The sequence below is a fragment of the Bombina bombina genome, chromosome 9 (genome assembly GCF_027579735.1).
Source record: "Bombina bombina isolate aBomBom1 chromosome 9, aBomBom1.pri, whole genome shotgun sequence".
In the NCBI taxonomy this organism is placed as follows: domain Eukaryota; kingdom Metazoa; phylum Chordata; class Amphibia; order Anura; family Bombinatoridae; genus Bombina; species Bombina bombina.
Genome location: NC_069507.1, coordinates 69,089,100 through 69,150,047, shown reverse-complemented (window position 1 = coordinate 69,150,047; position 60,948 = coordinate 69,089,100). Strand labels below are relative to the sequence as shown.

The window sequence follows — 60,948 nt, the reverse complement described above, 5'->3', positions numbered from 1 at the left end:
ACAAAAAGGGGGAGGGAGAGAGCGCAAGGGGTGGGCCGCTGTACTGCAAAAAAAGGCCCGTGTGAACGCGCTTTAGGACTAGTAACCCATAAAAGGTAGAGGAAACCATTAAGAGTAAGGGACTTTCACATGCAGTGTGAGGTGAACTAACGGGCAACAAGTGTTTTTTATAAAGGGGAGAGTTTACCATCACTTTAATAAATAAAATTATAATAATAATTAGAAAGATGCTGGAAATTAAAAGATTAAGGTGACATTCTAGACTGCTGTTTTTTGTTTGTTTTTAAGACTTTGCTTCTTTATCATCTTGCCCACACTTCTAGTGCTGATGTCAGTGCACAGGTAGCCTAAGAATACACAGCTGCTGAGCAAGCTTAGAGGTCAGTACCAGTGGTATAGGGAATTAAAAAAAGAAAATACTAACAATATTTGTTAATCAGCAGTTACATGAAAACATTGAGCTATATATACCCAGTACAGTGATATTATGCACTAATTACAGTTTCCTACTTCAATACTAAAACTGTGATTATTATTAGTGTTTACAATAGATAAAACTGTTCTTTGATTCTATATCCAGTTTCATTGTAGGTTTCAGTTTCTAAGTTTCATTTCTTTACTTTCCCCTCCCACTAATCTGACGTAAATCAGTAGCTTGTTCTATTGCTTCCAATAAAAACTGTGCTGCAGCCTCAGTAATCAGACGATCATCTTTACACTGAGACATAGAATAAACAGCATTGTCATCATGAGGTAACTATAAGATTTTACTGATTGTACCTACAATAATTTAATATGTTTTTTTCATAGAATAGTATCTTGCAATTGTTATTTCAATAACTGTAAAGGTTAGATATTATTTTATTTAAAATGATTTTTGTATTATAAAATTATTTTAATTCTTAATTACAGTTTAATAAGTATAAAAGATATAAAATTATATGCACAGAGAAAATAAATAAACATAGTGAAGACAAATATATTTTTGAAGACATGGTTGATACAGTTAAAAACTTTTTGTGATACATACACATGCAAATACATTATGTGAAACAAAGTATATATGTGTGTGTAGATATATATATATATATATATATATATATATATATATATATATATATATATATATATATACTGTATAAATACTGTATATATATATTATAAAAGATTTGCCAGTACAAACACAGATGTCTGGAAGGCAAAACTCCAACATCAGAACAAGCCAAACAGATAACGAGACAGGCTATTCTACAAAAGGTACCTAGCAAGCAAGAATGTACAATTAGAACTTCAGGAATTGTCATTAGTCAAATCAATATACAAGGTTATCAATAAGAATAACTATTAGGCAAACTGTCACACCTGAGTCCATTTTCTTATAGATAGAATTTTTGTGTTTTTTAATGTCCCTTTAAATGATTGTCTAAGCTAAAGACGTACGTCAGCTAACAGAGCATCATAAACCTGTAGTGAATGGAAGTAGGCAGAGCTATGCAGAATAAGTAAAAAGGATTTGTTAGGCTTGCTCCTCTCCATCAATGGAGTTCTGAAAGTTGTCCATATCTAGGGTTACCAGGTGTCCAGTATTAAACCAGAGAGTCCAGTATTTTACATGTAAAATCTTTACAAAAATAGTGGCCACTTAAATGTCCATTTTTGTTTTATTCCAAGTCCCTGAGTGTTAGCTAAATGTAAGACTTCCTATGCCTCAGATCATCACAAATATGGAGCAGAAAGTGAGGGCCAGTCAAGTGGGTCAAATTACTTCCATTTACATGTGTTACTGTTAGCCAAAGAAGTAAAATGATTTAATTGTATGTTACTGGCAAACGTGGGGTAAAATTACTTCTCATATGTAAAAAATACACATGATGGGATCAACAGCATTTTTGCAATGTGAACATTTTGCAACTACAGGGTAAGATTACATATGCGGTGTCGCCCACAAAAGCCAGTGTCGGCTGTTTTTAGTCGGATATTGCTATTACATATACAGCGCCGCATATAAATGTGGCATGTATATTTCTGAAATTTTACTTCCATAAACTAACATAGAACCGGGCGTCGCAAATAGATATCACATATTCAGCGCAAGAACTTACGCAGCGAAAATGGAGACATTTTACTCTATTTTCAACTCACCACACATAGGCCTAGATTTGGAGTTCGGCGGTAAAAGGGCTGTTAACGCTCCGCGGGCTTTTTTCTGGCCGCACCATAAAATTAACTCTGGTATCGAGAGTTCAAACAAATGCTGCGTTAGGCTCCAAAAAAGGAGCGTAGAGCATTTTTACCGCAAATGCAACTCTCGATACCAGAGTTGCTTACGGACGCGGCCGGCCTCAAAAACGTGCTCGTGCACGATTCCCCCATAGGAAACAATGGGACTGTTTGAGCTGAAAAAAAACCTAACACCTGCAAAAAAGCAGCGTTCAGCTCCTAACGCAGCCCCATTGTTTCCTATGGGGAAACACTTCCTACGTCTGCACCTAACACCCTAACATGTACCCCAAGTCTAAACACCCCTATCCTTACACTTATTAACCCCTATTCTGCCGCCCCCGCTATCGCTGACCCCTGCATATTATTATTAACCCCTAATCTTCCGCTCCGTAAACCGCCGCTACTTACATTATCCCTATGTACCCCTAATCTGCTGCCCTAACATCGCCGACCCCTATATTATATTTATTAACCCCTAATCTGCCCCCCACAACGTCGCCGACACCTACCTACACTTATTAACCCCTAATCTGCCGAGCGGACCTGAGCGCTACTATAATAAAGTTATTAACCCCTAATCCGCCTCACTAACCCTATCATAAATAGTATTAACCCCTAATCTGCCCTCCCTAACATCGCCGACACCTACCTTCAATTATTAACCCCTAAACTTCCGATCGGAGCTCACCGCTATTCTAATAAATGTATTAACCCCTAAAGCTAAGTCTAACCCTAACACTAACACCCCCCTAACTTAAATATAATTTACATCTAACGAAATAAATTAACTCTTATTAAATAAATTATTCCTATTTAAAGCTAAATACTTACCTGTAAAATAAACCCTAATATAGCTACAATATAAATTATAATTATATTATAGCTATTTTAGGATTAATATTTATTTTACAGGCAACTTTGTATTTATTTTAACCAGGTACAATAGCTATTAAATAGTTAAGAACTATTTAATAGTTACCTAGTTAAAATAATAACAAATTTACCTGTAAAATAAATCCTAACCTAAGATATAATTAAACCTAACACTACCCTATCAATAAAAAAATTAACTAAACTACCTACAATTACCTACAATTAACCTAACACTACACTATCAAAAAATTAATTAAACACAATTGCTACAAATAAATACAATTAAATAAACTAGCTAAAGTACAAAAAATAAAAAAGAACTAAGTTACAGAAAATAAAAAAATATTTACAAACATAAGAAAAATATTACAACAATTTTAAACTAATTACACCTACTCTAAGCCCCCTAATAAAATAACAAAGCCCCCCAAAATAAAAAATTCCCTACCCTATTCTAAATTAAAAAAGTTACAAGCTCTTTTACCTTACCAGCCCTGAACAGGGCCCTTTGCGGGGCATGCCCCAAGAAGTTCAGCTCTTTTGCCTGTAAAAAAAAACATACAATACCCCCCCCCCAACATTACAACCCACCACCCACATACCCCTAATCTAACCCAAACCCCCCTTAAATAAACCTAACACTAAGCCCCTGAAGATCTTCCTACCTTGTCTTCACCATCCAGGTTCACCGATCCGTCCTGAAGAGCTCCTCCGATGTCCTGATCCAAGCCCAAGCGGGGGGCTGAAGAGGTCCATGATCCGGTCAAAGTCTTCATCCAAGCGGGGCAGAAGAGGATCTTCCATCCGATTGAAGTCATCATCCAGGCGGCATCTTCTATGGTCTTCCATCCGGAGCGAAGCGGCAGGATCCTGAAGACCTCCAGCGCGGAACATCCATCCGGACCGACGACTGAACGATGAATGACTGTTCCTTTAAGGGACGTCATCCAAGATGGCGTCCCTCGAATTCCGATTGGCTGATAGGATTCTATCAGCCAATCGGAATTAAGGTAGGAATTTTCTGATTGGCTGATGGAATCAGCCAATCAGAATCAAGTTCAATCCGATTGGCTGATCCAATCAGCCAATCAGATTAAGCTCGCATTCTATTGGCTGTTCCGATCAGCCAATAGAATGCGAGCTCAATCTGATTGGCTGATTGGATCAGCCAATCGGATTGAACTAGATTCTGATTGGCTGATTCCATCAGCCAATCAGAAAATTCCTACCTTAATTCCGATTGGCTGATAGAATCCTATCAGCCAATCGGAATTCGAGGGACGCCATCTTGGATGACGTCCCTTAAAGGAACAGTCATTCGTCGTTCAGTCGTCGGGCCGGATGGATGTTCCGCGCTGGAGGTCTTCAGGATGCTGCCGCTTCGCTCCGGATGGATGCCGCTTGGATGAAGACTTCAATCGGATGGAAGACCTCTTCTGCCCCGCTTGGATGAAGACTTCAGCCGGATCATGGACCTCTTCAGCCCCCCGCTTGGGCTTGGATCAGGACATCGGAGGAGCTCTTCTGGACCGATCGGTGAACCTGGTATGGTGAAGACAAGGTAGGATGATCTTCAGGGGCTTAGTGTTAGGTTTATTTAAGGGGGGTTTGGGTTAGATTAGGGGTATGTGGGTGGTGGGTTGTAATGTTGGGGGGCTTGGGTATTGTATGTTTTTTTTACAGGCAAAAGAGCTGAACTTCTTGGGGCATGCCCCGCAAAGGGCCCTGTTCAGGGCTGGTAAGGTAAAAGAGCTTGTAACTTTTTTAATTTAGAATAGGGTAGGGAATTTTTTATTTTGGGGGGCTTTGTTTTTTTATTAGGGGGCTTAGAGTAGGTGTAATTAGTTTAAAATTGTTGTAATATTTTTCTTATGTTTGTAAATATTTTTTTATTTTTTGTAACTTAGTTCTTTTTTATTTTTTGTACTTTAGATAGTTTATTTAATTGTATTTATTTGTAGCAATTGTGTTTAATTAATTTATTGATAGTGTAGTGTTCTCTCACCGCTACTATAATAAAGTTATTAACCCCTAATCCGCCTCACTCCCGCCTCACTAACCCTATAATAAATTGTATTAACCCCTAATCTGCCCTCCCTAACATCGCTGACACCTAACTTCAATTATTAACTCCTAATCTGCCGACCGGAGCTCGCCGCTACTATAATAAATGGATTAACCCCTAAAGCTAAGTCTAACCCTAACACTAACACCCCCCTAAGTTAAATATAATTTAAATCTAACGAAATAAATTAACTCTTATTAAATAAATTATTCCTATTTAAAGCTAAATACTTACCTGTAAAATAAACCCTAATATAGCTACAATATAAATTATAATTATATTATAGCTATTTTAGGATTTATATTTATTTTACAGGCAACTTTGTATTTATTTTAACCAGGTACAATAGCTATTAAATAGTTCATAACTATTTAATAGCTAAAATAGTTAAAATAATAACAAAATGACCTTTAAAATAAATCCTAACCTAAGTTACAATTAAACCTAACACTACACTATCTTTAAATAAATTAAATACAATAACTACAATTATCTACAATTAAACCTAACACTACACTATCAATAAATTAATTAAATAAAATACCTAAAATTAAACCTAACACTACACTATCAATAAATTAATTAAATACAATACCTACAAATAACTACAATGAAATAAACTAACTAAAGTACAAAAAATAAAAAAATATTTACAAACATTAGAAAAATATTACAACAATTTTAAACTAATTACACCTACTCTAAGCCCCCTAATAAAATAACAAAGACCCCCAAAATAAAAAAATGCCCTACCCTATTCTAAAATTAAAAAAGTTCAAAGCTCTTTTACCTTACCAGCCCTGAAAAGGGCCCTTTGCGGGGCGTGCCCCAAAGAATTCAGCTCTTTTGCCTGTAAAAAAAACCATACAATACCCCCCCCCAACATTACAACCCACCACCCACATACCCCTAATCTAACCCAAACCCCCCTTAAATAAACCTAACACTAAGCCCCTGAAGATCTTCCTACCTTATCTTCACCACGCTGGGTTCACCGATCGATCCAGAAGAGCTCCTCCGATGTCTTGATCCAAGCCCAAGCGGGGGGCTGAAGATGTCCATGATCCGACTGAAGTCTTCATCCAAGCGGGAGCTGAAGAGGTCCATGATCCGGCTGAAGTCTTCATTCAAGCGGGAGCTGAAGAGGTCCATGATCCGGCTGAAGTCTTCTATCAAGCGGCATCTTCAATCTTCTTTCTTCCGGATCCATGTTCATCCCGCCGACGCGGAACATCCATCTTCACCGACGACTTCCCGACGAATGACGGTTCCTTTAAGGGACATCATCCAAGATGGCGTCCCTCGAATTCCGATTGGCTGATAGGATTCTATCAGCCAATCGGAATTAAGGTAGGAAAATTCTGATTGGCTGATGGAATCAGCCAATCAGAATCAAGTTCAATCCGATTGGCTGATCCGATCAGCCAATCAGATTGAGCTCGCATTCTATTGGCTGATCGGAACAGCCAATAGAATGCGAGCTCAATCTGATTGGCTGATCGGATCAGCCAATCGGATTGAACTTGATTCTGATTGGCTGATTCCATCAGCCAATCAGAATTTTCCTACCTTAATTCCGATTGGCTGATAGAATCCTATCAGCCAATCGGAATTCTAGGGACGCCATCTTGGATGACATCCCTTAAAGGAACCGTCATTCGTCGGGAAGTCGTCGGTGAAGATGGATGGATCCGCGCTGGAGGTCTTGAAGATAAGCCGGTCGTCATCGGATTGAAGAACATAGAAGATGCGGCTTGGATGAAGATGTTTGCCGGTCCGGATGTCCTCTTCTGCCCGCTTGGATCAAGATGGTTGCCGGTCCGGATCTACTCTTCTTCCCGGATAGGATGAAGACTTTGGAGCCTCTTCTGGACCTCTTCAGCCGCCGCTTGATAGAAGACTTCATCCTGATTATGGATCGCCAGCCCCCTCTTGGGCTTGGATGAAGACTTCAGAGGACGGATCGGTGAACCTGGTATGGTGAAGATAAGGTAGGAAGATCTTCAGGGGCTTAGTGTTAGGTTTATTTAAGGGGGGTTTGGGTTAGATTAGGGGTATGTGGGTGGTGGGTTGTAATGTTGGGGGGGGGGTATTGTATGTTTTTTTTACAGGCAAAAGAGCTGAATTATTTGGGGCATGCCCCGCAAATGGCCCTTTTCAGGGCTGGTAAGGTAAAAGAGCTTTGAATTTTTTTAATTTAGAATAGGGTAGGGCATTTTTTTATTTTGGGGGTCTTTGTTATTTTATTAGGGGGCTTAGAGTAGGTGTAATTAGTTTAAAATGGTTGTAATATTTTTCTAATGTTTGTAAATATTTTTTTATTTTTTGTAACTTAGTTCTTTTTTATTTTTTGTACTTTAGTTAGTTTATTTAATTGTAGTTATTTGTAGGTATTGTATTTAATTTATTTATTGATAGTGTAGTGTTAGGTTTAATTGTAGATAATTGTAGGTAGTTTATTTAATTTATTTATTGATAGTGTAGTGTTAGGTTTCATTGTAACTTAGGTTAGGATTTATTTTACAGGTAATTTGTAATTATTTTAACTAGGTAACTATTAAATAGTTCTTAACTATTTAATATCTATTGTACCTGGTTAAAATAAATACAAAGTTGCCTGTAAAATAAATATTAATCCTAAAATAGCTACAATATAATTATAATTTATATTGTAGCTATATTAGGGTTTATTTTACAGGTAAGTATTTAGATTTAAATAGGATTAATTTATTTAATAAGAGTTAATTTATTTCGTTAGATTTAAATTATATTTAAGTTAGGAGGGTGTTAGTGTTAGGGTTAGACTTAGCTTTAGGGGTTAATACATTTATTATAGTAGCGGCGAGCTCCGGTCAGCAGATTAGGGGTTAATAATTGAAGTTAGGTGTCAGCGATGTTAGGGAGGGCAGATTATGGGTTAATACTATTTCTTATAGGGTTAGTGAGGCGGGAGTGAGGCGGATTAGGGGATAATAACTTTATTATAGTAGCGGTGAGATGCGGTCGGCAGATTAGGGGTTAATTATTGTAGGTAGGTGGAGGTGACGTTGTGGGGGGCAGATTAGGGGTTAATAAATATAATATAGGGGTCGGCGGTGTTAGGGGCAGCAGATTAGGGGTACATAGGGATAACGTAGCTGGCGGCGATGTGCGGTCGGCAGATTAGGGGTTAATAATAATATGCAGGGGTCAGCGATAGCGGGGGCGGCAGATTAGGGGTTAATAAATATAATATAGGGGTCGGCGGTGTTAGGGGCAGCAGATTAGGGGTTCATAGGGATAACGTAGATGGCGGCGGTATACAGAGCGGCAGATTAGGGGTTAAAAAATTTAATCGAGTGGCGGCGATGTGGGGGGGCCTCGGTTTAGGGGTACATAGGTAGTTTATGGGTGTTAGTGTACTTTAGAGCACAGTAGTTAAGAGCTTTATACACCGGCGTTAGCCCAGAAAGCTCTTATCTACTGACTTTTTTTTGCGGCTGGAGTCTTGTCGTTAGATTTCTAACGCTCACTTCAGCCACGACTCTAAATACCGGTGTTAGAAAGATCCCATTGAAAAGATAGGATACGCAAATGGCGTAGGGGGATCTGCGGTATGGAAAAGTCGCGGCTGAAAAGTGAGCGTTAGACCCTTTCCTGACTGACTCCAAATACCTGAGGGCGGTAAAAACCAGCGTTAGGAGCCTCTAACGCTGGTTTTCACGGCTACCGCCCAACTCTAAATCTAGGCCTAAGATAGCTACAATGTAACTATTAGTTACATTGTAGCTATCTTAGGGTTTATTTTACAGGTAAGTATTTAGTTTTAAATAGGACTTATTTAGGTAATGATAGAAATTTTTAGTTAGATTTATTTTAATTATATTTAAGTTAGGGGGTGTTAGGGTTAGACTTAGATTTAGGGGTTAATAACTTTAATATAGTGGCGGCGACATTGGGGGCGGCAGATTAGGGGTAAATAAATGTAGGTAGGTGGCGGCGATGTTAGGGAGGCAGATTAGGGGTTAATAATATTTAACTAGTGTTTGCGATGCGGGAGTGCGGCGGTTTAGGGGTTAATATGTTTATTATAGTGGTGGCGAAGTTGGGGGTGGCAGATTAGGGGTTAATAAGTGTAGGTCGGTGGCGGCGACATTGGGGACGGCAGATTAGGGGTAAATAAAAAATAATGTAGGTGTCGGCGATGTTGGGGGCAGCAGATTAGGGGTTCATAAGTATAATGTAGGTTGTGGCGGTGTCCGGAGCGACAGATTAGGGGTTAATAATTTAACTTTAGTGTTTGTGATGCGGGAGGGCCTTGGTTTAGAGGTTAATAGGTAGTTTATGGGTTTTAGTGTACTTTTTAGCACTTTAGTTATGAGTTTTATGTTACGGCGTTGTACCATAAAACTCTTAACTACTGACTTTTAAATGCGGTAGGACTCTTGACAGGAGATGGTGTACCGCTCACTTTTTGGCCTCCCAGGACAGACTCGTAATACCGGCGCTATTGAAGTCACAACGCAATCTATCTAATTAATCCCTTAACCACCATCCCCCAAAATGCAAATAATTTATCTAATTACTAAACCCCCAAACCTAACACCCCCTAAATTAACCCCAATTACATAAAATAAAAAAAGACTACCTTACTAATAAATTAATTAAAAGGTACCAAAATAAAAACTTAAAATTAAAATAAAAAAACATAACATTACATAAAAAAACAACCTAAGATTAAATTAAAATGAAAAAATCTAATTTTACAAAAAAATAAAATAAACGAAATTATCAAAAATAATTTTTTTAAACCTAATCTAATACCCCTATAATATAAAAAAGACACCCCCAAAATAAACTCCCCCCTAATCTAAGAATAAACTACCAATAGCCCATAAAATGGCCTTTTGTAGGGCATTGCCCTAAAGTGATCAGCTCTTTTGCTGTTAACCCCCTAAAAGTAAAACCAAACTACCCACCCAACCCCCCAAAATAAAAAATCTAACTCTAAAAAAACTAAATTACCCATTGCCCCAAAAGGGGCATTTGTATGGGCATTGCCTTTAAAAGGGCAAACAGCTCTTTTGCTGCCCATTAAAAAAAGCCCTAATTTAAAAAAACCTAATTCTAACCCCGAAATAGGTACTCACCATTCCTGAAGTCCAGCGGTAAAGGTCTTCTTCCAGACGGCTCCATCTTAATCCAGCGCGGGGACATCTTCTTTCTTCATCCGGAGCAAAGGCGGCACGGAGCAAAGGCGGCACAGAGCAGGACCGGCGGCCACGTAGAAGGACCAGCGGCCGCAGAGACAATCAGAGTGGAGGATCCACTTCATGCTATCATCGCCTTACACTGAAGAGGATCCTCCACGCTGGATGTCTTCATGGCCGCTGGTCCTGCTCTGTGGCCACCATTAATTCTCTGCGCCGCCTTCGCTCTGAATGAAGAAAAAAGATGTCTCCACGCTGGATGAAGATGGAGCCGCCAGGAATAGTGAGTACCTATTTCAGGGTTAGAGTTAGGTTTTTGTTTTCTTTTTGGGTGGTTTTTTTTTTAGATTAGGGCTTTTTTATTTTAATGGGCAGCAAAAGAGATGATTGCCCTATTAAGGGCAATGCCCATACAAATGACCCTTTAGGGGCAATAGGTAGCTTAGGTTTTTTTAGATTTAGGTTTATTTTATTTTGGGGGGTTGGGTGTGTACTTTTAGGGTGTAATTTGTCATTTTTAACAGTAAAAGAGCTGATCACTTTAGGGTAATGCCCTACAAAAGGCCTTTTTAAGGGCTATTGGTAGTTTATTCTTAGATTGGGGGTGTTTTTATTTTTGGATGGCTTTTTATTTTTATAAGGGTATTAGATTAGGTTTAAAAAAAATTATTATGGATAATTAAAATTTTTTCTCTAACTATAGATTTTTTTATTTTTTATAATATTAGATTTTTTTTAATTTTAATTTAATCTTAGGGTTTTTTTATGTAATAGGTTTATTTATTTTAAGTTAGGATTTTTTTTATTGTGGTACTTTTTAATTAATTTATTAGTAAGGTAGTCTTTTTTATTTTATGTAATTGGGGTACATAAGCATACATAAATACATAAAGCTGCCTCTCTGCCATGAGAGATGTGCTCTGAAGTTGATTACAATTCCTGCACTGACAGGGTTACCTTGGCAACAAACTAATCTGTGCAAAGAGGGCAGCTGAAAAGAAAGTCAGAAAACTGCTGCTCTCTATGGTGCACACAATTTACTGAGCACAGCTAATACTGCCACAGCTAGTGGTGCCCGGTAGCTGAGTAGTTGGCTCCTTACATGTACAGACATCCCAACCTGCAAAAACTTATTTCAGGGAGGTGGCTTCACCCGCTACTGCGCCGCCACCCCCCCTTCCCTCCCAGTTATATATTGGACACCTTGGAACCCTAAATAAGATAGAGACTTATCATTAAAGTAGCTTTCCACTAAAGTCACATTAAAAAAGTAGCTTTATTGCACAACCACATACAACAAACCTATTTTCCAGTGATCGTACGCTTGTTGAATGCTTAAATATTTTAGAATACGAAGTTTAATTACGTGCAGTAAATAAAGTAGTATTTGTGTTTTATTTTATTAAAATCAGTGGAGGCTTTTTGGTTACTGATGCATGCTTTCAGGGTTCTATAACGTCCCAGCAACTAAAGGCATTCCTTAAAGAAGCACTTTTCCGGATTTGGGCCACATTGGATCATGGTACTTGGAGTTTCAGGAAAATTGCATTCCATTTGCTGGCATCAGGGAGTCACTATTACAATCAGGGAGACTCCCTGAACTTCAGGGAGAGTTGGGATGTCTGAATGTACTACAGCTGCTTAGGGAGTGTAGGAAAATAGTGAGCTGTATTGAGAAGAAATTATACTATAGTATCATACAGTTCATATCAGTAAATGACAACGTAGGCAAGTTCACTCTCAATTTTAACAACTTTAACTGCAAAAAAATGAATACATATATATATATATATATATATATATATATATATATATTACAAAAATACTATTTAAATCATTCTTTTTTCAAATATTAACTACAGTGTCCCTTTAAAGTAATAATTCATAATCATATAAATGCAGACATCCCAACTCTCCATGAAGTTCAGGGAGTCTCCCTGATTGTAATAGCGGCTCCCTGATGCCAGTAAATGGAATGCAATTTTCCTGAAACTCCGAGTACCATGATCCAATGTGGCCCAACTCCGGAAAAGTGTTTCTTTAAGGAATGCCTTTAGTTGCTGGGACGTTATAGAACCCTTAAAGCATGCATCAGTAACCAAAAAGCCCCCACTGATTCTAATAAAATAAAAACACAAATACTACCTTATTTACTGGACGTAATTACATTTCGTATTCTAAAATATTTAGGCATTCAACAAGCGTACAATCACTGGAAAATAGGTTTGTTGTATGGGGTTGTGCAATAAGGCTACTTTTTTATTTTTTTATTTATTATTTCTTTATTGAATTTTCCATACAGTACAAATTATAATACAATACAAAAACCAAGTGCTTACATAATGTCTGGAAAGTGAAAGCTAAATCCACATGATATGTCAAACTCAATGTCGACATCATGACTATTTCGTATAACTTCATTCTGGAGTCCTGGACTTTGTTATTTGTTAAAGTTTCTGATTTTTCCAGACAAAACAATCCAGCTAATACTTCAATGTACACAAATGGTTTAAGCTTGCTACCCAACAGGAATAGCCAGAAAATCTAAAACAAATTAACTTTATTAAAACAACTACAACTTACTACTTACTGCGGAATATAGTTACTAATGTCCATTCTCAATGTAATAATTAGATAAAGGAGTGGTTCATTTGCGTATAACATCTTGGTTAATGTGATGCTTGTGTTTCATATTATTAAATCAATATTTACCTGCACCATTGTAAGATTCCCAGTAAAACAGCATATCATTATACATTGTCATCTTATTAGTTTTGAAATAATAATACCTCTCCATTATCAGAGCTCTATTCACCTTCTCTTTCCACTCAACTATTGTGGGGACCCTATCAGCTCTCCAGGCTGATGCTATAAGTTGTTTCGCGGAATTGAGCATAATATGCCCAATATTCCGTCTTATAGTGCATTTAATTTCATTTAGCATGTTAAATAAGCAGACTTGTGGGGAGAGCGTTATGTTACATGATAAGGCTATCTTAACCTCCTCCAGTATCTCCCTCCAGTATGCATTTATTCTTGTACAGGACCACCACATATGACCCATACTACCTACTTCTCTCTTGCATCTCCAACATTTTTCATTAGCCGAAGGGAATAAATATTTCATTCTGTTCGGGGTTAGGTACCATCGAAACAGTATTTTGTAATTGGTTTCTAAGGCAGCAGTTGTATGTGCTGATTTGGCTAAGTTACTGAAAATAGCTTTCCACATGAGTGAATCTTGCTTCCCCATCAATTCTCTCTCCCAACTTTTCTCAAAATTATGTGGTGAAGGCACTGTAGCCTTGAGTAATAGTGTATAAACGATGGATATGATCCCTTTTTGTGGCAAACTAGATAGACACATTTGTTCAAAAGGTGTCATGGGTCTCAAAAGGCTCGTCCTGTTTCTGTGTGTCATGATGTAGTGATTGGCTTGATGATACTTTAACCACTGGTTAAAAAACCCGCTACCCACTCCTTCCAATTCCGTACTAGGTAATATCTTCCCCAATCTGGTTATTAATGCTACAGGCACAAATCCCCGTAAGTCATTGTCTCCACCTACGTCGTACCTTTGTCCTTCTCTAAATTCCGGATTGGCTAGAATTGGGGTCAGTGGAGAGTAGGCACTGGAGATACCCTTATACTTATTTTGAATAAACTTCCAGTCCGAGATAGTGGACACTACTGTGGAAGTGAAACCAACCTGAGATTTTGATAGAGTTTTAGGTGTCCAGCACATTCCTCCTAACTGTGGTATGCCTGAAATGTCGTGTTCTAGCTGTATCCAGTGTTTTGGATCATTTTTGTTATGTCTACTCCACTCTATGATTCTTTGTAGGGAGATGGCCCTTCTGTACAACAATAGATTGGGAACACCTAACCCTCCCATGTCTTTGTGGGCATACGTAGTCATTTTATTAACCCGGGGGGGTTTTTTCTTCCAAATGAAGTGATGAAATACTTTCTGTAGTTTTTGTATGTACGTATTGGTGTTTGGTAATGGTAATGTTTGTAATATGTACAGGACTTTTGGCAGCAGCATCATCTTGACAGTGTTCACTCTCCCTATCCAGGATACATTTTTTGACAACCAGGATGAGGCCTGGTTGGAAATGCCTTTCAGTAGCCTGGAGTAATTGATTGTGCGGATTGAGTCTAAGTTATTGGACAGGTATACACCTAAGTATTTAATGTATTTTTGTTGGATTGCAAAAGAGCAGTTGTTTTTTAAGAGTGTGAGATCAGTAGGGTGTAAATGTAATGGTAGGAGTTCCGATTTGCTGGTGTTAACTAGGAAATTTGACACTGCACCGTAGTATTTTAGTTCTTTTTGCACCGCGGAGAGAGACCCCAGGGGGCTAGACAGGGACAACAAAACATCGTCCGCGAACATTGATAATTTATATTCCCTGTGGTTAATATTGATACCCTCTATGTCATCATTCAATCTCACTCTACACGCTAGTATTTCTAATGACAGGATAAACAAGAGTGGGGACAAAGGACAACCCTGATGTGTACCGTTACGTATTTCAAATTGTTCTGAGAGTGTACCATTTATTCTAATTTGGGCTGTGGGGAAGGAGTATAAGGCCATACTTTTATTTATAAATGAGGTTGGAATACTAAATTTGATAAGTGTACTTTCTAGAAAGGTCCAATCTAGTCTATCGAATGCTTTCTCAGCATCCGTAGACAATAACACAGAGGGTACTTTAGTCTTATTAATATACTCCAATATGTTTAGAAGTTTCACGGTGTTATCCCTTGCCTCTCTCCGCGGCACAAAACCCACCTGGTCAGGAGAAATCAATGATGGTAGGAGACTGTTAAGTCTAGAAGCCAAGACCTTGGCAAAAATTTTTAAGTCCAAATTTAATAAAGAAATTGGTCTGAAATTTGCTGGTGAATTAGGTTTCCTGCCCGGCTTAGGCAAAACTGTTATCACCGCCTGTAGCATGGATTCCGGTAGTATACCCCCATTATCAATATGTTGGAAGGTGTTTAATAAGTGTGGTATTAATAGCTGAGAATACAATTTATAATAGGACCCAGAAAAACCATCTGGGCCCGGGGCCTTTTCGGGTCTCAATGACTTAATTGCTTCGCTAATTTCTGTATACCCTATCGGGGCTTGTAGCATCTCACTATCCTTCTTAGAAATTGTCGGGACCTGTACATTCTCTAAGTAACTCATGCATTTATTTTTATGATCTATTGAGGATCTGTTGGGGTAAAGATTGTACAATGCGTGATAATACTTTTTAAAAGCATCTGCTATTTGCTTTGTATCTTCTACTTTCTCACCTCTGGAGTTATTTATGGAGTGTATGTATGATTTTGTTTGTTTATTTTTAAGTGATCTGGCTAATCGCCGCCCTGGTTTATCTGCCTCACAGTAAAATTTTTGCTTCAGTTTGAGGGCCATTGATTGAGCTTTTATGTGTAGGTGGGACGTTAATTTGGTTCTATAAAATGTCAGTTGCTGAAGAATATTTTCATCTTGTGGGTGAAGCTTATGTAGATGGTCTAGATATGTAATTTCCCTGGATATGTGTTGGTATTCCTCTCTTTGATGTTTGATTTTGTTGGCTCTAACTTTGATTAAAATGCCCCTTACATAACTCTTGTGAGCCTCCCAAACCACTGATGGTAACATGTCCTCTTGTACGTTTCTATGAAAAAATTCCTGTATTTCAGACTCCAAGGTTTTGTACACCACTGGATCTAATAGTAGGGATTCATCAAGTCTCCAATTAAACTCCCTAACCGGGGCTGAAGGCCAATTTATTGAGCATCTAACCATGGAGTGATCTGACCACGTAGTATGTGTAATGTTCGAGGCCGCTGTGTGAGATAAAGTTAGATGGTCTACTAATATGTAATCAATCCTCGAGTATGATTTATTCGGATTTGAGAAGAAGGTGTAGTCTCTCCTCTCAGGGTTGGAAACCCTCCACGGGTCATGTAAGCTTAGTGTTTTTACCAGATTCCACATAGATTTGAGTGTAGAGTTTGCAACGTGAATGTTTGGGTTTGAGCTGTCTAGGTTAGGATTTATGGGCAAGTTAAAGTCCCCTAAGACTATCAATTGGCCTTTTTGTACATCTTGTATAAGTGGTAGAATAGACTTATAAAAGGCTGCTTGCTTTTGGTTGGGAGCGTATATATTCACCAGCGTTATTACTTTGTTATAGAGAACCCCACATACTGCTAAAAATCTACCATCCTCATCTTTTTTTTGTTCTATTAGTTTAAAGGGAATAGAGTTGCGGATGAGGATACTCACTCCATTAACCTTATTTTTTTTATGGGAACTATGGAAGTGTTGAGAGAAGCTATTATGTAAGTATTTGGGTATGGAGCCTCTTTTAAAGTGTGTTTCCTGTAGCCCAATAATTTCCCCCCCTTTTTGTATCAAATCTCTAAATGCTAGTGACCTCTTATTTGGAACATTAAAGCCTTTCACGTTTTGTGATACTATATGAATACATGTGTCACCCATCATTTCACCTCTTCTACTCCCGCCCCACTCTTATGGACCTTAATGATTTTAAACATATTGCTATAACTCCGCAGTACATTTCCTAAACATATTTTTACATTATAAACAACAACAACATAAAAAACTTTTTCTTCATACAAACCGTAGAGGGAAATGGCTAAAAAATCCCTATTGGAAATCATTCAGCCCTCTAAGTACCAGCATAGTTAAAAACATTCTCTATGACCTGTTCTTAATTCAACATTACTATTCTGTAAAATATTTAATCACATTTCTTGACCTGTCTGTCAAACATTTTCTTTCTTATCAAAACTGTCTAAAAATCTTATTCTTTCTTGTTACCCTATCCTTGAAAAGATACCTGACTTATCGTATGATGGGTACTTTCAGGTTACGAGACCTTTAGAGTCCATAGTTGAGGGGTTCTTTGATCTTTTACTGCTGACCATCTGCCATTCTTTACGTTGCGGCAAAGGGGGAATGTGTGAGTTCGCAGTGTTGGTAGATTCTTGGCCTTTCTATATGTCCCTTGGTGGCAAGGGGATTTCCAGCTTCCTGCAACAGTCCTCCATTTCCATAGTCGAGGAACAAATCGCTCTCCTGTTCTTCCAGACAACTATCAATTGAAATGGATGGCCCCATCTATAATTTATATTTCTGGCTTGTAGAGGTTTTGTGAGTGGTGCCAGTTCTTTTCTCCTGGCTAATGTCCTAGCCGATAGATCAGCGAAGAATTGTAGGTTAACACCATCTTTTTGTATAGGGCGTTTTTCTCTTGCCGCTGTCATAAGTTGCTCTTTCATCTGGTAATTGGTAATTTTTACTATCACATCTCTGGGTGGTGCCATGTCGGGAGGTTTTGGTCTTAGGGCTCGATGTGCCCTGTCTATTCCTACTGCAGTGTCATCTGTTGGGTCTTTTAACTGTGAAAATAGAGATTGTAGGTATTCCTGCAGAGTTGAGGCGTCAACTGATTCTGGGATACCCCTTATCCGAATGTTATGTCTTCTGGACCTATTCTCTAAGTCCTCTAATTTATCCTCCAACTGGCGTATTGTCTGATCTTGATGGTCCATCTGTTCACTAACTTTCATTAAGCACGTATCATGTTCTTGACTGGATTCCTCCAGGGTATTTACCCTGTTGCCGATGTCTGTGATCTCTTTCTTTAACTCAGAAATCTCGTCCTTGATGCACTGCTTTACTTGTGTAATGAGTGAAGAAAAATCTTGCTTTGAAGGGATAGATGATAAAACTGACTGTGGTATAGATACCATGTTATCTTCTCCATCTGAGCCAGATTCTGAGGAACATGCTGAATGCTGTGATCCCTGCAGGCTTGTGGGGTTCTCCCTTGGTGGTAGTAGAGTGGCTGCTTTAAAATACTTATCCATTGACGGAGTTTCTTTACCTCCATTTTTATTTTGTCTGCTTTTTTGCGGGTTTTTCTTGGGCGACATCTTGCTTACACTTAACTCTGAGACCTCTTTTGTTGTATTCTGCCGTGCAATCAAGACTCTCAGAAATATTGAAATATAGTCTTTCTATGATATATTGTATCGTGGGGAGTGATTAAAAATCTAAAGAAAACTGTCTTTGATGTTAAAAAAAAAAAAAAAAAAAAAAGGTCTCTGCAGTATGTTATCACCAGGCAGCTTAGATTTGTACTTCAGATAGACAAAATGCATATAAGTATGCTTATTATTGACACCCTCCTTGCCTGGTAATAAAGAGTAGGCCTCAGTGACTTGCCTGCTTTGAAGCTTATTGGATCATTGATTTAGAGTAAAGTCCCTGATCTTACAGTGATAGCCTTATGGGGCAGTCTCCTTTTTCCTCCCTTTTCTCACATTAGTGGATGTGACATTAAACTGATCTTTCCAATCATGGCCCCGGAGGAGTGGTGTGCTATTGTTATGTTAGTACAGTTTGACCGGTCAAGAGATCTTAATATGTTATATAACACTTCATTTTTAACAGTGATGGGTAAGTGAAGGAGAAAAGAAACAGCTTGAGTCTTCAGAGCCCGTCAAGCATGAAAAGCATGTTCCGTTCACATGTTTAAAGTAAAGTCCGGTTCCAACTCTATATTTATATTTTACTCTAATACGTAGGTTTTATTCCATTAAGCCCTGTGGACAAAATTCACTGCAAACCTAAGCAGATTTGTGACTGACCGCTACTGCTCTTTATATGATTTGCTGTAATGTGCCGGGGCTAAATTAAAAGTGCGTGTGTCGCACCAAGATGGCGGATGCAGTCTTACTGTTAGAAAGTTCTCTTGTGAGTATCGGGGCTTGTGTGTTAATATGCCGCTGACCTCCTTACCCTGATTTCGCCAAAGTCTCAGATCGGCATCGAGATTAGTGCACCCAGGTTTTCATTGCAATCCCCTGTCAGACACCGGCTGCTGCTTGCGCTTCATGAGCTGTGGTGTTAGATGAGACCCAGCTCCAGCTAGTTCCTCATGCGATCTTCACTTTATAGGTATGTGGTAATGTCCGGGACATTATAACTGTTAAACCAGGGCTATATGTGTGGTCATAGGTGGCTCTGGGTGTACTTGTCAGACTGGTGCACCGGAGCTCACCTAAAGTGCGGCCATCTCTTTCCCGAGCCGGCTCCGCCCCCCATAAGGCTACTTTTTTAATGTGTCTTTAGTGGAAAGCTACTTTAATGATAAGTCTCTATCTTATTTAGGGTTTCAAAGTGTCCAATATATAACTGGGAGGGAAGGGGGGTGGCGGCGCAGTAGCGGGTGAAACCACCTCCCTGAAATTAGTTTTTGCAGGTTGGAATGCCTGTAAATGTATAATTTAAAACAATAAAGGACATATATTGCCTAAACATTACCATTTGGAACAGATGTAAATTAATTAGTTTAATACATATTTTAATATATATACAGATTTCTGTGTGTTGCAATTTATCAAGAATTTATGCAGCTCAGAATAGAGTAGAATGTGGCACGCCGTCGCCTACCTTCTAATTTGTTCAGGAACTATGTGCACAATCGCACATATCTACTAAGCACCATACCCTGAAATGCTTATTTTCCTCTAAAAATAACTAAGTTCCTGGATGCTCACTAAAATGGTGGTAAAATAATGCTTACCATATAATGATTTTATTTTTGAGCAGTTATATACTGGAAAAGGATGTGAACTGGGGGGGCAGAACAGAAGCCTATGGGGCCAATTTACCAAACTGCGAGTGTATATGATACGATGTAGCATATCAGGTCCACTGCACATCGAAAAATGCAGACAGCAGTTGTGGTGAACTGGTTGTGCAATGCCGTCCCCTACAGATTCGCGGACAAACGGCCGCTAGCAGGGGATGTCAATCAGCCCAATCGTATAGGATCAGGTGGAATGATGTCCGCGGCCTCAGAGCAGGCGGACAAGTTATGGAGCAGCGGTCTTTAGACCACTGCTTCATAACTACTGTTTTCCGCCGAGCCTGAAGGCTCGCACGGAAACAGGGGCATCAAGCTCCATTCGGAGCTTGATAATTTGGCCCCATATCACTATGTCCTAAGCAGTAACACCACCAATGTGAACTTTGGGGGAGGGGTTAAACACATAGGGGAAGCTTTAAAGCCACAACCATTGTACCTCCTGAGCAGAAAACAGTTAATTGGTCTGATTAAATATGGCCCGAATGGGGCCAAATACCCCTGTTTCTGCGCGAGACTTTAGACTTGCCGGACACAGGAGTGTCTTAAGACCGCTGCTCCTTAACTCATACGCCTCTTCTGAGGCTGTGGACAGCAATCCGTCTGATCTTGTACGATCGGGTTGATTGACACCCCCTGCTAGCGGCCAATTGTCCGCAAATCTGCACGGGGGACATTGCACAAGCAGTTCACCAGAACTGCTTGTGCAATGTTAAATGCCGACAGCATATGCTGTTGGCATTCAGCGATGTCTGGCGGACATGATACACTACAGCGGATCATGTCCGCAAGACATTAATAAATTGGCCCAATGAGTCAATCAGAAGCGGCAGTTGTACAACTTGCCAAAAACTCTCTGTGTTCTGCTACAGAGCTGCAATGTAGGGGTTACAAAACCGTATCTATTGTCGGCAATAAGAAAATATATAGTAAGAAATTAGAAAATTGTATTTTGGCTTTAGGAAATCCATTTAAAACTTTTTTTATTTAGTTAAACAAAAAATTGTGTATTTTTTTTATTTTATTTTTTAAAAACCTGTGTTAAATTATTTAAAGGTACATGAAACCCCAAATTCTTCTTTCATGATTCAGACAGAGAATGTGATCTTAAACAGCTTTCCTGTTTACCTTAGTATCTAATTTGTTTATTTCTCCTGGTATCCTTAGTTGAACAGCAGGTAGGCTCAGGAGCAGCAATGCATTAATAAGAGCTAGCTGCTGATTGGTGGCTGCACATAACTGCCTCTTTTCATTGGTTCACCGGATGTGTTCTGCTAGCTATCAATAGTGCAAGCTGCTCTTTCAAAAAAAAAAAAAAAAATTGGAAAGATTTTTTAAAACCACATGCTCTGTCTGAATCATGAAGCACTTAAATAAAAATGAAAGTTCCTAACATATTTTGAGACATATCCTTCCAATTTCTGGGACTAACACACCAATGGGTCAGGTTTTCATGATATCTGAACTGAATCACAGGTGAAATAATCAGCTGATCAGTAACAATGGTTACTAACCTGCTCTCAATCATTAGCTGATTATTTCACCTGCGCTCTAGGGGCGAGATTACATATGTTGCATATTCTTCAGCGCAACTGCTGAAACCCACGTTGACCGTAAGTTCACCTTGCACATCGGTTGAATCACATAACATACGCCGCAATATGATAGACTGAGGTAAGTTGAAAAAACTAGCGAGGTTCATAAATGTGCACAACTACACATTTCTGGTGTTACTTACACCAGTATATTGCATGCATAACTAAAAAATAAGGAGTAGTTTATGTAAATATTGAATTCACACATAAAAATCGAAACCGAAAAAAATAAATAAACCGACACGTCAAAACGCCATTCAAAACCCTAAACTGCCACCCCCCCCACATCGCAATCACTAATAAAATGTATTAACCCCTAAACTGCCATCCCCCCACATCGCAACTACTAAATAAACATATTAACCACTAAAACAACATTCCCCACAACACAAATTACCTAATTGAACTATTAACCCCTAAACCGCCATCTGCCCACATCGCAACTTCTAAATATACATATTAACCCCTAAACCGCTATCCCCCCACATTGCAATCACTTAGAAAATGCATTAACCCCTAAAATGCCATCCCCCAAAAATGCAAATTACCTAATTAAACTATTAACCCCTAAACCGCCATCCCCTCACAATGCAAAGTAGTTAAACTATTAACACCTAAACCTCCACCCCCACAAAATGCAAAGTATTACATTTATAACTAAGCCCCCTAACCTAACGCCCCCTAACATAACCTCAATTAAAATACACTTAAATAAAATTAAAAATATACTAACTACCTTAAAAAAATACACAAAATAAAAATTACCAAAAAACCCAAACATTACAGAAAATAAAAAAACCTGCCCTTACAAATAATAACAAACCCTAACAGTACAGAAAATAAAAACTACCCTTACAAAAAATAACAAACCCTAACAGTACAGAAAATAAAAACTACCCTTACAAATAATAACAAACCCTAACAGTACAGAAAATAAAAACTACCCTTACAAAAAATAACAAACCCTAACAGTACAGAAAATAAAAACTACCCTTACAAATAATAACAAACCCTAACAGTACAGAAAATAAAAACTACCCTTACAAAAAATAACAAACCCTAACAGAACAGAAAATAAAAAAAGCCACCCTTACAAAAATAACAAACCCTAATAGTACAAAAAAATAAAATAGTACAAAAAATCTGCCCTTACAAAAAATAGCAAACCTTAACAGTACAGAAAATTAAAAAAAATCTACCCTTAGAAAAAAATAACAAACAAAATTATCCAAAATAAAAAAAGTTATTCCTATTCTAATACCCCACTTAAAAAAAAAAAAAACTCACCCAAAAATTAAAAAAACAATAGCCCTTAAAATAAAAAAAAACTTTAGTAAAAAAAACCTAATCTACCCATTTCTCCAAATAGGGTATTTGGATGGGCATTGCCCTTTAAAGGGCATTCAACTCTTTTTCTGCCCATTAAAAATAAAAAAAGCCCTAATCTAAAAAAAAAGAAGAGAAAACACCCCCAAAAAACACTAATTGATGAAGAGCGGTGACCCATCTTCATTATAGTGGCAAACATCTTCATCTACCATGGGACCATCTTTATCTTCATCCCAGTGGCAGAGGCTATGGCGGCGAGGTAATCTGCAATGTCGGTCCTCATCTTCATCCAGTCGACACTAACCCAATACACCAATACGGTCCTATTGGCTGATTTGAATTTGAAGAATCAAGTCAGCCAATAGAAATGCAAGGGTACCCCTGTATAAAAGGGGTACCTTGCATTCAATCTTCATTGTGTGGCTGGGGATCACATGAAGAGGACCTCTGTGTCACCTGGATAAAGAAGAGGACCGACATCGCAGATGAATGCACCACCGCAGCCTTTACCACCGGGATGAAGATAGAAGATGGTCCCGCAGTGGATGAAGATGTTTTGTGATAAAGATGGGTCACCAGCTCTTCAGCAATGGACTGATGTCACAGATGACCTCGCCGCTGCAGCCTCCGCCACTGGGATGAAGATAGAAGATGGTCCCGCAATGGATGAAGATGTTTCGCCGCCAGTATGAAGATGGATCGCCACCCTTCATCAATGATGAGTACCAATTTTGGGGATAGTGTTACATTTTTGGGGGGTTTTTTGGAGTGTTTATTTTTTTGAGATTAGGGCTTTTTTTCTTTTTAATGGGCAGAAAAATATCTGAATGTCCTTTTAAGGGCAATTCCCATCCAAATGACCTTTTCAGGGGAATAGGTAGCTTAGTTTTTTTTAGTTATTTTATTTTTTATTTTTTGGGGGTTGGGGGGGGTGGGGGGTTATAAAGTTAGGTGGTAATGTCTTTATTTTGTTTGCAAAAGAGCTGTTAACTTTAGGGCAATGCCCTACAAAAGGCCATTTAAAGTACTATTAGTAGTTCATTTCTAGATTACAGTTTTTTTTATTTTGGGGTGTTTTTTTTTTTAATTAGGGTTATTAAAATAGGAATAACTTTTTTATTTTGGATAGTTTTGTTAGTTATTTTTTGTAATGTTAGCTTTTTTATTTTTTGTAATTTTAGTGTTTTATTGTAATGGTAGTTTTTTTTAATTTTTTTGGTAATGTTAGGATTTCTTATTTCTAGTTATGTTAGTTTTTTTATTTTCTGTAATGTTATGTTTTTTTTGTAATTTTTTTTATTTTTTGGTAAAAAAAATATTTTTAAGGTAGTTAGTATATTTTTAATTTTATTTAAGTGTATTTTAATTGGGGTTAAGCTAGGGGGTGTTAGGGTAGGGGGCTTAGTTATTAGTTTAATACTTTGCGTTGTGGGGGGATTGCGGATTAGGGGTTAATAGTTTAATTAGGTGTTAGCGATGTGGGGGGAAGGCGGATTAGAGGTTAATAGTTTAATTAGGTGTTAGTGATGTGGGGGGATTGCAGATTAGAAGTTAATAGTTTAATTAGGTGTTAGCGATGTGGGGGGATGGTGGATTATGGGTTAATATGTTATTTAAAAGTTGCTAAATATAAATATAATATAAAATAACTATTAACCCATAAACCGCCATCCGCCCACATCGCAACTACTTAATAAACATATTAACCCCTAAACCGCCGCCCCCCACTTCACAATCACTTAGAAAATGTATTAACCCCTAAAACGCCATCCCCCACTATGCAATTGACCTAATTAAACTATTAACCCTAAACCGCCATCCCCGCACAACACAAAGTACCTAATTAAACTATTAACACAGAAAAACCACCACCACCCCACAACGCAAAGTATTAAATTAATAACTAAGCTCCCAAACCTAACTTAACCCCAATTAAAATACACTTAAATTAAATAAAAAATATACTAACTACCTAAAAAAATAAATACACAAAATAAAAATATCTACATTACCAGAAAACACTAACAGTACAGAAAATAAATAAAACCTACCCTTACAAATAATAATAAACCCTAACAGTACAGAAAATAAAAAAAATCTACCCTTACAAAAAATAACAAACTAAATTATCCAAAATAAAAAACGTTATTCCTATTCTAATACCCCGTTTAAAAAAAAACTCACCCTAAAATAAACAAAACACTATCTAGAAATAAACTACCAATAGCCCTTAAAATAAAAAAACCTAACTAAAAAACCCTAATCTACCCTTTTCCCCAAAAAGGGCATTTGGATGGGCCTTGCCCTTTAAAGGGTATTCAGTTATTTTTCTGCCCATTAAAAATAAAAAAGCCCTAATCTTAAAAAAAAAAAAACACCTAAAAAACCCTAACACTAACCCCAAAACTGGTACTCACTATTGATGAAGGGCGGCAACCCATCATCATCACGGTGGCAAAACATATTTATCCACCGCTGGACCATCTTCTATCTTCATTCCAGTAGCAGAGGCTGCTGTGGCAAGGTAATCTGCAACGTCGGTCCTCATCTTCATCCAGGCAACACCAACCCAATGTACCAATACAGTCCTATTTAATTCAATTTGAATTTGAAGAATCAAGTCAGCCAATAGAAATGCAAGGGTACCCCTATATAAAAGGGGTACCTTGCATTCAATCTTCAGTGTGTGGCTGGGGATCACATGAAGAGGACCTCGATGTTGCCTGGATAAAGATGAGGACTGACGTTGCAGATGACCTTGCAGCCGCAGCCTCCGTCACCGGGATGAAGATAGAAGATGGTCCCGTGATGAATGAAGATGTTTCGCCGCTGTGATGAAGATCTTTCGCAGCTGGGATGAAGATGGATCGCCGCCCTTCATCAATAGTGAGTACCAAGTTTGGGGTTAGTGTTAGGTTTCTTGTTTTTTTTGGGGGGGGGTTTAGTTTAGGGCTTTTTTTTAATGGGCAGAAAAAGAGCTGAATGCCTTTTTAAGGGCAATGCCCAATTCAAATGCCCTTTATGCCCTTTTCGGGGCAATAGTTACATTGGGGTTTTTTTTAATTACTTTATTTTTTTTATTTTTTGGGGTTGAGGGTTGTAATGTTAGGGGGTAATGTATTTTCTTTTTTTGCAAAAGAGCTGTTATTTTTAGTGCAATGCCCTACAAAAGGCCATTTTAAGGGCTATTGGTAGTTTATTTCTAGATTTATTTTGCAGTGTTTTTTTTTTCAAAACGGGGTATTAGAATAGGAATAACTTTTTTTTGGATAATTTTGTTAGTTATTTTTTGTTATGTTAGCTTTTTTATTTTGTGTAATTTTAGTGTTTTTTTGTAATGGCAGTTTTTTTATATTTTTTTGGTTATGTTAGGATTTATTATTTTTAGTAATGTTAGGTTTTTATTTTCTGTAATGTTAGTTTTTTGTTTGTAATTTAGTTTTTTTATTTTTGGTATTTTTTTTATTTTTAAGGTAGTTAGTATCATTTTAATTTTATTTAAGTGTATTCATTTTATTTAAGTGTATTTTAATTGTGGGGTGTCAGGTTAGGGGGCTTAGTTATTACTTTAATACTTTGAGTTGTGGAGGGATAGTGGATTAGAGCTTGTGAGGGTGGCGGCGTAGCTTCAGGCGGACCTGCCGGGTGAGTTATACAGACGCCGGGTTCAGACTTCCGGTGCTGTGAGATGCACACGCATATGAGGTCAAAGTTGTGACACAGAGCTTTTGGAGTCACTGAAGGGTGCAGGCACAAATGGGGACCAAGCCTCCCCGGGATAACCAATATAAACAAAAAGGCAGCACTCCAGAGTATTGCAAATAAAAAGGATATTTAATCCAGAGTCCATACAAATACAAACACACACACAGAGGTAGGAGGTAAGAGGGGGGCGTGTCCTTACGCGTTTCGTGCCTCCAGGCACTTAGTCATAGGATATTAGCCTGTTGTGCACGACCTGACTATATTCCAACCTGAACCAATCACATCTGTGAATCAGGTCTGGAAATAATCAGGTAAGTGCAAAAGAGGCCAAGGCAATTTAAAAAAAAAAAAGGTAGTATCCAAGGTCTAAACAAATCCCTAGCATTCTCTCTAATTAGAAAAGAAATAACTAGGAATTTATAGTGTAACAATCAGCATTTTAAATCTTACAGATCTATTAAGTGTCATTTAAATATTTACCAGTATTCAGTTGAAACATATAAAAAATTATATACAAAAGACATGATAAAATATGATGAATATGTAAGCATTCTAGGTTGGGATAAACAAAGACACATGATAAAGAAGTATTTTTTGTGTTACAGCTTAGTTCAATCTGTAAATAAACTAATGTCCCATTCCTTGTTTAAGCCCTGTGGTTCCCTAGTGCACAATGTAAAAACAATTCTTTCTTTGTCAGAATATTGAATTTATTGCCACCCCTGGGTGGCAGGAACACTTTATCAATGGCTTTTACATTAATATTGGGAACATTAGTAAAGTGGTACCAATTAAAGTGGTTTGCAACACTGGATGTCTTTACATAATTTTTAATATCTCTTTTATGTTCCCCCACTCGTTTTCTCAGGGTACGTGAGGTCTGACCCACATATTGAACCCCACAAAAGTTGCACTGCAACAGATAAATGACAAAGGTTGAGAAGCAATTGATATGGTAATTGATTCTATAACTCAAACCAGTTACAAAACTACTAAAGCTGTCACCACCAGAGACAACTTCACATGTGCCACAATTTGGTGACAAACAGCAGAAGGTACCCTTGCGGTCCAACCAATTCTTCTTCTTCCTGTCAGAGTGAGTAGACACCATACTTGGCGCCAGCATATTTCCCAATGTGGGCGCTTTCTTAGAAACAAATTTTATACAGCTCAGATATGGTTTTAATATCTCATCACCCTCCAGGAGAGTAAGGTTCCTCTTTAGGATTTTACAGATTTTACAGATTTCATGAACTTGTGAGGAATACTGTGTTGAAAAAACTATTGAATCTGAGAAACCATCTTTCTTTGTATTTATATTTCTCTTGTTTCTTCGTACACAGTCCTCCTCTCTTATCTCTGAAAGACTTTTTTCTAAAGATTTCAAATTATAGCCTCTTGCCTGAAGTCTGTATTTAAGCTCAACAGCCTGTTTCTCAAATGATACATCCCTTGTCGCATTCCTTCGTAGACGAAGAAACTGACTTCTGGGTATAGACTTAATCAAGTGTCTGGGGTGACACGAGGTGGCATGCAAGATTGTGTTCCCCGCTGTCGGCTTCCTATATGTGTCAGTAAATATACTGGCACTTTGTACACAACCGACCAGATTTAAATCTAAATATTGGGCTTCACTCAAATGCATGCCACCCGTGAACCCCAGACTGAGTTCATTATTATTGATGTACTTCAGAAAATCCTCAAAAACAAAATCCCCCTTGACAACAAAGATCAAATCATCTATATAACGCATATATAGATGAATATTGTCCCTGAAGGGGTTGTTCACATTGTAGATTGCGTCGAGCTCCCACCACCCCATAAACAAATTAGCAAATGGCCCCCATCGCTGTTCCACACGTTTGCAAAAAATATTCGTTGTCAAACATAAAAAAATTATGGGATAGCAGGAACCCGACACAATCACAAATAAAAGCACAAAAGACATCAGAATAGTCAGTCCTGGTTCTGAGAAAAAACTAAATTGCCTTTATTCCTAAAGCATGGGGGATGTTGGAATACAATGATACCACATCTATCACCACCCACCCATACCCTTCACACCACTCAACACTCTCAAGGAGTGTAATCAAATGACCAGAATCCCTGAGAAAGCTGCTCAAGCCTTGTACCAAGGGCTGTGAAACAGAGTCCACCCATTGGGACAATGGTTCGAATAATGAACCAATGCCCGATATAATTGGGCGTCCAGGAGGATTGACTAAATCCTTGTGGGTCTTGGGTAGGTGGTGAAAGATGGGCATCACAGGGAATGCTGGAATTAATGACATCCTATCCCTATCTCTAAAAATACCAATAGATATTCCCTCATCCACCAGCTTCTCCAATTTCTTCTTAAAGGCTCCTGTTGGATTTGAGCTCAAGGCTCTATAGGTTACTCCATCTGTCAATTGCCTTTTTGCCTCTCTCACATAATCTATCTTATTCATAACCACGACATTGCCACCCTTATCAGAAGAGCGGATGACAATGTCATGGTTATCACGCAATTGTTTTATTGCCAGAGTTTCCTTGTAATTGAGATTACCATGTACTCGCCTGGTATTTTGAGAATTTAAATTCTGACTGAATTCAATAATTTCTTGTTCAACTTTCTTTTGAAATGAGTTTAAATACATTCCCCTGGATTGTGCAGGATAAAAATCCTTTGTAACCTTCTTTGGTTTGGTGATTCTCTGATCTCTGAGATCCATATCACCAGGATCCAAATCTCTCAATGTTTCTAGGACCACTCTGTCACCAAAATCAAAACCTATATCTGTAAGACCAGGAGTTTGTATATGACAAAACTCATCTCTATCACTAGACTCTTTACTGTCATCTACGTGTGTAGATACATCTACATATGAGGTATCCTCTATACCATCCTGTGCATGAAAAAATCTCTTCAATGCCAGTTTGCGTACAAATCTGTTTATGTCAATAAAAGTGGGAAAAACAGTAAATTCATGTGTCGGTGCAAACCCCAAACCTTTTGATAATACACTGATATGTTCATTACTGAGGTCAAAATTAGACAAATTTAATACAGCATAACCTTTACTGTTAAATGCAATTTTAGGAGGTTCAAGACGAGTATTCCTAAAAACAATAGCATTAACAAAAAATAACAGTAATAATAAAATCACATGAATATTCAGTGAGAATATTACCTTGATTCTTGATTGCAAACATTATATAACAGAAAGCTGTATCATAATCACGGCTATTTTTTCATTGCAAGTGAATATTTTGAGCTAGTTTGGTGAAGGAGTTCACGTGAAAGTTTTTGTATTGCCTATACACACACACAGTAATATGGAGGAGGGGGCTATTAGTTTGAATAAAACGATTTTTAATTTGGAGAATCGCAAGGACTTTTTTGAAAAGATCTTTTCAACTAACAGTGACACAGTCAGCAAAGATCTTACCAGTTTATTTAAACAGTTAGAAAGACTCTTAATAACAGATTTGCGCCTGATGTGGGATACAGTGGCTTTTGAGCATTACATCAATGCTAACAGGATCCCAAGGGGATTGAGAATAAAGAAGTTTCCCTCATATGATCTAGAGGATGAATCCTTAATAAAAGAATGGAAAGATGCATTGACTCTGTGCTCAATTACACTGTTAAATATCCTGGTAAAAAGCAAAAATATGAAAAGAACTTCACTAAAGGAACGCATACAAAGTTTGAGATGTGAATTAAAGTCACACAAGACTGATGAAAAATATAGAGATTTAAAGACACAGATGAAAACGAGAGTAAAAAAATCTGATGATGAATTGGCTACAGTAAAGGGTCGCAAATATAATCGTGACCTGGAGGATTACATGAATAACAAGGTATACGATTGGTCAAGATTTGTGAGTAGGAGGAGACGTTTCACAGGAGGTGCTAATAATAAAAAGTTAAACAACAGCAAAAAATCTATGGATGAAACATCATCTAAGGGAGCAGAACAAGTTAATAAGAATGAAGATTTCGTGGCCCACTCTTCTAAAAAGGAAAAAGACAAAAAGAAGGGACACTGGATGAAGACCTCCACTCCAATTCCAGAACCAAAGTCTATCTTGAAAAAAAGTCAAAGTAGCCGTAAAGTCAATTTTTCTTCAACAGAGGCCGAAACATCAGAGCCAAATTCTGTTAATACAGACAGCAGTGATGTGAACTCTTCTTCTTCCTCCTCTTCTTCCCTCTCTCCCCAACCCTCTTTGTCTTTGCAGGTATCCGGAAGCAGAGGAACTGAAGAAGAAGCAATAGTGCGCCCTAAAGTTAAAAACACAGGGGTCCCTTTAGGCAAGAAGGGAAAAAGACGAGAAGAGCAGGTCATAGGAGAAGAAAGGAGAAGCTCAAAACTGACTGTATTAAATTTGTCTAATTTTGACCTCAGTAATGAACATATCAGTGTATTATCAAAAGGTTTGGGGTTTGCACCGACACATGAATTTACTGTTTTTCCCACTCTTATTGACATAAACAGATTTGTACGCAAACTGGCATTGAAGAGATTTTTTCATGCACAGGATGGTATAGAGGATACCTCATATGTAGATGTATCTACACACGTAGATGACAGTAAAGAGTCTAGTGATAGAGATGAGTTTTGTCATATACAAACTCCTGGTCTTACAGATATAGGTTTTGATTTTGGTGACAGAGTGGTCCTAGAAACATTGAGAGATTTGGATCCTGGTGATATGGATCTCAGAGATCAGAGAATCACCAAACCAAAGAAGGTTACAAAGGATTTTTATCCTGCACAATCCAGGGTAATGTATTTAAACTCATTTCAAAAGAAAGTTGAACAAGAAATTATTGAATTCAGTCAGAATTTAAATTCTCAAAATACCAGGCGAGTACATGGTAATCTCAATTACAAGGAAACTCTGGCAATAAAACAATTGCGTGATAACCATGACATTGTCATCCGCTCTTCTGATAAGGGTGGCAATGTCGTGGTTATGAATAAGATAGATTATGTGAGAGAGGCAAAAAGGCAATTGACAGATGGAGTAACCTATAGAGCCTTGAGCTCAAATCCAACAGGAGCCTTTAAGAAGAAATTGGAGAAGCTGGTGGATGAGGGAATATCTATTGGTATTTTTAGAGATAGGGATAGGATGTCATTAATTCCAGCATTCCCTGTGATGCCCATCTTTCACCACCTACCCAAGACCCACAAGGATTTAGTCAATCCTCCTGGATGCCCAATTATATCGGGCATTGGTTCGTTATTCGAACCATTGTCCCAATGGGTGGACTCTGTTTTACAGCCCTTGGTACAAGGCTTGAGCAGCTTTCTCAGGGATTCTGGTCATTTGATTACACTCCTTGAGAGTGTTGAGTGGTGTGAAGGGTATGGGTGGGTGGTGATAGATGTGGTATCATTGTATTCCAACATCCCCCATGCTTTAGGAATAAAGGCAATTGAGTTTTTTCTCAGAACCAGGACTGACTATTCTGATGTCTTTTGTGCTTTTATTTGTGATTGTGTCGGGTTCCTGCTATCCCATAATTTTTTTATGTTTGACAACGAATATTTTTTGCAAACGTGTGGAACAGCGATGGGGGCCATTTGCTAATTTGTTTATGGGGTGGTGGGAGCTCGACGCAATCTACAATGTGAACAACCCCTTCAGGGACAATATTCATCTATATATGCGTTATATAGATTATTTGATCTTTGTTGTCAAGGGGGATTTTGTTTTTGAGGATTTTCTGAAGTACATCAATAATAATGAACTCAGTCTGGGGTTCACGGGTGGCATGCATTTGAGTGAAGCCCAATATTTAGATTTAAATCTGGTCGGTTGTGTACAAAATGCCAGTATATTTACTGACACATATAGGAAGCCGACAGCGGGGAACACAATCTTGCATGCCACCTCGTGTCACCCCAGACACTTGATTAAGTCTTTACCCAGAAGTCAGTTTCTTTGTCTACGAAGGAATGCAACAAGGGATGTATCATTTGAGAAACAGGCTGTTGAGCTTAAATACAGACTTCAGGCAAGAGGCTATAATTTGAAATCTTTAGAAAAAAGTCTTTCAGAGATAAGAGAGGAGGACTGTGTACGAAGAAACAAGAGAAATATAAATACAAAGAAAGATGGTTTCTCAGATTCAATAGTTTTTTCAACACAGTATTCCTCACAATTTCATGAAATCTGTAAAATCCTAAAGAGGAACCTTACTCTCCTGGAGGGTGATGAGATATTAAAACCATATCTGAGCTGTATAAAATTTGTTTCTAAGAAAGCGCCCACATAGGGAAATATGCTGGCGCCAAGTATGGTGTCTACTCACTCTGACAGGAAGAAGAAGAATTGGTTGGACCGCAAGGGTACCTTCTGCTGTTTGTCACCAAATTGTGGCACATGTGAAGTTGTCTCTGGTGGTGACAGCTTTAGTAGTTTTGTAACTGGTTTGAGTTATAGAATCAATTACCATATCAATTGCTTCTCAACCTTTGTCATTTATCTGTTGCAGTGCAACTTTTGTGGGGTTCAATATGTGGGTCAGACCTCACGTACCCTGAGAAAACGAGTGGGGGAACATAAAAGAGATATTAAAAATTATGTAAAGACATCCAGTGTTGCAAACCACTTTAATTGGTACCACTTTACTAATGTTCCCAATATTAATGTAAAAGCCATTGATAAAGTGTTCCTGCCACCCAGGGGTGGCAATAAATTCAATATTCTGACAAAGAAAGAATTGTTTTGGATTTTTACATTGTGCACTAGGGAACCACAGGGCTTAAACAAGGAATGGGACATTAGTTTATTTACAGATTGAACTAAGCTGTAACACAAAAAATACTTCTTTATCATGTGTCTTTGCTTATCCCAACCTAGAATGCTTACATATTCATCATATTTTATCATGTCTTTTGTATATAATTTTTTATATGTTTCAACTGAATACTGGTAAATATTTAAATGACACTTAATAGATCTGTAAGATTTAAAATGCTGATTGTTACACTATAAATTCCTAGTTATTTCTTTTCTAATTAGAGAGAATGCTAGGGATTTGTTTAGACCTTGGATACTACCTTTTTTTTTAAATTGCCTTGGCCTCTTTTGCACTTACCTGATTATTTCCAGACCTGATTCACAGATGTGATTGGTTCAGGTTGGAATATAGTCAGGTCGTGCACAACAGGCTAATATCCTATGACTAAGTGCCTGGAGGCACGAAACGCGTAAGGACACGCCCCCCTCTTACCTCCTACCTCTGTGTGTGTGTTTGTATTTGTATGGACTCTGGATTAAATATCCTTTTTATTTGCAATACTCTGGAGTGCTGCCTTTTTGTTTATAGTGGATTAGAGGTTAATAGTTAAATTAGGTTTAAGCGATGTGGGGGAAGGCCATATCAGGGGTTAATAGTTTAGGTGTTAGCAATGTTTGGGGATGGTGAATTAGGGGTTTACATGTTTATTTAAAACTTGCAATGTGAGGGGATGGCAGTTTAGGGGTTAATAACTTTTATTAGTGATTGAGATGTTAGGGGGAAGGTGGTTTAGGGGTTGATATTGTGCATGTGTTAGGTGTTTGTTAAAGCTTCCAGGGAGTTACAATTCTTTTATACTGTGTGCAAGGGCTGCTGCGCCTTCCTATGTGTGGCGAGCTGAAAGTGGAATAAAATATCTCCATTCTGCACACGTAAGTCCTTGCGCTGCATTTGTGATACCGACTGGCAATGTTTTATGTTAGTTTATGGGAGTAAAAAATGCGCACAACGTGTTTGAAATATATATGCGCATAACTTGTCTGCTGCAACGGGTTTGTGATCGCTCAATTAGACAAAAATTTGGCAACGCTATTTTTTGCACACGTCGCAAAGTATGTGATCGAGGCCTAGTTCAGATATCAAAATCAGACCCCCTAATGTGCCTTTAGGGATGGAGTTGACAAACACTGTGCTAAGGACCTGATATAAAGTATATTTCTCTGCCTAGATTATCTAAGATGTCTTGTTAGTACTGTTAGATTCCTCAAACAAATTTAGAAAGGAAAATTTTAGCTTGAGAGATGTTAATCTTGCTATGCAGAGTTCTGGATGTGAAAGAGAGACACCTGCATCGCAAAATAAATAATTTGTTCATCATGCCTTAAGTGTTTGATAGCATCATTTTAACTGGAGTTTAACTGGAGTTTAACTGGAGTTTCAGATAACTAATTCCTTTTTTTTTTCCTTTTATAGTGAAATGTCAAAAAATACTTTAAAGCTTCAACTCTTACAGCTGAAGTGCCATTTTACTTGGGCATTAAAGGAAAAGAACTGTGAAATTGATGAGATAGAAGAAAGATTATATGATCAGCTGGAATTGTCCTATTCTAAGAATAAACACATGGTTCACAATTTATTAGGTTATATAAAACATCTGAATGGTGATTACCCAGAAGCCATTTCTCATTTAGAAAAAGCTGAAGAGATGATTTGTGAGGCATATTTGGATAAAACAAACAGTAAATACCTTGTGACCTATGCTAACTATGCTTGGGTCTACTTTATGATGGGGGAGGATGAAAAATCTAAAATCTACTTAGAGAAGGTAAAAAGTATTTACAAAGAATATAAATTTTCATTCCAAGATAATATTGAGTTATCTGATCTATATGGTGAACAGGGATGGTCTCTGCTGAAATTTTCTGCAAAAGCCTATGAAGAATCTAAAGAGTGCTTTAAGAAGGCTCTTGAGACTGAACCAGATGATCCTGAGTGGAACACAGGCTATGCAACCGTAGTGTATCGTATGGAAGTTATTGATAGAAGTCTATATCCAAACACCAGCGAGGAGTCTTTACCATTGTTGAAACGAGCTATAGAACTAAATCCCAAGAATTCTGTGGTGAAGGCACTTCTTGGCTTGAAACTTCAGGAGTTAAAGCAAAATAAAGAGGCACGAAAATGCATTGAAGAAGCTCTTGAGCAAACGCCAAATCTCCCATATTTACTTCGCTATGCTGCTAAATTTTACAGGAAGGAAGGAATGATTGATGAAGCTCTTCGTGTTTTAAAGACAGCTGTAAACTTATTACCTAATTCTGGATTTCTTCATCATCAAATAGGATTGTGCTACAGGCAAAAAATGATCCAATTGAAAACTGCAAAGGGACGGAGACATTATGACGTTTCCAATAACGAGGAAATAAACAGACTTATAAAAAATGCCATATTTCATTTTGAAATAGCCTTAGAGCATAAAAAAACTTTTGTATTTGCATTCAATGATTTAGCAAATATGTATAAAGAAGCAAAGGAATATGACAAAGCAGAAGAAACATTCCAAAAAGCTTTCAGCATTAAATATCTTACAGCAGAAGAAAAGCAGCAACTCCATTTCAGTTATGCGCAGTTTCAAGAATATGGCAGAAGGTCAGAAGCTGATGCTATAAAACATTATAAAGAAGGGCTAAACATACCAGAAAATACATTTTTAAAACAGAAATGTGAAAATGCTTTGAAAAAGTTAGCAAATAAAATGGTGGAAAGAAATGCTACGGGTGCCTATGGATTTAGTTTGCTCGGGTTCATTTATAAGGTCAATCAGAAAAAAATGGATGCAATTGAATGTTATGAGAAAGCCTTAAAGCTTGATCCATATAATGAAGAATATCTGAGTGAGCTCTGTGACCTGAAATTGAATGTAGGTTAGAAATACCTTAATTATGACAGAAGACAAGAACTGGAAAATCAGTAAATCTTTTTTTATACACTTTTAAATATAGATGTTTCTCCTAATTATGCTAAAACTATTTATTTGCCTATAAACTATACCAGGCTTCTAAAACACTTTTTATTTAGAATATTTTTTTCATATTGGATTAGCATTAGGGCCAATAATTTAAAATTGTACATTTGAGACAAAACAATCTTTTTTGCTGTTTTTTTTTTCTATTCAGTTATTAAAAGCGTTCTTAAAAATCACACTTTAAATTTAGGCGTAAGGAAACCGTTTCTGCCCACTTAAAAATATCTATACATGCCTCAATATAGTGTGTATCAAGTTATTGGTACACAATTAAGTGTTGTATTATGTATTAATCACTAACAAAAGTACATTACAGGTAAATGCTATTTGATAAACACAAGCAGTATAGTCTATATATATATATATATATATATATATATATATATATATATATTTATATATTTAATGTATGTATTAGTTGTCAGATGCATTTGTGTTTTAAATGAAATTTATTGTGTTTGAAAAGCAAACATTTTCTATTCTTAACTCAAAAAGGTTAGACAGACAGACAGATAGATAGATAGATAGATAGGACAGACAGACAGACAGACAGACAGACAGACAGACAGACAGATAGATAGATAGATAGATAGATAGATAGATAGATGATAGATAGATGATAGATAGATAGATAGATTAGACATACATACAGACAGACAGAGAGACAGACAGACAGATAGATAGATAGGACAGACAGACAGACAGACAGATAGATAGATAGATAGATAGATAGATAGATGATAGATGATAGATAGATAGATAGATTAGACAGACATACAGACAGACAGACAGACAGATAGATATATAGATAGATAGATAGATAGATAGATAGATAGATAGATAGATAGATAGATAGATAGATAGATCGTAAATTAGAAAGTTGATTCAAATCGTATGCTCTATCTGATTCATAAACGAAAAATGTTGGGTTTAGTGTTCCATTAATGGGCATTGGAGCTTTTGTATACTAGTCAGCAAGTTTTATTAAAAAGAAAAAAAAAAGAATAATCTATCCAATCCCGAACTGTTTGCTTGAAGAGCCTATTTTATGAATGTGGGCATAATTTATCTCTGCTATAATTAATAAGTCAGATTCCGGAAAAAGGGTTAGTAAAAGATTATCTTGCTAGAGAATAAGCTCTCATGTTAGTGATTATAGGTTCAATCGTTTCATAGAATACGGAAGTAAACTCGTTTTGCTATAATTTAACCCTTTGCACAACATGTTTCTTTATTTCACTGCAATGCAATATTTGTTATAAGAGAACGTTTTTGTTTTACATTAGACTAAACCTGGCTAAACATCTGCAATGCATATAAGTAACTTACAGAACTGCAATTTAGTTAATCTTTTTCATTTCATTTGTTTAGTTATTAAAGGGACACTCAAGTCAAAATTATCTTTTAGGATTCAGATAGAACAGCAGTTTTAAGACACTTTCCAATTTATTTCGATTATCACATTTTGTACACTTTTTATATACACACTTTCTGGAAAACAAGATTCTGCTGAGCATGTGCACAAGCTCACAGGGTATGCGTATTCTAGTCTGTGATTGGTTGATGTCTGTCACATGGTACAGGGGGGCGGAAAATGAGATAAAAAAATATGTGAAATTCAGAGTAGGTGTTAAATCATTGTCTTTTTATTGTTACTTATGCAATTCTACTGCATGGATTTTTTTTTTACTATATAGAGACTGATAACGTATATTGTTTTTGACAAAAAAAAAATGTGTTATATTAAATATGTTCAATAACTTGTCATTTTACTTGTTTAATAAAATAAATTGCAAATAGAATCATATATGGTATTGCTTATATCGCTAATAAAGAATAAAATAAAATCAGCGTATTGTTTTTTTATTTCTTTATTAAAAGGTACATTTTTAGATTGTAATATAAAATGTTAAAGTATATATAGTAAGTTACTTTGCAAAATAATGTAATTTTTTAATTTGTCTCCTTTTTCTTTCATTTCTAAACATTGTGGGATTTCCAATTCCTGGTAAAACTGGAAGTGCAGACTCCAAACTTAAAGGGACATGAAACCCAATTTTTTTCTTTCATGATTCAGATAGAGAATACAATTTTAAACAACTTTCTAATTTACTTCTATTTTCTAATTTGTTTCATTCACTTGGTATCATTTGTTGAAGTAGCAGCAATGCACTAATGGGTTCTAACTGAACTTATGGGTGAGCCAATCACAATCAATATATATATATATGCAGCTACCAATCAACAGCTAGAACCTAGGTTCTCTGCTGCCCCTGAGGTTTCCTAGATAAAGCTTTTAGCAAAGGATAAGAAGAGCAGGAAGCAAATTAAATGATAGAAGTAAATTGGAAAGTTGTTTAAAATTGTATTCTCTATCTGAATCATGAAAGAAAAATGTTGGGTTTCATGTCCCTTCAAAGAGATAAACAGGTCAAAATTGATATGTGCACGAGCACATTTCAAGTTTAAATAGAAGCATTTGTGCAATATACTTCAATTGGAAAAATGCTTCTAGCATATGCTATTATTGTTTTTCAGTGGCATACGCACATATGCTCTGAGGGTGCTAATGCACATTTCAATGTTTACTTTTCTATCCCTTTAACACAGCTATATTATATACAGTGATTGGTTGCACATTCTAGTGACCTATTGATAACTATCCCTCCTTGGCCTCAGCAGAGAAGAAAACAATGGTTTCAGCATGGAGGTGCTTTACTGTGACCTTGTGGGATTTCACTATAATATTGTAAGATTTCAACATTATCTCACAAGATTTATTTGTATATTTCCTTAAAGAGACAGACAGATAGATCTAGATAGATCAATTGATAGATAGATAGATAGATAGATAGATAGACAGACACACATACAGAAGATTAGATAGATAGATAGATAGATAGATAGATAGATAGATAGATAGATGGATTAGATTGATATATAGACATACACACACACAGATTAGATAGATAGATAGATAGATAGATAGATAGATAGATAGATAGATAGATGATAGATAGATAGATAGATAGATAGATGATAGATAGATAGATAGATAGATAGATAGATAGATAGATAGATAGGTAGATTAGATAGATATATAGACATAAACACATACAGATTAGATAGATAGATAGATAGATAGGTAGATTAGATAGATATATAGACATAAACACATACAGATTAGATAGATAGATAGATAGATAGATAGGTAGATTAGATAGATATATAGACATACACACACACAGATTAGATAGATAGATAGATGATAGACAGATAGATAGATAGGTAGATTAGATAGATATATAGACATAAACACACACAGATTAGATAGATAGATAGATAGATAGATAGATGGATGGATTAGATAGATTAGATAGATAGATTATAGAAAGACTGCAGACTGTCTGTAAAAGAAAAAGAGAAACTAAAAGGATTTAGCACATAACATGATGTCTGACCATATGCAGCCAGAATAATTTCTACTATTTGTACTTTTTACTAAAGTACTCTCTGTCAAGAACAGAGGCCTTATTGGGACTTTATCCAAGACTTTTATCCAGGTTTGAATACTGTTAAAATCAGGTACAACATATCTAAAGCCTGTAAATACGTTTGCAAAATTCGCACTGATTAGTGCTAAAGACAAGATCAAGTTCCGTTAAAGTTTTTCATAGCTGAACCTAAAATAGGCAGACTTCTAAGCTTTAAATTCCTGCATTTTAAATAATTATAGCAAGAGAATGAAGAAAAATGATAGTAGGAGTAAATTAGAAAGGCGCCTAAAACTGCATGCTCTACCTGAATCATTAAATAAATAATTTGGGTTTAGTATTAGATATATAAATTAAAATGTAGATATTCCTGCTTGATGCATTTAATATTGTATATATATATATATATATATATATATATATATATATATATATATATATATTTAAAATAGATATTTATGTTATAAAAGACAGTTGTATTATAATTATAGTATCACATAACTGCATGCCTGTTGTGCAATAAAACAATTGTAATACTTTTGCCTTTTTTAACATGAATATACTTTATATACTTTATATATATATATATATATATATATATATATATTTATATTTAAAATAAAAAACACAAGAAAAATACAGTATAATTTATATACAACAGTGCATAAGAATGCATAATTTAACAAAAATTGTAGATAAATGAACTATTAACCCCTAAGATGCCCTAATCACCCAATCAACCCTCATACAGGTGTGGGGTGGTTAGTTGATTAAGGCCTAATAAATGGTAACCATCAATAATCACCTTATCAAACCTCATACAGTTATTGGGGGGGGGGGGGGGTTAGGAGATTAAAGCCTACAAAATACTCAATTGGGAAACCCAAAAAGCAGTTTTTAGGGGAGAATGCTTCAAACAAAAATCTATTTTAAAAAAACAGTATCAGAAACAGTTAAATTCTCTGATAACCTCCATAAGGTCATTAGAAATAGCACATAAACACCACCCTCAAAATACCCAGTTATTCATACAACTTCAGAAAGCCAGAGTAGATCTCCAAACCCTATTATCCAAAGAAGCACATAAAAAAAGCCATATACCTTAAGAAGTTATACTTCTACGAAGGAAATAGGACAGGCGCTCTATTAGCCAGAGCCCTTAAAAAAGAACACTCCAAGCCCACATCTACAACATGAAGAAGCACGATACATGCTATACTCAGAATAGTGCTGAAATAGCGGAAGTATTCAGACACTTTTATAGGCAATTATATAATTTACTAACAACCCAACTGCAAAATAGAGATGATCTCACTAAAACCTATATTGAGACAGAAAACCTACCTACGATACCCCTAAATCTAAACAAAAAAATAGAGGAACCCTTCACAGCTCAGGAAATCGCCAAAGTCATCAGTCACTTTCCCTTTAGGGAAGGTCCCGATGGCTTAACCAACCTATATTACAAAACCTTCAAAAATATTTTAACCCCACATTTCTTAACTGCCTTTCAAAGCAACCCCAACACTCTTAGAAGCATAACCTTACTTCCCAAGCACGACAAGCCCCTAGATGAGCAAGGTAGTTACAGACCTTTTTCCATACTAAATACTCATACTGACATAAAGATCTTTGAAAAACTGCTGGCAAATAGTATTAATTCTGTACCCAACAACCTAATCTATGTGGACCAGGTGAGCTTCATACTACACCGCAAGGCTTGTGATAACACCATTAGAGCACATACCTTAATATCATATGCTAACCAGAAAGGCATTAAATCAGTCTTAATAGCAACAGACTATAAAAAAGCGTTTGACCGTACAAGTTGGTCCTTCTTCCTCTACACTCTGGAGGTTTTTCGGGTTTGGACCCAAAATGATTCATAGAGTATTTAGTCTGTACTCTTTTCCAACAGCAATAATCAAAACCAATGGCACCCTCTCCTAACTATTTAACATTAGCAACGGAACCCATCAAGGCTGTCCACTCTCCCCTAACCACTTCATACTAACAATGGAAGTACTCGCAGCACATATTAGACAAAACTGTAATATTAAAGGCATACCCCTTGGTTCACAAGAGTTTAAAGTAGCGATGTATGCAGACAACGTCTTACTAACCCTTTCTTCCCCATTTTAGTCAATCCCTGAAGTTCTTAAAGAACACTTTCTGACAGTTTTCCAATTTCCTTATAAACTACATTAAATCAGATATCTTAATATTAATCTCCCTCCAAATGATCTGCATATGTTAAAAACGATATGCCCCTTAAAGCACCAAATACCTAGGGATCTACCTCTCAACTAAACAAAACATCCTCTTCAAGGGCAATTACAATTCTTTAGTAAATAAATTATTATCAGACTTCCAAAAATGGAAAGAAAAACATATCTTTTGGTGAGGTAGGATACAAGCAATAAAACCTTATCACTGCTTGAAAAACGCTGCCTGGTACAGCCGAAACGCATTGCAGAAAGTACTGATTCCCAATTTGGGCCACACAGATACCCGTAGAGCCGATCACATGACACTAGGAAGCCCGCGACGGATCAAACACTCCAGCTGCGATGAAGCAGTGTCATAGAGACTCCAGAACCGGCTTGTGGTTTTTGCCTAGGATAAGCGAAAGGAGTATGCAAATACTCTGAAAAAACCAAAGTTATTGTGTATACACAAAGGTGAATATTCACACACGACACTGCATTCTAACAAATAATTAATTGAGGCTTAGGGGCCGATTTATCAAGCTCCGCATGAAGCTTGATGCCCCTTGGAGCTTATTGCTGTGCAGCAGACATGATACGCTACATCGTATCATGTCCGCTCGCACTATAATAAATTTAACCCCTTAAACCGCACAGGTTGAACAAAGTGCAATTTACACACTTTCGTCAGTTCCCGCTGTCTGTTTTTCTACAGACCTTCATTTTATGTTATTCTATATTCAGATTTTTATAGGATCTGATTTTTAGATCTGAACTCTAAGGTTGGCCAACCGTTTGCTGTATATTTAATCATAGAGTGCTGTTTGATTATATAGTGATCTTTTTTATTTATGTTTTTATAACTTCATGTACTGTGAGACATAGCTTGGTATCGCATATATGCTATATTATATATATTACTTTATTCATTAAATTATATTATTTTTATCATCTTACTTAGTCATCCCTGGCTTTATCTATGGGTTTATTTTAACAAAAGTTTGTGATATATTCACTTGTATTTCAGATTTAGTGAGATATAGCCTAGTTTTGGCGCATCCTCTGCCCCCCTATTTGTTAAGTGTTGTCTTGAGTGCCCTGCTGAGGGAGGCACTGTATTTCAGAAGTTTGTTTTTGTCTCCTACTAGCGCAAATATTCTATACCTTTTTGCATTACTGGAATTGGACTACCTACTCGGCCATTTGACTGGCGATGTGGTAGTAAAGAACTCATAATGACAGATGTATACTGATGATGTACACCTTGTAACTATAGATACGCTGTAAACTTTCAACATTTTTGTATTAGAAATCTGAAAGCAAAAAAGAGAAAAGAAAGTGCACAAAGGCACCTACATAGTGCAAATCAATTTAATCAAACAATGATCAGCTGTTGGTTATCTCTACGGACAATTTGTTTGCGAAAATTGCACTAAGCAAAGAGAAAAACTTTTGCCGGAGTGGACGTGAGTAACTTAAAGAAACCGGGGAAATAACTGTCAAGAATTTTTTTTTGAACAACAGTGATACCCGGCATTGAGATTCACTGTCCTTACTCCTTGGACTAAGCACATAGAGCAAGCGGTCCTGAGTAATACTTCAATCTACATGTCTATACATACCTCACAAGTTTGAGGTTGACTCTTGTGATTAGACACCCTACGGGGGAACTGTTTTAATATATAATTGTTTCATTGTTTGATTAAATTGATTTGCACTATGTAGGTGCCTTTGTGCGCTTTCTTTTCTCTTTTTTGCTTTCAAATTTCTACCTTACTCCGTGATATTCCGGAGGATTATTAAGATATAGCAGCCGACACCTACAATTGATCTGCACTACTACGTGGGATCAAATTAATTTATCCTTTTCTATACAAATATTTAACCTTGCCAGATACATTTTGACATTTTTGTTGCTTGCTTTTATGAAACTGTGATATTTCATTCAAATATTTAACCTTGCCAGATACATTTTGACATTTTGTTGCTTGCTTTTATGAAACTGTGATATTTCATTGTACGCTTTTATGAAATTTTGAATTTTTATATTTTGGTGCCATCCAAATATTGTAAACACATTTTGCATACACAGTTGTGGCATTCTATTTTAAGAACTTTGTTATTAAAGGGCCACTGTAAGTAAATATTTTCTATGCCTGTTACTAACTAACTACCCCAAATACGCTTTTTATCAATAGCATTTCATTAACATATCTCTACCGTATATCAGAAATCTTGTCTGCAAATGTAATTGTTTTCCAAACCCACTCTGTGGGTATCCTTTGCTCTGTACCAATCCGTTTACAATACCTAGGTTTCAAAATGGTGCTTTAAACACAAAGTTATTGGTTTAAGTATTTTGAACATGCAGTGCTGAAAATAGTGGGCAGGATAGCGTGACATCATCAGCGAATAAAAGATATAACTTTTAGAACGTTATGAAACTTCGTTTTGGAGAAAATATAGGTCAGTAGGTTTTAATTAATGTTTATTAACTTTAATATGTTAGTTGTTTAGCTTAAAAATTATAACAGAAAGTAATCCTTTAAGAGGTTTATTTTAGAGCGCAGTTTTGTGTTTTGAAGGAAGGGTTTTCACTCTTTCTCATACACGTTTTTTCTTGCCCCATTTTTGTATTAGAGTAGCTATTTACTATTTATATTTCTTTTTACCAGACTGTACTAGGCCATTGTGGTGCCTCTGTGTTTTTCTCTTTTTCACAGATTATCTACACCGTCAGGATCCAGACCATCCTTTGACAGAGAGCAGTCACGTTTTACCTATATTTTTTATTTTTGGAGCAGTAAGTGGACTTTATGTTTTTTGTTATATTGTATTTCCCATTGTTTTGCTTTGTTTATATCTATAGAGCACCCCCTAGTGTTTTTTGTTATAGCATACACCATTTATCTAAACTTTCAACATCCTGTAATAAAAACTAATTTAAACAAAAAAGTAAAAAGTCTATAAATACTAACTATCAATAATCACATAATCAACCCCCATACAGGTGCCGGGGCCCATCTTCACGGAGGCGGACTTCATCGGCTTTTTCTGCTGCTTCCGTTCCACATCTTCTTTTCTTAGGCTCTCTACGGATTGAAAATCAGAACCCCAGTATATAGGGGTACCACTTACTTGCAATTGTCTGATTTCAAATCAGTCAATCCCTATTGGCTGATTTGAATTAGCCAATAGAAATTACTTTTTTAAATTAAAATTCTAATTATCATTTTCTTTTATATGTTCATATTTTATTGTCGGGTTAGCCCACTTGAGAATATGCGTTTTGAGTTTGCGCGTGAGAAGGGTTTTTTCCACTTTTTTTGCTCATTAACTTCTATGGGGGAATACGTTAATGAGATTGCAATATTCAAAGTTTTTCTTTAGGCACGCATCAGGTTAGCATGCAAGCAAAATCTTTTTACTTTCAACTTGTAATAAAAGTGCTACCTAACACAAGCAAAAACTTACTCCAGTTTTAATCTGGCCCACAATAAGTTAAAAAATGTGTTAGTAATACAGTCTCTTTGACAGGTGTTATAATTGACCAGAGAGATTCTGATGTTGACCGTCACCAGTCAAATCTCCAGGAAGGAGATAGCAAATTGCGGAACGTCTCAATAATTACTTCTGTTAAGTCTTTGCAAAAGATTGTGACAATAGAACAGCTACAGTAAGCGATGATGTTTTATTTGCATTGTCAAAAATAAGTAAAAAAGTCAATGGGTACAGATAAGAGTCATTCATTCATTAGTTTTAAAGATCATTTCATTTGTGCTAGCTGCCCCATTTGCTGATGTATTTAATCAGTCAATATTGAAAAATGTTTGGATTGTTGGAGAATAGCTAATGTAATACCTCTCCATACAAAGAGCTATAGGGAAGACTCTGGTAGTTACAGGTCTGTCAGATTAATTTAACTAACAATTTAGAGGACCAAAAATAACAGTGTTTTACTTACTGTGACAGTCTATTCCAGAATTGTTATTGTTTAAAAACATGGATAATCCCTTTGTTACTCATTTCCCAGTTTTGCATAGCCATCATGGTTCAATTAATATACTTTTTACCTCCGTGATTACTTTTTATCTAAGCCTCTGAAGACTGCTCCCTTATTTCAGTTCTTTTGGAGAACTTACATTTTAGCCAATCAGTTCTGACTCATAAATAAATCCAAATGAGTAAGCACAATCACCTATATTACGAGTTTTGCGCTAAACAGGGTGCGAAACGAATGCCAAAAAAGTTGCGTTATTTTACTCTCCATAGCACTGCCATTACGAGTTAATGAAAAACCTCCTTGTGCGTGCGATATGGTGGTGTTAAGCTCCATACCGCACAAAAGCTGACGGCTGAGTTTACGTGCTCATGCACGCTTTCCCCTGTACACATCAATGGGGAGAGAGTGTTAGAAAAAAGACTAACACCTGAAGTGCGGAATGGCGATCGCTATAACGCAACCCCATTGATGTCTATAGGAAAAAAAAGTTACGTTTAAACCTAACACCCTAACATAAACCCCGGGTCTAAACACCCTTAAATTGCCGCGCCCAACATCGCCAACACCTAAATTAAGTTATTAACCCCTAGTCCGACGCTCCCGACATCGCAGACACTATAATAAAGTTATTAACCCCTATTCACCGCTCCCCGACATCACCACCACTATAATAAAGTTATTAACCCCTAATCCGCCGCTCCCCGACATCGCCGACACTATAATAAATTTATTAACCCCTAAACCTCCATCCTCCCACATCTCCGTAACAAAATAAACCTATTAACCCCTAAACCACCTGCCCCAGACATCTCCGCCACTAAATAAACCTATTAACCCCTAAACCTCCGGCCTCAACATCTCCGCAACTAAATAAACCTTTTAACCCCTAAACCACCGACCCCCCACATCGCAAAACACTAAATTAAACTATTAACCCCTAAACCTAACACTCCCCTAACTTTAAATTAAAATTAAAATTTAACTATCTTAAAATAAATAAAAACTTACCTGTGAAATAAAAATAAACCTAACATTAAACTATAAATTAACCTAACCTAACTATTCTAATAAAACAAAATACTACCAATTAAAAAATCTAAATTACAAATTTAAAAAACTACACTACGAAAAAAAATAGTAAATCTAAAATTACAAAAAATAATAAACACTAAATTACGAAAAATAAAAAACACTAACGGGTAGATTTAGAGTTTGGCGTTAGCCGTCAAAAGCAGTATTAAGGGGTCCTAACGCTGCTTTTTACTGCCCGCTGGTATTTAGAATAAGCCAGGAAAGGGTCTACCGCTCACTTTCATTCCGCGACTCGAGGCTACCGCAGATCCCCTTACGTCAATTGCGTATCCTATCTTTTCAATGGGATTTGCCTAACGCTGGTATTATGAGTCTTGGAAGAAGTGAGCGGTAGACCCTCTGCCGACAAGACTCCTACCGCCCAAAAAAGTCAGTAGTTAAGAGTTTTATGGGCTAACGCCGGAACATAAAGCTCTTAACTACTGTGCTATAAAGTACACTAACACCCATAAACTACCTATGAACCCCTAAACTGAGGCCCCCACACATTGCAAACCCTATAATAAAATTTTTTAACCCCTAATCTGCCAACTGGACACCGCCGCCACCTACATTATAGCTATGAACCCCTAATCTGCTGCCCCTAACATCGCCGACACCTACATTATATTTATTAACCCCTAATCTGCCCCCCCCAATGTTGCCGCTACCTAACTACAATAAATTACCCCTAATCTGCCGACCGGACATCGCCGCCACTATAATAAATGTATTAACCCCTAAACCGCCGTACTCCCGCCTCGCAAACACTATAATAAATTTTATTAACCCCTAATCTGCCCTCCCTAACATCGCCGCCACCTTACTACAATTATTAACCCCTAATCTGCTGCCCCCAACGTCGCTGCTACTATAATAAAGTTATTAACCCCTAAACCTAAGTCTAACCCTAACACCCCCCTAACATAAATATAATTTAAATTAAACAAAATAATATTCCTATAATTAAATAAATTAATCCTATTTAAAACTAAATACTTACCTAGAAAATAAACCATAAGATAGCTACAATATAACTAATAATTACATTGTAGCTATTTTACGATTTATATTTATTTTACAGGCAACTTTGTATTGCCTGTAAAATAAATTTAATAGCTACCTAGTTAAAATAAGTACAAAATTACCTGTGAAATTAATCATAACCTAAGTTACAATTAAACCTAACACTACACTATCATTAAATTAATTAAATAAATTAACTACAATTACCTACAATTAAATTTAATTAAATAAACTAAACTATAGTACAAAAAAACAAACACTAAATTACAGAAAATAAAAAAATAATTACAAGAAGTTTAAACTAATTACACCTAATCTAAGCCCCCTAATAAAATAATAAAGCCCCCCAAAACAAAAAAATGCCCTACCCTATTCTAAATTACAAAGTAATCAGCTCTTTTACCAGCCCTTAAAAGGGCTTTTTGCGGGGCATTGCCCCAAAGTAATCAGCTCTTTTACCTGTAAAAAAATACAACCCCCCCAACATTAAAACCCACTACCCACATACCCCTACTCTAACCCACCCAAACCCCCCTTAAAAAAACCTAACACTAACCCCCTGAAGATCTCCCTACCTTGAGTCGTCTTCACCCAACCAGGCCGAAATCTTCATCCAAGGTGCGCAGAAGAGGTCCTCCATCCGGTAGAAGTCTTCATCCAGGCGGCGTCTTCAATCTTCATCCATCCGGAGCGGAGCCATCTTCCAAGGAGCCGACACTGAGTCATCCTCTTCATCCGGAGTCTTCTTACACAATGACGGTACCTTTAAGTGACGTCATCCAAGATGGCGTCCCTTCAATTCCGATTGGCTGATAGGATTCTATCAGCCAATCGGAATTAAGATAGGAAAAATCTGATTGGCTGATTCAATCAGCCAATCAGATTGAAGTTCAATCCGATTGGCTGATGCAATCAGCCAATCGGATTGAGCTTGCATTCTATTGGCTGTTCCAATCAGCCAATAGAAGTGTAGTTAGGTGGCGGCGATGTTGGGGGGGGCAGATTAGGGGTTAATAAATATAATATAGAAGTCAGCGATTTTAGGGGCAGCAGATTAGGGGTTTATAGCTATAATATAGGCGGCGGCGGTGTCCGGTCGGAAGATTAGGGGTTAAAAATTTTTATTATAGTGTTTGTGATGTGGGGGGGCCTCGGTTTAGGGGTACATAGGTAGTTTATGGGTGTTAGTGTACTTTGCAGCACAGTAGTTAAGAGCTTTATATTCCCGCGTTAGCCCATAAAGCTCTTAACTACTGACTTTTTTTTGTCGGTCGGAGTCTTGTCGGTAGAGGGTCTACTGCTCAGTTCTTCCAAGACTCCAAATACCAGCGTTAGGCAAATCCCATTGAAAAGATAGGATACGCAATTGACTTAAGGGGATCTGCGGTAGCCTGGAGTCGCGGTAAGAAAGTGAGCGGTAGACCCTTTCCTGGCTGACTCTAAATACCAGTGAGCGGTAAAAAGCAGCGTTAGGACCCCTTAACGCTGCTTTTGACGGCTAACGCCAAACTTTAAATCTAGCCGTATGTGACTAAGACAGAGGCCTATATGCTACAACTAGACCAGACTGAACAGAACACCCCCAGGAGGCATTACACTTTAAGTAGTCATTGAGAGGGATACGGCATCTGGGTGTATTTCTTTCTCACGATCGAGATATAGTTCTCTAAGACAATTATGCTACCCTTTTAACCCCTTAGTGACCAGAGCACTTTTCCATTTTCTGTCCGTTTGGGACCAAGGCTATTTTTACATTTCTGCGGTGTTTGTGTTTAGCTGAAATTTTACTCTTACTCATTTACTGTACCCACACATATTATATACCGTTTTTCTCGCCATTAAATGAACTTTCTAAAAATACCATTATTTTCATCATATCTTATCATTTACTATAAAAAAAATTATAAAATATGAGGAAAAATGGAAAAAAACACACTTTTTCTAACTTTGAACCCCAAAATCTGTTACATATCTATAACCACCAAAAAACACCCATGCTAAATTGTTTCTAAATTTTGTCCTGAGTTTAGAAATACCCAATGTTTACATCTTCTTTGCTTTTTTTGTAACTTATAGGGCCATAAATACAAGTAGCACTTTGCTATTTTCAAACCATTTTTTTTCAAAATTAACGCTAGTTACATTAGAACACTAATATCTTTCAGGAATCCCTGAATATCCATTGACATGTATATATATTTTTTTAGAAGACATCCCAAATTATTGATCTAGGCCCATTTTGGTATATTTCATGCCACCATTTCACCGCCAAATGCGATCAAATACAAAAAAGTGTTCACTTTTTCACAAATTTTTTCACAAACTTTCAGTTTCTCATTGAAATTATTTACACACTGCTTGTGCAATGATGGCATAAATGGTTGTAAATTCTTCTCTGGGATCCCCTTTGTTCAGAAATAGCAGACATATATGGCTTTGGCATTGCTTTTTGGTAATTAGAAGGCCGCTAAATGCCACTGCGCACCACACGTGTATTATGCCCAGCAGTGAAGGGGTTAATTAGGGAGCATGTAAGGAGCTTTTTGGGGTAATTTTAGCTTTAGTGTAGTGTAGTAGACAACCCCAAGTATTGATCTAGGCCCATTTTGGTATATTTCATGCCACCATTTCACCGCCAAATGCGATCAAATTAAAAAAAACGTAAAATTTTTCACAATTTTAGGTTTCTCACTGAAATAATGTACAAACAGCTTGTGCAATTATGGCACAAATGGTTGTAAATGCTTCTCTGGGATCCCCTTTGTTCAGAAATAGCAGACATATATGACTTTGGCGTTGCTTTTTGGTAATTAGAATGCTGCTAAATGGCGCTGCGCATCACACGTGTATTATAGCTAGCAGTGAAGGGGTTAATTAGGTAGCTTGTAGGGAGCTTGCAGGGTTAATTTTAGCTTTAGTGTAAAGATCAGCCTCCCACCTGAAACATCAGACCCCCTGATCCCTCCCAAACATCTCTCTTCCCTCCCCTACCCCACAAATGTCCCCGCCATCTTAAGTACTGGCAGAAACTCTGCCAGTACTAAAATAAAAGGTATATTTGGGCTTTTTTGTGCATTTTTTGTTAGCATATTTACATATGCTTCTGTGTAGGGATCCCCCTTAGCCCCCAACCTCACTGATCCCCCACCAAACAGCTCTCTAACCCTCCCCCTCTGACTTAATGTGCGCCATCTTGGGTACTGGCAGCTGTCTGCCAGTACCCAGTTTAGTGAAAAAAATGCTTTTTTTTAAAAAAAAAATGTCCCTTTTCTGTAGTGTAGCTTTCCCCCCCCCCCCCCAAGACCAACCCCCCACCCCTTCCAGATCCCTTAGATGCTTAAAAAAAAAAAAGTTTATTTCATTTTTTTTAACTTTTCTTTTAACTTTTTTTCTGTAGTGTAGCGGTTCCCACCCGCTCCCGCCCCGTGCACGCGCCCGCCCGCCACCCCCGTGCACGCGCACGCGCCCGTGCGCGCCCCAGTCGGCCTCCGCTTCCGATCCCGCCCCCCTCCACCTTACACATCTCATCGATGGCCGCCCACCCGCCTCCCAAGTCGGCTCCCACCCACCAGCGATACCGGCCATCGATGTCCGGTGCAGAGAGGGCCACAGAGTGGCTCTCTCTGCATCGGATGGCCAGACAGTGTTATTGCAGGATGCCTCGATATCGAGGCATCGCTGCAATAACCGGAAAGCAGCTGGAAGCGAGCAGGATCGCTTCCAGCTGCTTTCCACACAGAGGACGTGCAGGGTACGTCCTTGGTCGTTAACTGACATCCTTTAGAGGACGTACCCTGCATGTCCTCGGTCGTTAAGGGGTTAAAAGTGATTGATACCCGGCTGAAGTCAAAAAAGTATGATGAGATATCATGGATGGGCAGGATTGCAGCCTTAAAAATGATGATCCTCCCCAAACTGACATATATCATGAGATGCATCCCTATTCCAGTCCCGGCGAAGACGTTGAGAAATTTCCAAGCCCTATTTAATTCATATGTCTGGGACAACAAGAAGCCTAGGGTGGCGGCGACCACCCTTCGGGCTCCAATTAAACGGGGAGGTTTAGGCCTACTAAGTGTCCAATTGTATCACCAGGCAGAGATGATCTCCCACGCCTCAGCTTGGGGATGATACCTCCCGCCTACGAGGTGGAGAGAATTGGAACAAGCATCTTTGCCGGCATATATAGATCTCTCAGATTTACTATGGTTCCCCCCACACTTAGCTTCAAGAATCACTATTTCCAATCACTTAGTCAAGGGATGTCAATTGACATGGTTTAAACTACGACACAATCTCCTGATTGCCCCACATCCTTCACCGATCCATCCCATCATTGCTCTCCTCCAGGGACTCTCTAATATGAGGCTCAGTAACTGGAGACAGTTGGAAGTCACCTCTCTAGGTGACTTCTACCTTGATGGTAACCTCCTTTCGCCCAAAGACATGATTGCGAGATTTGATCTCCCCCGTAATTTAGAGTTCGACTGTGAGATTGCAGTCCCTCATGAAAGTGTGGGGATTCCTAACCGATAAGATCAGGAGTCCCACTATCTGGGAGACTAGATGGAAAGTGGGTCTCCAGCTATAAAAGCCCCTCACCACTCATTATAGATGCTTGCTGGGAGCCCCCACTCTCGTAAAGACAAGACACATGACCTCCTCGGAGATTGAATTGCGACAGATCCACACTGCCCATGAATAGACTAAGGCCATTGTGATGACTAAATCTGCTTTACACTGTGTTACCATGTACGAACTCTACTTCAAAATCATCACTAGGTGGCATCTTGTACCGACTAAATTACAAGCCCTATATCCGGGACATTCGCCTATGTGCTGGAGAGATTGTGGGGAGGTGTGCTCTTGGAACTGCATGTGTATCTAAGTATGGCATCACTCGCCATATACCCTTATATAATAAATTTATTTTCTTAAGAGTGCTGACTTGCTGCAATATAACCCTCTTTAGATCCATTAGATAGAAAATGTATGCAATACATGACCCCCATAATATGGCAATTGTAATACGCCAAATGTTTTGCTACTTGATTGTTAACCTGTATGCTCTATCTTTACCAGAAATATATGGAAAATTGCTTAGTTATTTTCAATAAAAATGTATTATAAAAAAAAAAAGAAGCTTACTAAAAAGAAAATAGGGAGGTCCTCATCTGTGAATATGTTTTTAAATCCACTAAATTAGATAAGCATCCACAAAATTTAAAGGGATATGAAGCACAATTTTTTTCTTTCATGATTCAGATAGCGAGTGCAATTTTCTAATTTACTTCTAATATTAACTTTTCTTTGTTCACTTTGTATCTTTTTTTTAAAAGCAGGGACATGTGCTTAGGAGCCGGCCCCTTTCTGGAGCACTATATAGCAGCAGTTTTGTAAGAATGTTATCCACTTGCAAGAGCACGAGATGACAGCACTATTTCCTGCCATATAGTGCTCCAGATGCCTACCTAAGTATCTCTTCAACACAGAATATCATGGGAACAAAGCAATTTTGATAACAGAAGTACAAGTAGCCCTCAGTTTACGCCGGGGTTAGGTTCCAGAAGGAATGGTTGTAAATCGAAACCGTTGTAAATTGAAACCCAGTTTATAATGTAAGTCAATGGGAAGTGAGGGAGATAGGTTCCAGGCCCCTCTCAAAATTGTCATAAGTAACACCTAATACATTATTTTTAAAGCTTTGAAATGAAGACTTTAAATGCTAAACAGCATTATAAACCTAATAAAATAATCACACAACAAAGAATAAATAATTAAACTAAGTTAAATGAACAAAAACATTTGCTAAACAGCATTATAAACCTAATAAAATAATCACACAACACAGACTTCACTTGCATTTTTCTGCAAACAGTTCTTTCTATGCATTCCAATCTGGACTGATTTATAGACAGGAAGATCTTGTTCCTTTGAAATCTGCTCGATAGCTCAGGTCTGGTTAAACTGATTAATTTCAGCTTGCTTGGCTTTGCTGCAACACAAGCGGACAGCTCCGCCTACTGGCTATTTTAATAAATGCACTGCTTCTCAATGCTTTTCAATAGCAGTCACATGACTGGAAAAAAAGGTTGTTATTCTGAAACAGTGTAAATTGAACCGTTGTAAAACGAGGGCCACCTGTAAATTGGAAACTTTTTAAGAATTGCATGCTTTGGGGTCAATTTATCAAGCTGCTCCATAACCTGTCCGCCTGTTCTGAGGCAGCGGACAGAAATCAACCCGGTCAAATATGATCGGGTTGATTGACACCCTCTATTAGCGTGAATTTTCAGGGGGCGGCATTGCACCAGAAGTTCACAAGAACTGCTGGTGCAATGATAAATGCTGACAGTGTATGCTGTCAGCATTTATCGATGTGCGGCGGAAATGATACGCTACATTGTATCATGTCCGTCCGCACTTTAGTAAATTGGCCCCCATGTCTGAATAACACAAGGACATTTATGGGTTTGATATCCCTTCAAATCTGGAAAATGACAATAGTAGATAAACCGACACTTGCTCCACAGGCTCAATGAAGGACACTACTCCGCTTACAAGAGCTGACCTTAAATCATAAGATTCTAAGCAATATGTTGCTGCCAATTGTAATAAGCTATGGGACAAAATAGATAACATACAGAAGTCTTTAACTAACAGCCTGGGGAAAACAGAGATAACTTGGTGAAGGTTGTTGAGATGGTGACACGATAAATTTACCAGCAACAACAAACCATTTCAGACATGATGGACAAACTTGAAAAATTAAAAAATAGAAGATGTCATATTTGTCTTAAAGGGACAGTTCACCTAAAAATTGTTTCCCCCTTTAAATTGTTCCCAATGATTCATTTTACCTGCTGGAGTGTTTCAAATGGTTTATAAGTAGCTCCTTTACCCCTATTTTGGTATTTGAAATAGCTGATTTAGCCTTTGGTATCCCAACCTATACTGAAAGTTTCTATACTGGAGTATATTCTATTGAATAGCCTAAGTAAACACAGCCAGCAGAAGAGATTACACTCTCAGTGGGGTGCAGGATAGTTAAGTAATAAAATGATAATTTTCCATTGTTCTCTCTATGTATTGAGCTTTGGTTTTTTAGACAAATATAAGATAAGGAAGCAAGTCTGTGTACACAAAGTGATAACATAATTAGATCTGATATTACCTGAAGTTCAACCCATTGTAATAGGCTGTGGTTTAAAAGCACAGAACCAACTACTTCATATACACAAATAAGGTTTAAGAAATTAGCATATGAACCTCCTAGGTTTAACTTTCAGATAAGAATACCAAGAGAACAAAGCAAAATTGGTGATAAAAGTAAATTGGAATGTTGTTTAAAATAACACGTCCTATCCGAATCATGAAAGTTTATTTTGGACTATACTGCCCCTTTAATGTAGACAAGTTTGAAGTAATGCCATTATAATTTCCAGTCCATACCAAAAAAATATTGATTGAGGTAAAGTTTGAGTTCTCCTGGATTAAAGGGACATAATACTCATATGCTAAATTACTTGAAACTGATGCAGTATACTGTAAAATCACCTGAGCATCTCTATGTAAAAAAGGAAGATATGTGTAAAAAGTTATACTTCAGCTGCTGTCTAGCTGCAGGTAAAAAAATAATAATAAAGAAATGAATTGAAGCCAATCAGCATCAACAGTGCTGAGGTCATGAACTCTTTCACTGTAATCTCATGAGATTTCAATTAACTCTAATGAGATTTCATAGTAAACTTCCTTAAACTTAATAGGGAAATAACATGAGTGTGCACAAAGCTCACTCCCTTGCCTGTCCCGGGACAGACATACTGATTTGCTGCTTAAAGTCCATTGCAATGGGGTGTTAATACTTAGGACATTTTGACGTAAAATATCTTACTTTTTTACATAGAGATGTTCAGGTGATATTTTCTAATCAGCTTTTTACAGCTTTGCTGCATCACTTTCAAGTGTTTCAACATTTGGGTATCATGGCTCTTTAAGGAACATTTAGTATAGTTGGTGAATAAACTAACATTTATCGATGTGCGGCGGACATGATTTCTACAGTGGATCATGTTTGTCCGCACTTTCATAAATCGGTACCTTAGGCTTACTTGGTGTACAGTGCTTGCCTAATATGTGCAGACACATATTAATATGTGTCCCTAATTGGCCACAGCAAAGGAGATAAGACAAAAATACTGAAGAGGCATTTCATTTAAAAACTGTACATATTTATTTTGTATGTAGAGCTTTTATTATTTTCCTTTGAAAGAACAAGTTCATGGGGCATATTTATCAAGCTCCTGCAGGCTCGCTGGAAACAGAGGTTATGAAGCAGCGGTTTAAAGACCGCTGCTCCATAACCTGTCTGCCTGCTCTGAGGCGGCGGACAGAAATCAACCAGAATGAATACAATTGCGTTGATTGACACCCCCTGCTAGCGGCCGATTGGCCATGAATCTGCAGGGGGCGACATTGCCCCAGCAGTTCACAAGAACTGCTGGTGTAATGATAAATGCCAAGAGCGTATGCTGTCAGCATTTATCGATGTGCACCGGACATGATACGCAATATCGGATCATGTCCGCTCGCACAATAATAAATAGGCCCCCATGTGTATAAGCAGGATACTATAGTACAAACCAGACAGCCATGTCTCCAGCTATGTATTAAAATATATGGTCACTTCTACTTGACATATTTTGTGAGACCTTATATTTTTCACTTTGCTTTCAACTTTTAGGGGTAAATTTATTAAGCTGCATTCCCAGAGAGATCCCTCAAGTACAAATTTAAGAAGCAGAAACAGCTTCTTTTGCCTCTCTCTCACCTCGGCACTCGCTCATTTGGGGTGATTGACATAAAGCATTGCAAGTGGCGATTGCAGGAAGAGTTCTCTACTTCTAACCGTTCTGTATGCAATAATGAAAAAATTGCACTAAGTATTGTTTTATTTAGTCTCTTTTTTTACCTTCTTTCCCTGTCTCAGTCCCTATTTGCTGGAGAAGTAACACACAGAACCTTCTATTCTACCACTCATGGTGCTTTGTCATCTGGCTGGAGAGAAGCTGATCGTCTGATTGGGCAGTATCCTGGGCTGGAACCTTCACTCAGCAAAGCCAAGCCCTGATGATAAATCCTCACTTATTGTTCAGTCCATTCTTATTGTTTAAAGTATTCTAACAGCCAGATTAAAAAAAATATAAATGTAGTAAACTACATCAAAATAGTTAAAATACCGAGGTGCAGGATAAGCAAGACAATAAGATGATGACTTGCATATTGCAGCACAGTATAATGTGGGCGCATTGAAAAGCACTATAGAAAATGTATCTGAAAGTTTTACAATACATTTGGTAAAACCAAAATGCTATTTAAAGGGCCATAATAATGCTGTTTAAAGGGCCATTATAATAATAAAAATAACTACATTAATTCATTATCAACCCTGCATTACAATCAGCAGCGCTAGTCACATGACTCAGATGTGGAACTAGTGCTACTGATTGGATCAGTGGCGGCTTCCACTCAGGACCCCCAGTGCTCTAGGAGTCCTGAGTGGTACTTCTATTGTGTGTTTGTGTGTTTAACCCCTTTGCCGGGGTTAAACACATAGTAATGCAGGGTCCATACTCTTAAAATGACTTGCTCTAACAGATTAGAGCATATTATATTTACACTGTTTTGGCCCTTTAACCTAACAACACAAACAAAATCTGCTTCTTCAGCCTTCTCCTTAAGACTGAACTTTGTTTAGGTCACCTCACTCAGAAGCTTTTCAAGGCAATGTCACTCAGCACACAAGTGCGCCCAATCACAACACATGTACTAGTGAAAACACTTTTGTGATTGGCTGCATTTGTGAAGGGCCATGACAAAAACAAAGAGTTAATGATTGAGCTGTGCTCATATCACTAGTTACCTTTCAATAAAGATTATGGTTGGCACCGTTTCTGAAGAAAAAACAAATACGGACATGCTCATTATTTGCATAAATAATTATACAGCATAACATAGGAACTAAAGCTGATTGGAATTATATTAAAGGGACAGTTCACCCAAAAACATTCTCCCATTTAAATTGTTCCCAATGATCCATTTTACCTGCTGGAGTGTATTAAATTGTTTACAAGTAGCTCCTTTACCCCTATTTTGGCCTTTGAAATAGCTGATTTAGCTTGTGGTTTCCCAACCTATACTGAAAGTTTTGATACTGGAGTCTCAGCTATTGAATAGCCTAAGTAAACACAGCCAGCAGAAGAAATTACACTCACAATGGGGTGCAGAATAGTTAAAGGGACAGTCTAGTCAAAATTAAAGTTTCAATATTCAGATATGGCATGCAATTTTAAACAACTTTCCAATTTACTTTTATCATCAAATTTGCTTTGTTCAATTGGAGGTATTTTTGGAAAGCTAAACCTAGGTAAGCTCAAACTGATTTCTAAAACCGTTGAAAACCGCCTCTAAGCTCAGAGCATTTACTTTGTTCAATTGGAGGTATTTTTGGAAAGCTAAACCTAGGTAGGCTCAAACTGATTTCTAAAACCGTTGAAAACCGCCTCTTAGCTCAGAGCATTTGCTTTGTTCAATTGGAGGTATTTTTGGAAAGCTAAACCTAGGTAGGTTCAAACTGATTTCTAAAACCGTTGAAAACCGCCTCTTAGCTCAGAGCATTTTGAAAGTTTTTCACAGTTAGACAGTACTAGTTCATGTGTGTCATATAGATAACATTGTGCTCACTCCCATGGAGTTATTTAGGAGTCTGCATTGATTAGCTAAACTGCATGTCTGTCAAAAGCACTGAGGTAAGGGGGCAGTCTGCTGAGGCTTAGATACAAGGTAATCACAGAGTTAATATTTGTATTAATATAACAGTGTTGGTTATGCAAAACTGGGGAATGGGTAATAACGAGATAATCTATCTTTTTAAACAATACTAATTCTGGAGTAGACTGTCCCTTTAAGTAATAAAATTATCATTTTCCAGTGTTCTCTCTGTGATGATAGCAGGATGTGATGTCACTAGCATGTGGGCGGGGCTTAGGTCCGGTGTCTGTGTCGCAGTTAGTTTAGTACAATCAACCTGTCTGGATGTGTATTGCTATGCTCTGTAATAAAATAGAGTTGTACCATCATTGCTGTGTCCTGCATATGTCCTGCATCTCATGACATGGTGTCAGAAGTTCTGGACTACGCTTCTGTTTCTGATGATGACGATGTCAAAGTTTACCCCACCTGAGCCTTTTGACTTTTCTCAGCCTGCAGCTTGGCCCACATGGCGTCAGCGGTTTCAGCGCTTCAGGATTGCATCCAAACTGAACAAGGAGAGTGGTGAAGTACAAGTTAATTCTCTTTTATATTCTATGGGGAAAGATGTAGAGCCAGTGTTCAATGCTTTTACTTTCCAAGAAGGGGACGAAGTTAACTTTGATATAGTTATGGATAAACTCAGTGCCCACTTTGTGCCCAAGAGAAATGTGATTCATGAGAGAGCTTGTTTTCACAAACGTAATCAGCGTGTGGGAGAATCTGTGGAGTCATTTGTGCGCAGCCTGTATGAATTAGCTGAATTCTGTGAGTTTGGTGTTGCTAAAGAAGAGCAAATCAGAGACAGAATAGTTATTGGAATTGCAGATGCTGAAGTCTCCCTGAAGCTGCAGTTAGAGCCTGATTTAACGTTAGACGGGGCTATTAGGATGGCCCGCCAGAGTGAACTGGTGAAAAAGCAAAGTGCTGATCTGAGGTCTGAGAGTATTGTGGATGAAGTGCAACAGTCTAGGAAAATTACTAGTGAAAGGCACAGTGTGAGCGGTAGATCTAAAGTACTGGAAAGGCCTAGAAGTGGATGGGCGCAACATGGCCGATGCACACGGTGCTACCGGGCTCATGATCAGAGTGCTATATGCCCGGCCAGAGATAAAAGATGCAGAAAATGTAACAGAATAGGCCATTTTGAAGTGGTGTGTAAAACTGAATACATTAAGGAGATGCAGGTGGACAGTGACCAGGAGGGTCAGGAAGTGTCTTTTGTGGGGTCTGTTGTGGAACGGACAAGCTCAGAGGAAGATTGGAAAGTTACCTTTACTGTAATGGGAGCCAATGTTGATTTTAAGATTGACACAGGAGCTGATATCACTGTAATGTCTTTTGCTGAATTTATGAAACTGCCTCGACAGCCCCAGCTGGCGAAGGTTACTACAAATGTTCATAGTCCTGGTGGCCGCATTGATTGTGTGGGGAAATTTCTTGCCAGCTGTGAGTACAAACAAAGGAAGTTCACCATGTGGGTGCATGTGATCCGAGGTCAGTGTGTTAACAGTTTATTGAGCAGAAAAGCAGCCTGTGACTTGGGCCTCGTGGCCAGAGTGAATGAGATCTCTGAAGATATGTTTGGCGAGTTGGGCCTACTGAGCTGCAAACCTGTCCGTATAGCACTTAAAAGTGACGCAGTCCCGTACAGTATTTCTACTCCTCGTAGAATTCCGTTCCCGCTCATGCCTCAAGTGGAGAAAGAGCTCATGCGCATGAAGTCTATGGGGGTTATTGAAGAGGTTGTTGAAGCAACTGATTGGTGTGCCCCCATTGTTCCAGTTGCAAAGAAAAACGGAAAGGTGCGCATCTGTGTGGACCTGAAAAGGTTGAATGAGGCAGTGAAGAGGGAGAGATTTGTGCTGCCGACACTGGAAGATATAGCCCCGAAGTTGGCTGG

At 37.6% G+C, this 60,948-nt stretch overlaps 1 protein-coding gene across 1 annotated transcript; it reads left to right on the top strand.

The window, feature by feature from the left end:
• Nucleotides 1-705: 705 nt before the first annotated feature.
• LOC128639934 (interferon-induced protein with tetratricopeptide repeats 5) lies at nucleotides 706-38,282 on the top strand. Its single transcript, XM_053692200.1, has 2 exons — nucleotides 706-753; nucleotides 34,884-38,282. The coding sequence occupies exons 1-2, from the start codon at nucleotides 749-751 to the stop codon at nucleotides 36,337-36,339; spliced, it is 1,461 nt and encodes a 486-aa protein (XP_053548175.1). The 5' UTR covers nucleotides 706-748; the 3' UTR covers nucleotides 36,340-38,282.
• Nucleotides 38,283-60,948: the final 22,666 nt, after the last annotated feature.